The sequence below is a fragment of the Triplophysa rosa genome, linkage group LG25, assembly GCF_024868665.1.
Source record: "Triplophysa rosa linkage group LG25, Trosa_1v2, whole genome shotgun sequence".
Classification (NCBI taxonomy): Eukaryota; Metazoa; Chordata; class Actinopteri; order Cypriniformes; family Nemacheilidae; genus Triplophysa; species Triplophysa rosa.
In genome coordinates, this window is record NC_079914.1 from 12229323 (window position 1) to 12301411 (window position 72089).

The 72089-nt window shown below is 38.4% G+C and overlaps 1 protein-coding gene and 2 long non-coding RNA genes across 3 annotated transcripts in view; 2 read left to right on the forward strand and 1 right to left on the reverse strand.

The window, feature by feature from the left end:
- The first annotated feature begins 1885 nt into the window (after positions 1–1885).
- On the forward strand, positions 1886–7932 carry LOC130548297 (uncharacterized). Its single transcript, XR_008962007.1, has 3 exons — positions 1886–2218; positions 4764–4856; positions 7863–7932. It is a non-coding gene; the product is annotated as an uncharacterized LOC130548297 (long non-coding RNA).
- Positions 7933–24286: 16354 nt separating this feature from the next.
- LOC130548260 (uncharacterized) lies at positions 24287–25458 on the forward strand. Its single transcript, XR_008961998.1, has 3 exons — positions 24287–24744; positions 24862–24977; positions 25297–25458. It is a non-coding gene; the product is annotated as an uncharacterized LOC130548260 (long non-coding RNA).
- Positions 25459–52242: 26784 nt separating this feature from the next.
- The window catches only part of LOC130548350 (mucin-4-like), a 60639-nt gene continuing 40792 nt past the window's right edge, over positions 52243–72089 (reverse strand). The window contains exons 2-4 of the mRNA XM_057325057.1: positions 56044–56114; positions 55909–55964; positions 52243–55828 (exon numbers count right to left, since the gene is read on the reverse strand). Of these exons, the coding sequence (XP_057181040.1) occupies positions 52416–55828; positions 55909–55964; positions 56044–56063 (3489 nt within the window). The 5' untranslated portion in view covers positions 56064–56114 and the 3' untranslated portion in view covers positions 52243–52415. The remainder of the gene's footprint in view (positions 55829–55908; positions 55965–56043; positions 56115–72089) is intronic.

The window sequence follows — 72089 nt, forward strand, 5'->3', positions numbered from 1 at the left end:
ACAGTGTGTCAGCTTGATAAACTAGGGCTCCCCCCCTCCCCATGAATGGTACTAGTACTGTAACTCCAGGGCAATAACTAATATAGAAAACAATATATCTCATGTCTCTTCGTGGCTATTTATTTATTTAAAGATTATCTTTATATGAAACGTAAAGCCTTTTTTATGAATGACTTCAGAAGACGATTTGTCACCAAAAGCCTGAGGATAAGGCAGATGACGACTGCCAGAGCCTCCTGTTGTTTTGCATTGTAACACCATTTCCTGCTGAAAAGTGCTCGATCGCACTAATTTCAGCCCTTGGGAATTGTTTTACATGTGTGTGTGTGATTGAGTTTGATGGTTATGTGAGGGGATGAGAGATTCTTAAAGGACAGATCTGTATCGATCTCGTAGTGTACAGTTCATCGGCTGGAGAGGCGTCTGTGATTGAGGCCTCTTGAGAGAACATTTGCACTGTATTGCGTTCGATCTCATCCGGAGCGCGAGCTTGGTTTTTTGCTCTCTTTTTAATGGTAGTAAAATCAATTAAAAGCGTCAGTGAAGGCAACTTCCTGGATTAATTTACTTGAAAGAGAAAGGAATATAAACAGGATTGATTAAAAATACTCCACAAGATGATAACTTTAAGTTGTTCACAAAGATTCACTAGATGAATCACTGAAATATACAGTATATGGTACGAACATTTCACGTTGTTTCGCTATATTTTTGTGTTGAAAGTAATTATTTTACTTTATTTATTAATAAATAAATTAGCGCTGTCATAGTGATTAATCGCGATTAATCGATTCCAAAATAAATATTTGTCTATATATATAGTGTGTGTGGCATGTCTATATAATAAATATCATGTATGGCATGTATATATAAATGCACGCACATACATGTGTGTATATATAACAAATATTAACATAAATGTACAGTATATAAATGCATATTTAAATATAATTTACATTATGTATAATGTATAAAATATATAAATATTACTCATATTTCTTAAATATAAACACGTATGTTTGTGTATACATATTCATATACACACCACACACATATACAGTATATAAACGCAAACAGTTATTTGGAATCGATTAATCACAATTGAAAATCGATTTGACAGCACTTAAATAAATAAATGAGCAGAATTATTTTCTTTATTGTTCGTAAAACAAATCCGTAAATGTTTGCAATGCATTGATGTCAAGACGTTGCGATGATTACTCTCAATATTATTTGTGTTATTAATAATGTAAATTTTAGGGGTGTCAAGCGATTAATCGGATCCAGAATAAATAATGCATGTATTTGTATGTTTTTATGACTACAAAATTAACATGCACAGTACACAGACATACAGTATGGCATTTGACAACCTTATTCCCTATAACCTTAATTTCCGTACATTACATTACATCAATATCATACATGTATGTTTCAGGCCTGTGTTTGAAGCCATGCGATGTTCACCGCACAACCAGAGTAACCCAGACCGCTTATCGAATTAATGTTTGCACGAGCCATTCCTTAAAATGTAAGCACTAGCGCAATGATCTTCTCAAAATAAATAACACCTGACAGAGTAATTATTTAGCTGTCACATCTTTTCAAACGCCTCTCAAAAGAAGCTTTCGCTCGGCAATCTGTCTATTAAAAAGAGCGACAAAAGAAGAGCGCTGAGGCTGAATGCTAGTCGGCTAATGTCACCAGAGAGCGAGCTAAAGTCGAAGCATGCGCCCGTTAACAATGCTAACGTCAATTACTCAAAGGCACGAGATGAAAAGGAGAAGGGTACGGCTTAAATTCCTGATTGACTGCAGGAGGGACCAGACGCTAATGAAACGATCTTTCTTTCGCTAGCTCGCGCTGACAGGCGGAGAGACAGAAGTGAAAGGGAAGACACCAAATTACCAGGCGCCTTTATCTGCGCACTTCCAGGTTGGGTGTGATTGTACATTATGTGGGGTAATGATCATGACTGCAGGCGAGTATTTATATGCTAAAGCATCTGCTAGACTCGCGCTCTCTCTCTATCATCAGCTGAGAGACTTTGATCTGGCATCATCTTGGTGGAGAAGGTGATGAGAAAAACAATAGTTTTAAACGTCGAGAGATGGGCTGGAACGTTCCATAGGGATATAGGCAGACAGAGATGGAAAAACGGTTACCTCAGCAGACCTAAAAGGCTGTTTGGTTGGGTTGAAAAAGCGGTAATTATGAGGTAAAAGTTTTGTTTATTTGATTTTTTAAAGCTTATATTGTTTGTTATTATAAAAATGAGGTCAAGCTATTACAATTTAAAGTTGAAGTCTGTAACTTTTGCCACTTTGTATATCGCCACCCAACTTTAAAACATAAAATTGCAGGTTATTTTACAAAAATATATTTTTTTGTAGTCATTGTTTTTATTGCCACAAATACTTTTTGTAAATATTTTATACAGTATAGTTTAAGTTAAATGAGATCAAGCTATTTTTTACCATAAAATCATAATAGCTCAACTAAATCATTGACTACGTTTACATACCTCATAATGCGATAATAATAGGATTTTGGCAATATTGCGATTACACTTTACCTCATGTAAACGCAATCATTCGATCTAAATAATGCAATTAAGGTCATAATCGAAGTAACAAATGTGGTGTACGCCGGTTTTAATCGCAATAAGAAGGCATGTAAAGACCTTAATAGCATGTATGTAGTCTCGCGTAGCCAGACCTAAATTGGAGCTTATCGCCGCTTTCTTTGGAAAGACCCGCCCAAGAAGCCATATGACTGACAGGTAAAGCAACCAATCACGTTTCGTTTTGTGCCGCGTCATAGAGGCGTGGAAAGTCCCCGCAGTCACAGACCAATGTACATTCAACAATAACAGTAACAACAATGATTATAAGTTCATGCCATGAACTTCGCATACTTTTAAGAATTGAGCGTTTAGTCGATCGTGATGAATTCTTATAGCAACCGTTGTAAACACGACAGCTTATTTCTTAGATCAGAAGGCTTTGTTGTTTCCAGGCAAACAGTTAAAGAACGCGACACGCATGTCTCCCGGAAATCCTGTGAAATTCAACCAATCAGATGACGACTTCGGATGCGCTGAAGTGTTTCCAGAAAAGTGTGCCATGATCCGTTGGCTGAACGTCTGAGGCTGAGACTAGCATTTATGCTACTCTGATCAAGGTGCGCATGCACTTTTGTAACACACCTCAAGCGCAAATTCATGGTAAACATCACAGTATAAAGTTTTACAGTCAACACAACTCCCTGTCAGCGGTCTCTGCTCCTTATCTTCATACAGAAACAGCGTGAACGCGATGACAGCGTACTCAAACGCAGCGGAGACATTTTTATCATATTTCTGTATTTATCACGGTTCTGATAACTATGAAACGCTTCCGGAGGAAGGCGTTTATTATTTGACGCAATTCACGCGAATATGTTAAAACGATAGCCAGTAACACGTCTACTGTACCTGAGAGCATCATTTGTACTGTGTATTATAGCAAATAATCAGAATAATAAAAACTGCGTGTAAATGGGAGTGAAGAGGTTTGCTCAGTGGCGTTGCTAGGCCCTTTTTAGGGGAGCTAAAGCCCCCCTAAAGTTCTAGCTTAGCCCCCCTAAAATATTGTGAGTAATAATATAATCTGTACAAGAATTCGAGATCGCTTTATAGTCCCCTTTAAAACTGTTATTATGAAAACGGCGTTAGGCTGCGTTATTTAGCGCATTCTTCAGTTCACAGCAGCACATTGGAGTGAACGTCAAGCAGAGTAACGTTACAAAGTGTGTGCATTAACATGACATCTGCATTTTTGCCATTCTTTGTTATAAATCCGGCTTAATATGATGCAGGAGCGTACAACAAAAGTGTACCTAGAAGCTCTTTGTCGTTTTTCATACGCTTCAGTATTTGTATTATTAATTTAAAACTTATTGTGGATGTAATAGATGAACACGCAGTCATGCACAGGAGTGACGGCGCTCGTGCTAATCAGAGTGAATGGCAGGGAAACATATCAAGTTATTCCTATAAATAATGATTCAGCAGTTGATTGTGACATTAATTATATGGATTTGTGCCTGTTGTTGTCACTTTGAATTATAAATGTTGCAGATTGACCGATTAATGTGATATTCATTTGAATAACAATAACTTGTCTTTATGCTTTTCTGCATATTCTTTCTTAATTGTTTATTTTAGTAATGTATACAGTATGTGGTGCTTAGAGTGTGGATTTATATACAGTATATCCCCATTGGAGGCTGAGCCCCCCTAATATTGAAAACCTAGAATCGCCCCTGGGTTTGCTCATGTCATGTAAACACATTACTGCGATTAAGTCCTTACTCTGATTATTGGAAATAATCGCATTATTTTTGCACATGTAAACGTAGTCATTGTCAACATCAGGAATTATTATTATTACTACTACTAATAATAATAATCACCGTAATCATATAACTTTTATTATCTAAATAAAATAATAACTAAATTAAATATATTTATAAGAAAATTATCATTATTATATTATTAAAGCACTGTTTTTATGTACTTGCTTGAAAACTAAAAACTTGAATTGCAGCTTCAGCTATGCAAATGTTGCACTAACACGTTGGACGCTTTAATTGACTTTTTTATTTGCTTGTCAAACTCATTTTTTCTTAAATTGGCAGGTGTTGATTCTGAACCCTGCTTATCAAAATCTGAGTGACATTAAAAACATGAGTTTGGGCGGATATATTTATTCTCTTTTCAGTAAGCTTTCTGATCGATCTAAACTGATCCAAACCACGGCAAACCACACTGTAAACATCCCTGCAGCTCGAAATGGATCTCCACACGTAAACAGGTAAAATGCAAATAAAAGAGTATTAAATCTCAAACATAATAACAGTAATAGTAATAATTCCTTGTTTCTTTGTTTAAATGTCATGCAAAATGTCAGTTTTAATATCACAGGTGGCACCGCTTCTGTTAGCGCCCCGCCGTCGGACAATAATCTGTTTACTTGCGAATTCTTTGGGTGTGGACCAGACTAATTTAAAAACATTTGGCTTGTGTTTCAGGAGAGGCTGCTAAGTGAAATGTCAGACATAATTTGTCATATCTCATGGGAAATCATTCTGTTCACCTTCTAAACCAACTAACAAGGTTGAACGGATGGTAACATAAATATAAGAAAAAGACGTATCTGATACAGCTTGCCTGTGGAAGAGCGGAAAAAATTTAACGCGTGAATCTAGTCGCTTTCTGTACTGTTGCTGGCTTCGAAACAGATGGTTTTCTAATTCCTGTGTTATTTTTTATAGCAGATAGATGGCACCCTGAATTCTGTGGACTGTATCTCTCCCGTGACCCTTGCCCCCTCCCCTTCACCAGCCTTACGTCCGACCTGCCGGACAGGTGGCGATTCTCAGATATTGGGGTCAGCCAAGTGCGTCTTTGCTGTTTGCAGAAGATGAGCTACTCAGGAAAAATGTGCCACCTCAGGGACCAGAAACACCACAGTTGCAAGTTCCAGATTACAGTCTGTGTTCCTCGGCTTGGTTTGATGGCTTTGTATTTTTTCTGCTAAGCTCGTATTTATGTCTCGCGGTCGGCGGTGGGCGCGGATCAATTTTTAGATCACGGTGGCTGCTCGTCTAATTTAATTCTCACCTTCTGTCTACAGAGCTGCCTTTAAATTGAATTATTGTTCTTGCTAGTGTAGAAAAGCTGAGTGATTTTAATGAAATGTATTCATTTTAATTAATTTTATTTAACGTGACATGGTGAGATTTAAGGTCCTTTGTGTGATTTGTGGTATTTTGGTGTAGTTGTTTAGCATGTATATAGTGTTTCTATGGTATCCATGAGTGTCTAGGGGCCAGTCGGAAGGAAAAGTACAACAACCCCTAATGAGAATCAATGTGCCCTTCAGAGGGATTGTCAACCTGTGTGCTAATTAGAATGATGATGCATGCATTAAAAGACTTAATGCTACCCACACAACGCAACATTAAAATAAAGTTTCCATGGTTACAGCTTGCATCACTCTCAGTTTGACCTCCATACGGCTGATGGGGTGGTGTGATATGAGCCCGACCGAGACGGTTATGCTGGCGTCGGGCCAAGCACGCCGAACGGAGAGGATGACAGCTGTGTTGGATATGCTCTTTTTCAGATCTGAAGAACCCCAGTCTAGTGTTATTATCCGAACCCTAAACAGCTCAACATATGGGCCTGGCCTCCAAGAGAGCAAAGATTGCTAAAATCCGTTACATTGACATTTTTTCCTCTATGCAGTTGTGGTGGTCTGCATTCAAGTGCTCGTGTCGCTCAACTGGTTGAGTATTGCGATAGCGCAAAGATTGTGGGTTCGATTCTTTTTAGGGAACACATATGATGATAAAAAATGTTTAGCTTGAATGTACTGAAGTCATTTAATGCTTAAATGTAGCCCAACTGTAAATGTCAACGCAATGGGATATACAACCAAACGTTGTTAGGGTGACCGGCATATTAGCATGGAGCCTGTTTGCCATGTCGTCCATGCATTTTTATGAGGATTTGAGGCTTTAATATTGGGCCTGCACACCATCCTTGATTGATTCTGGCTCGTTGGCATTCACAGTTTTGCTGCGTGTAATCTCCCTTTAATGGACTTCTGGTGAGAACCATAATAAACCATTTAGTGGGATTACTGTACTTGAAGCCACTGGCTTTCTGACCCCACTGAGTGAGGTTTGCTCCCGATGGCTGTCATTAACTCCATTATTTAGGTTCTGAAAACCAAAGGACCTTAAAAGATGAAATAGTCAACAGTGATAATCACATTAATCTTTGTATATCATGTACTTCAGTGGAAAATGCTAATGGCAGTTCAATTGCTATGAGCACTTTAAATAGAACTTTAAGATTAGCTTTAGAACAGTGATATAGAGCTATGTGGGTTTTACATGGGAGTATATATATATTTAAATTTCATAATTGTGGTTGTATATTTTTAGCCTTTGTTTAAGTCTTAACCCTGTAGGAATTGAAATAGGTGTCATAAAAAATTGAAATAAAGTTGACATTTGATTATTAAAACTTTAGGGGTGATGCAATATACCGGAATAGGTAATGATATTAATAACCGTGATTATAGATATCATTTATAATTAATTCAGTATCAGTCTCTGGTTGACACTCCAACATAGTGGTTTTGCATTAGTTGAACATTTTATATACAGAGGTATACATTAGTGACGTATTTTTACTCTACTCGAGTGTTTTTACTTTGGAAATTTTTTACTTCACTACATTATAAAGCATATAGCCTATCATACGTTTTACTCAACTACGTTTCATTAACATTTTAAAAACGTTTTTTATAGGTTTTTTACCCTTAAAACCTAAGTCCATTAAAATCCAGTACTTTCTAGTACTAGACTCTAGCTTCCATTGTATTACTTAACATTTTTGAGTAAAATACTTGAGAATGAAATGTAGTGGAATAAAAAGTGCAATATAATGTATGCTTTATAATGTATTAAAGAAAAAAATTCCAAAGTAAATGCACTCTAATAAAGGACAGATGATTGAAAAATGTACTTGAGAGAAAAATACTAAGTACTGGCCATTTCTGCTGTCTTAAGAGCCACAATGGTAACAAACTTCACTTGTATCTTGAGTTGGCCAAAAAGATAAAAAAACACAAAATAAACAAAGTTTATTAGTAGATATCATGATACAGCAGCTTCATTATCATGAATTATTTGCCCACAACAATTGTCACATGGAAATACACATTTCTTGTCATATTGCGCTTGATTTAACTCTGCTTTGTTAATCCAGATTCATAATAATGACTTTTCTTGTCTTTTTGACACAGTGTTCCTTTTAAGATGACGTCATGAATCCCTCCACGTTTGAATCCCTCCAGTCACCTGGCTCCATTATGGTATGTAACGCCCTCTTTTCATGATCAATTCTAACACAAAATGTGTATTTTATTCAACCAAAAGTCTCTCAGATGTAGTCATGAAGAGTTCAGTTCCAAAATGAGATAACTCTGTTGTTTAAATGTTTCAAAAATCATGTTTTTTATTATGTTATCATGTTTTTAATGTGTTTTATTGTGTTAGTTAGCGGTGTTTGTTTTTGAGTTATTATGGCTTAAATAAAAAAAACTGCAGTTTGATTGATAGTCGGAATGCACAATAAAAAAACTAGATTTTTGAACAATTTTAAAAACGGAGTTATCTCATTTTGGAAACAAACTCTTCATGTGTTGCTAAGAGCATTTCAAAACTGTATGTCAAACTCACCCGCTTAACTTATTGGCGAGTCACGCATACGCTTATTCAAGAAAGTGACCTTGTTGGAATGCTCAGGGTTGGCCACCGCCATCACAGCCTGTATTCCTTTCATATAAAAACTAGGACGATAGCAAGGTCTGTAAACGAATGACTGTAACTCTAGTTTCTAACACTATCTGTCTTAATTATCCTATTACCCGCCTCCAATCTCACCTCTTCTTCTGCCCCGGCTGAGCCCCGAGTTAACAAGTATCATTCGGTTACCGAGAGCTGCCGCAGAGAAAACAGACCACACAGCCTTCATTTAAAACCTATCGACCATACTTTTTTTATACCAACACCGGCTTGTTCTTGGAAAGCCGGACACGGTCGTTTTTTGGAAAGGCCTGCGTCTGTTCCAACATTATGTTGGAAACCTGCGTAATGGAGATACGGTTATTCCCCCGGACGCAAATAAACCCGTCTCTGGATGTGTCATTGTGTTGCCGCAAGATAAACATGTCAAACTTTTACAGTCGCGGTGTGAGAAGTTCAGCAGTTCAAACTTGATCAAAAGGACAAACGTTTGACCGTTTGCTCCTCTCAAGGCTTTGGGATTTTAACAATCGTCGTTGTTATCACAGATTCGTTGCGTACAACGCGGCTTTTGTTGAAGCTAAATTGCACCGTTCAATAGACTGTGTCAAGCCCCTCATTTAGATTTGGCTTAGCCTCAACCAGAGACGGTTTGATACGACAGGAATGAGACTTGTTTAAGGGTTGAGAGCGTAATAAATAAAGGCTTAAAGCACGCCATCATGTTCGTGTTTGAAAGGCAAAGTGTTATTCAGGACGGAAACGTCAGGGTGAGAAGCCAAAACACGGAGTAAGCGCTTCGGGTCTAACACCGGTCTTTGTTAGCAGGTGACATCCAATTGCACCACAAAGGGAGTCTGACAATGGCAAGCCCCTTTTATGCTAATAAAACAGCTTCTTTTGTCAGGTTTTTTCTTTAGGAGGAGAAATGAAAAAATAAATAGCTTAATGGATTTTCAGGTATTCACTGATCTTACGTATTAGCGTTTGGTAGTCACCTTCATGTTATTTCACATTTAAAGAAATGGTTGACCCTAAATGAAAATTCTGTCATCTTTTGCTCACCCTCATGTCATTTCAAACCTGTTACGAAAAAGATATTTTAAAGAATGTTGTTAACTGAACAACGGCGGTTCCCATTGACTTGCATTGATTTTGTGTCCATAAAATAGAAGTCAATGGGTACCGCTGTTGTTCGGTCAACAATCTTCAAAATAACTTCTTTTGTGTAGAAGAAAGAAAGTCATACAGGTTTGAAATGACAAGAGGTGACACTATGCAGACCGATCGGCATATAGCATTACTGTCGAGACGCTCTCACGATACTTAGATGTCATGCGCATAGTGATGCATTTAAACACACCTCATGGCATCCTGTTGTTGTTTCTCTCACGCCGCTCTGTTGACTTATAAAACCTCATTTCATGATTTTTTTTCATGTCACCTACTGTTATGTAGGCTGTGTTGTTCAGTTGAAGCATCATGTTTGACCAGCACCGCAACATCGCACAATTCGATGAATCCATTTCCGGACAGTTGCCACTTGGCATTGTTTTATCATTACCCGGTCTTCCATACTATGAGCTCACATCCTGAACTAGACCAACAAACATGTCATCCAGCCGAGCAGGTGGACTGAAAACATGAAATTCACAGATTTAGGCACCTCTGTGTTCAGTGCACCTGAAATATCTCTGTTGGATGAGCTCTGCGTTTCGCACGCCGCAGAAATGATGGAAATGTTGCGATTTTCCCATGCGCGCCGTGGCAGGCTTTATAGATTAGAACAGGCGCGCGTCTTCCATCACACTTATGTACATGTGCGAATAATGAGAAGAGAGGTTTTATGATTAGCCCAGGAACTCGAGCGGGTACACTGTTGAATCCGACCTGTCAGACAGCTTAAGAATTCGAACACTGACAAAAGCTTCTAAGTGTCACCTGCTGTCGGTTAAGCTAATCCTCACACTCACAGCGAAGGGTGTTGACGAAAAAATTGGGAGTCTTTGGTTAAATTATACATGTTGAGAGCCTGGAGTGAATGACATCTAAATTAATGAGGTGAGGTGGAGACTGTCACGTGATGCTTCTATAATAACATGCACGGCTCCCATAGTATATGTACTGTATATAGTGTGTGACCCTTTAATCTAAAATTTGTAAACCCATCTTAAAGCTGCTCGTTTTTTTGTGTGTGTTTTACTACATAATATGTGACTTTGAAGACCATGTCAAAGATTAAAATAAGTATTTAGGAAGCCAACTTATTCTTTCTTTTTTTAATCATAGTGTCATTCATTTCAGTATTAGTCATGAAATGGAAAAAACAATACTGTTTCATTTATAGCAAGGTTTGCCAAACGGGGTTGTGAACCCCTGGTGGTTTGCGAGGGAATTGCACGGGGGTTCGTGAGTTGGTAGGCTACTGTATGTCTGTGTGTAGATACAAGTTGTTTCCATTTTTTTGAAAAATGTTAAATTACAAAGAAATGTTACAGGTTTGATAATAGCAATAGTATGTAAAATGCTACTAATAGAAACTTGAAAACAAATAAAAACGAAATGTTTTGAAGTTGGAAATGCGCTTAATTAAATTATTGAAATATTGACTTAAAGGGGTCGTTCATCCAAACCTGTATAAATTTCATTGTTCTGATGAACGCAAAGAAAGATATCTGGAAGAATGTTTGTAACCAAACAGTTCTGGGTCACTATTGACTACCATAGTACGGAACACAAACTCCTATGGTAGTCAATGGTGCCCCAGTACTGTTTGGTTTCCCACATTATTCAAAATGTCTTTTTTGTTTGTTAAAAATAGCTAAGAAATCTGTACAGATTTAGAATAACTTGAGGGTGAGTAAATGATTTACATTTTTGGGTGAACTATAACTTTAACTATAACTTTATATTCAAAGAATTAAATCCCGTTTAATACGTTTGATAAAAGAGAGATGCAACATGCGGAGGTGATTCGTATTTACATTTATGCATTTGGCAGACACTTTTATCCAGAGCGACTTACATTGCATCATACTATACATTTGTATCAGAGTACGTGCAATCCCTGGGATCGAACCCATGACCTTGGTGTTGCTAGCGCCGTGCTCTAGCCACTGAGCTACAGTGGTTTTTCCCAGAACTTTCAAATCGTAGGCCTAATGTAGAGCTAAGTAAGCTTAAACTTTGTATTATTCGGACAACGTTCTGAATTAGGGTCGGCAATCCCCGGGGTTTAAGTTGAAATAAATCTGGTTACGTTTTGACATTCATTAGGTTTAAGCATAGATACTAATTAGCGTAATCTTCTTAGCTAAAGGCTACCACACAAAGCTCTTTAAAACCCAATAACAATGCGATATTAAATTGCTCTCCCTGAACAGACCAGTCGAGGATTTACACGCAAAATGAAAGAAAAACGTCACAAATACTCACACAAAAATGTGAAAATCAGGCGCTGATGTTGTATTTACATTGGCGCTCTTAAGCGTGCAATACAGTGGCTTTTCTGTTTTGAAAATTTGGCTTTTCGCTTCTGTTAACAAGTGGATTGCTGCAACAGTTCCCTCGTGGTTTGTGTTATTGATTCTTCACAACAGCAAAATGCAAAACTAAGATGACAGCTTTGACACACTGGTGACTCTATATAGTTATTTACAGGACGTTTGCCTTGACACGATGGGGTGGCCGCTTGCGAGTCTACTGTTGCTTATTGATTTGAAATGTACAGCGTTTCAGATAGATTGCCAATACAACCAAACACTCAGCCGAGAAGAACCCGTCGAGAGCTGTTTAACATACAGCACACGATCGCACGTATAATTAACTCTTGGGTAAAAACGCCCTCAGGAGAGTCGCTGAAGAGTCTCTCATAGGGCTCGACTCAGCTCCGTGTGCGTGTGTGTGTGTGTGTGTGTGTGTGTGCGAATGTGTGTGTTGCCGTAAATGTGTGCAGACTTTACAGAATACCACGGTGTTGTAAGTGAATTAGCGTAAATGAATTAGCCAATTAAAAGCAATAACACGACCCAACAGGGAATTTCATCCGTTGTCCGCCAACAGCATCTGACAACCTTACGAAAATTAGCCGAGCGCATTTCTCCGGCAGTCAGTCAATAAAGATTGTAAAACCTGTTATAGGTTACCTGGTTTTGACTATATTAGCCACAATTACGTTAGCTGTATTTTAATTTCTTCGCCTAATTCGTTGTGTCAGGCGTGACGGCCGATAGTCACGCCTAATAGTTTAATTTAACCTTTACCTGTTTTTGCCTACATTAAAAATGTAGAGGGTTTAGGTGATGATTATGATGATGACTTCTTTCTTACAATAGTAAAGGAATTTATAGTGTTCAGATAAACTGTTCAGGGAAAGGGGAATTCTCCCCTTACCCCTTATTTACACCGCACGCATCTGCGGCACGTTACGGCTCCGGCGAAGTTTTTTTCCGTCCTCAATGCGGTGCCAATGTACACCAGGAGCGTCTCAAACACGAAGCGGTTGAATTCACAAGACCACCTGATTTGCCTGTCCGACATTGTTTTTCTTCATTTTTTGTGTTTTTTTCATGATTGTTTGGGGTTATATAATAAGAAAGTTGGCTAAATGGTTATTTTTGTCTGGTATATTGTTTTGTTCATTGCTATGAGTCATGCTTTGTTCCCTTATGAACATTAACCATGGTTTTAATACACTTAAAACAAAAAACATGATTATTATGTTAAACAATATTTTAACACAAAATAACCATGGTTTACGGGTCACAAGCATCAGAACAGTGGGGCGCGTTCCATACAGATCACAGATCAACCACAGTCCGCTGGCCCACAAGCTTTCAATGTAACAGTAAACAGGTTTTACTGCTATATTGCTTTGGTATTTGATGCGTGGAGATTTACATTCTCACCTACATGCCTCTGGAGAAGCACGTTTTTCTTTCAACTCAGTGGCAGTTATACCGCCACTCCTGTCTGAGGATACACGCTGTGATCAGGCTGCTCAGGCGCCGACAGACACGCATCTCTATCAGAATATTAGCAAAAAAGAGCGAAAATAACGCTCTCCATAAACCTAATCCAAACATTTTTGTACATTACATTAGGACCCAAGTCGTGACTGTATGGTCAACGTTGGGGTGGCAACTGAGGTGGCAAAGTTCATTTCAGGGTGGCAGCTGCCACCCGGTGCCACCCCTGTGGACACGCCACTGGTGTCATTTCTAAAAAGTTTCCTGAAATGGAACCTCTGACGTTCAAGTTCTCTGATGGGAAAACCTCGTCCTACTTCCACCCACTGTAATCCAGCTGATCTATAATTTTCCTCCGGTAAATCAATAGATGTTTAGATAACCAGTGGCAATGAGCTGACCAACGTTTTCTTTGTTTACCCTCCCGTGTTCATTATTAGCGGCTCATCAAATATTAAAGAGACCTGAAACGCTCCGTTCCCACAGAAATCACTTTAGTTTATGGTTCATGCTTATTCTGCGAGGAAATTAAAGGGGAGAATAATGTTTTTTTTAATATTATGCCCTCTTTGATAAATTGCCCCCTGAGAGCTTTTTTCTATTACTGCAATATAAAATTGGAAAAATTGATTGCGGGGTGATACAAGCATTCGCTTTCTCCATCTTTTTGTATATGAAGCCAAAACTTTATGGCTAACCGTTTTTGGAAAGTACGAAACACCATTTAAACTCTTCTAGTTTTGTCTGGTTTTGAAAGTACAATAATCAGTCAAACTTAAAGCTAGACTAACACAGAAGAGATGATAAAGTATAGCACATAATGTACCTTTGACTTTTTCTATATAAAGCACTCCAAAAAATGAAATTCTTACTTATTTGTAACTAGTAATTTTTAGTATTGGTATTTAGTATTAGTATTTCTTAGTCTTGTTTTGCAGTACAAATGTCAAAAAGTTCTAAAGTCAAGAAAAAGTGTAAAAATCAGGATACATTTCCATAAGAAGCAAATTGACCTAAATCAATATTGACTTTAGAGGAGTAAAAAATAAACGTTTGAAGTAGTATTTAGTAAGGAGGTCAAACTTAAGTCAAGTTTATCTTTCTTACACCACTGGCAAATATTTCTGCATGTTTTAATCATAAACTAACTTAGGCCTAATAAATTTATAATTTAATTCTTATTTTAATTTTACAAAAAGAATTTAACAAGAAATGTTTTCATTCAGAAAACTGCTTTAAATTGTAATTAAATAATATATTTTAATTAAAAATGTAGCGAAATAGTTTAATAATCATTTCTGTTTTTATCCAGAAAACAGGATTAAAACTGTATTTAATTTAATAAAAAATAAAAATAATTTAATTTAATTCGTCTTCTCAAGTATGTGTGTTAATTCAAGAAGTAATGCATTTATTTTGGCTGGTATGTTCCTATTAAAAACAGTAGGCCTAGGTAGGTGGTATTCTTTGTTTATTGTGTATATAGTTACGTTGTGTTTATATAGTTGTATAAACAATTTAAAGTGTGTTTTAAAGATCAATGGTTGCATTTCTTATCACACAGGTACAAGTTCAATAGCTGTTTCTGTGTCACCCCGTCTAATCTCTTCATCTCAACCCAACAGCTTTATCAGCTTGAATTGCTCGATACAGACGGAGAACGCATTTAAGGACTTTTCTCTCAAGCAGTGAGTTCGTGAAAGAAAGCGAGCTGTTTTCTTTTATACGCAATTACACCTTTTTTAAACTTCCAGGAACGACGTCGCTCAGTCGTACCCATTGGATGAGGCGAGTGGTGAGCATGTAATCTGTCTATTATACTCTTATGCCAGGCTTCTGTCTCTAACTCTCTCTGCATTGATTCAAGTTTGTTTGTTGGCTGTCAGGGCCCACGTTAGAAATCTATGATGCTTTGATAAATTAAACGCAACGCAACCTATATGCCTTTAGCTCTTGTAAACCTGACAATGCGAGAGATGAAGTAAGTCTACAAATGCCCTGCGGTCCGTTTATTTATAGTATATTGTTTTGATAAGAATGAAGGCTGTGTTTGAAACACATTCAGGAACGTTCGTATTGATCTTTACTCTCGGCGCTTGAGAAGTTTGAATATAAATTGCGTTTTTAATGGCTTGAGGTAGGCAAAATATAAAAGGGTCAAAAAAGTTGACTGACTTTCTCACGACCAGCATCTGTAGATCATCCAGTTCCTCAGATGAATAAACATCTCAATTGCACAAGCAGAGACAGAATACCTTGAAACACTTAAAAAAAAACCACGGTGAAGTAGAACGTCTTATTGAAGCAGCTCTTTTGTTTGCCAAATGTACAATGAACTGTCATCCGCTTTTAATGGCAGTCGATTCTGAAACTGTTTGTCTCTGTCATTTATTCAGTCCATCATATTAATGATACCACGAACACATGGAATTGCATTAAAAGACTTGACTGAAGTCTCAAATTAATGACCCTATTTATCTGCGTATTAAATGTCCTTGGTTTCAATGTGCTTGATTCATAAGTGTATGTTATTCAAAAGAAAACATGTCTGCTTTCATCAACGCACGGCAATGCTTTCCGCCTCTGAAACTTCTTTTTTCTGCTGATGTCACCAAGGCCGCACAGGCTGGAGAATGATTTTAGCTGTATAATATCTAAGGAAATAAATGTCATTTATGCATTTGGACTTACAGTACATCCAGGTTATACATTTGATCAGCATTACCTCGAAATATATCCCACGTCTGTATTTCAATGTATTGTATTTGCTTAATGGTTTGTTCAGAATTTCACACCCAAAATGAAAGATCTCTCATCGTTTATTCATCCTGATGTCATTTTAAACCCGTTTGACTTTTCTTCTGCAGAGCACAAAAGAAGATATTTTGAAGAACGTTGGTAACCATACAACACTGACCCCCCATTGACTTGTATGGACACTAAATCACTGAGACATTTCTCAAAATATCTTCCTTTTGTGTGCCACAGAAAAAACGAGTCATATACAGTTCTGAATGACATGAGCATGAATAAATGATGGGATTTTCATTTTTGCTTGAATTCTCCCTTTAAGGTTGCTGTTGAGTGAAATCTTACAGTTAGATGAATTGACAAAGTAAAAGTGCACACTAAAGTACAGATAGCCTTGCAATGGCACGTTCACTTTGAACGATCCTTGAGCCGGAAAAATGCGGCGCTCAATCTTTTCAGCCTCGCAATACGTTCGCCGCAGCCGGTAATGTAGACAGGCCTTTAGCCCCTAAGGTAATAAAAACCAATGAGATCTCCGAGGCACGCCAGGTCTCGAACTATAAACTCTCTTTTCTCAATGCCAGCCGCGCACCTACAGACGGAAGCGGTCCTGTTCAAGTCGTTTAAAAAACTACTTTTATTTCTTCCACCCTTGCAGCTTCGCGGCCGTTTGCCTCCACAGAGAATTTTTCACAGAGCGCGCAGCATCTCTTGTTTGTCTGCTCGAAGCCGCTTGCAGAAAAATCTGCATGACGGCTCCTTTTGCCAGAAACAGCTGTATGAAGGGCATCTTTAATGCAAGCTCGCAGCGATACAAATCCCTGTGAAATCCAACGCTTCCAGGTCATCACATTTTAGCCTGGTGTTTGGGCTGAGAGAGGTGCTTATTCGGCTGGCGCTGTGTCCATGGAATCGTCTTCTTTCTGATTTGTTTGTCTGAATGTAGGTAAAGCGAACCATCAGCAGCCTCAATTCATAGTTCAGCGTGTTTTGAGGTGACTTAAAGGGACAGTTCAGTCAAAAATGAAAATTCTCTCATCATTTTCTCACCCTCGAGTTGTTCCAAATCTGATGAACAAAGACAAAGATATTTGGAAGAATGCTTGTAACTAAACAGCTCTTGGCCACCATTGACTTCCATAGTGGGAAAAATGACAATGGTAGTCAAAAGTGCCCCAGAACTGTTTGTTTTCCTACATTCTTCAAAATATCTTTTTTGTGTTGAACAGAACAAAGAAATTTATAAAGCAATTTTTCCTACTATGGGAGTCAATGGTGGCCAATAACTGTTTGGTTACAAGCATTCTTCCAAATATCTTTCTCTGTGTTGATCAGAACAAAGACATTTATACAGATTTGGAACAAAACAGAATTTTCATTTTTGGGTGAACTGTCCCTTAAAGCAGTGGTTCTCAAACTTTTTCGTTGTAAGGCCCCCTTTATGTTAAGTGCATCGCTTTGCGGCCCCCCATATAAAGACGTATAATCTTAAACTTAGAATTTTTATTAAACCAAAAACATTCAGTTATACAATGCTGAAACCTCAATTCTTTTGGTTGGTGGTGTCATTTTTCTGATGTTTGATTGCATAAAATCTATGATAAATTTCTATATTTCATAAAATGCCACAAAATCTGTGGCCCCCTAGATCCATCTTGGGGGCCCCCAGGGGGCCACGGCCCCCAGTTTGAGAACCACTGCCTTAAAGTTACAAAGGCTTCTCTTTTATAGCGTTGGAGGTCTTAATAAAGTTCCTCTGAGATCTCTGACTTGCAAGCGCAGTCGTTGTCTTATCAGTTTGAGGCGTCGTTGATGTGCTATCCATCTTGTCCTTGATGTATCTTTTTTTGTTTGTTTTAATCTAAATGGTGACTTGAGTATAACAACCTTCGAGGTTGCACGGTTTGGTTGGGGGTTGTGGGGAGGATTGTTGCCCATCAAACTGATTCAAAGACATGGTATTGATCCCTTGGCCTTATATAACTAATTCCAGCCGAGCGTCACACCAACAAACGCTCTTTCAAACAGCTTGATTTATTATCAGCCACAATGACACAGAGGTGGAACCGTTCGAGATGCCCATCTGTCCATCACTTCATGCTGTAATGTGCTTCAGTATTAGCTGCGGCTAGCGTGCCATTACTACGCCTTTCACAGAGGATGTCACAGCACATCAAGAACTTCATTTCAGCTCGCGAGAGGCCAGTTTTGAATTTTTTCAATGTGCTTCGTGTGAGCTGACTATATTTGGAAAAGTTTTGACTGCTTTTGTTATAATATTCAAGTATTTGTTGAATATTGCAGAATCACGTTCAAGATCTGTATGGAAGAGTGGCTTGTTTTTTAAATAATTCAGTAATTAGTTAATGATTCATAGAACGGATGAACCACATGGTCTCTGCGTTTCCCAGTTTAGCAATCCCAGCATGCATCTCTCCAGCTGTGAACCTGGCAGGTGGTTTTCTCTTATCACGGTTCTCTTCCTCCACGTTAAACCGTCATCAAACATCACAGCCTCCCTCGCGCTGCGCCGGATGTTTATGGGAAGTGATTTTATTGCACAAATATAATCCAAACAAGTCTACAGCGTTTTAACAAGTCACCTGCCGTTTAAAACAAAGCTGTTCAGGACGGTTTTATAACCCCGTATAACATTTCATTGGGAAGAGCTGAATTAGCAATTAGTTCAAGAATCATGGTTCGTGTCGCTCGGTTTCGCTTACGATGCGTCCGTGTCATGATCATCTACTCCAAAGTTTACTTTGAAATCCCGCAGGTAGACAGAAGGTCACTCCATGCGGGCCCGAGCGCACTACCATGCAACCGCTTATTTATTAATTTTCCGCCGGCGATTGGTCACAAGATGCTTTTGAAAGCCAAACGGCGATGCCTGGAATAAGTATCGAGTGTTTGTGAAGGCGTTTGCACGCGGGTGTGTGTGATAGAGAATGTAACGTTTACCTCCAGAGACACAGCATTTATTATGCGCCGCTTGCATGCAGCCCTGACCTTTACCCACAATCCCGCAGTCTCCCATTGGCACCACGCAGTCATTAACAGGGTTTAACCTTTCGTAGGCATCAGGGAAGGGAGAGGAACGGCAAGAGTCCTGTTACATATTGGTTTTATAACACGGAGACGAACGTCTTACCACAAAACCCTGTATAGTTTAACCAGCACCTAAATCTGCTAAATGCAATTTCATACTACAGGGTTTCCCCAACACAAGAATTAGCGGGAAAGAACGATAAAGATAGGAACCAAAAGGATGCTGGGAAGGAGTTCACAGACGCTGATATATAGAGCGGTCGCCACCATCAGATACTGTGCGTCGCCTAAGAAATCAACATGTCGGGTGAGAGAGAGACAAAGAAAACGATTAGACTGGAGACGGTTTGGCCAATAAGATTACCAGCTGCCAATGGAGACCCAGCTGGAGCCGCTGGTCCTTCAGAAGGATCTAGTGAAGATCGACCCTCTGATCAGTTCCTTATGAGAATCCCTTTCTAGATCTTCAACAAACGTTCTCGTATGGAGATCTTTGGATAAGTAACGTATAAAGACCTTACATAATGAAGCGTTATGTTTTAAGATGGTATATCTTTAAGCTTTAAGATGGTATATTATGATATTAATAAGTAGGCCTCTACCAAACTGTGTTAACAACGACAACATTTATTTATATAGCACAAGAAACAACAGATGTTGACCAAAGTGCTTCACAGCGAATGAATGCATCTGTACTTAGCCAGCCAGTCCAAGACCCCCTGGTAACAAGTAGAGGGTTTGTAATGAAAGATAAAACTAGATTATTTTTCAATTTCATAATACTTAATGATTTGCTTTTTATCATGTTTAACGTGATTTAGGTGTGTTTATTACTAATGTGCAGTTGTAGTTGTTTTTTACTGTTAGCCTGAGGTCCAGATAACCGTAAAAGCAAAATAAATTTGATTGCGCTAAATAGATTAGCAAGACTGAATATCTGTTGGCTAATCTGCTCTCGCAGCGCAGAGTAAATAATGCAAAATCGTGTTATAGTAGCCTATTTGATTCGCCAAAAATCACGAGGAATACATGCAGGACAATAATTCATGTCATCTTATTGATCCACAGTGCAATGGAGTCGCTGTTGACAGTTTGGTTCGTCTAAAACAGTCAGTTGTATTCATTAGCAGTATGGGTTGCGAACAAAAAACATAGCTGGAGGCTACAGAACTGCTGCTATGCTAATTGGTGCTAAAAATGTTAATTTGTGTTTAAACTCACAAATAGCTCTCAGCGATGAATTCTGAGAATGAGTTGGGATACGAAGAAAAGATGAGTGAGAACGAGCAGTCACAGGAAGTAAATGGGTGGTGATTAGACTTTAATCAGAGAGATCTGATTGGTTGGGCTGGGTGATTGACAGCTCTACTTTATTTTAGGCTTAATTGCAGAATGACTTCTGATGGTGAGGGATAACATTGTTTCTCTTGGTATCCACCTCATTGGGAATGTGTGTTTAGTTAACATAAAATGAAAATGTTACTTTTACTTTTAAACAACTTTTCCAAAATATATTTAATTTACTTGTTAGACAGTACACATTCTTGGTAATGGTTTACATTTGCATTCATTCGTATAGCAGACGCTTTTATCCCGAATGACCTTTTGCTTACAAAGTAACTCGAAAAATAAGCTTAATTTAAAGCGAAAAGGTTATTTTCATTATTTTCACTTTACCTAATGAAGCTGGATTTATTTCGATTTTATAGTAGATTTTAATATATCTATGATAATGTTTAGATATTTGATCCAAATCCACATTGGAAAAAGTATTTACTTATTTTTTGTGTGTTAATTTGCTTATTTTTTGCACAGTTTTTTAGGGAAATTTACTTACATTTTTGTGGCAATTTTTTGTAAATCTTACTAGTTGTTGTTTTTTTTCAGTGCAGGAAGAATATTGATCAACACATTTAAGGACAGTTCACCCAAATATAAAAATCTATTACTCATTTCAAACCTGTATGACTTTATTTTTTCAGAAGATATTAAGAAGATATTTTGAAGAATGTTGGTAACCAAACAACATTGGACCCCATGGACTTCCATTGTATGAACACACAACCACTGACACATTTCTGAAAAGATATTCTTTTGTGTGAATTCATATACAGGTTTTGAATGACGTGAGGGTGAATAAATGATGACTGAATATTTATTTTTGGGTGAACTATCCCTAATAAATGATTGAATGATTGAAATTAGCCAACATTCATTAAGCATCTTGATGACAGAAAGTATTCATTTTTATTCCCTGTCTACAAGAAAATAAATCAGGCTTTCTTTAATTATTATATTCATTTATTTTTCCAGGGTTTGAGGAACTTCAAGAGGTTTGGAAAGCAATGCTTCTCCGTTCATCATTTGGAGTAGATCCCCGTGAGGAAACGCTGGAAATCTCTCAGGAACCTCTTTGCTGAAAATATCTCAGCAGACAACACGCACACACACACACACACACACACGCACACACACTCAAAGGCAGCACTTACTCTCAGTTTTCTACTGTTGGCTCTTGATAAGCAGCCCATCAGAGCTGTGCAGAATTTTACCAGTTTGAACTTCACAGCTTTACTCTTCCTCTGGGGGTATAAAATAAAGTCGAGGTTTTTTTAGACACCGAACATGCATGGGAAAAATGTACAATGTTGCCTGCCACACATGCAGACCCACATATATATATGCACACGCAAGAAGCAAAGGGAATTTTTTAACCAAAGATAAGGAAGAATGCGTCGGCAAGACTTGAAATTATAAAAACTTTGTCTGTTTTTTTATTTAATAGCTCGTAGTGTCCTGGGAAATCAGAATATATTGCCTTTCACGGCTGATTTTGTGCTGGAAATGGTTTTGGAAACACAACACTTTGAAGGCGTTGCACTGCGAACCGTTTTGTTATTAAACGGGGAGCGTTGGTGGCGGTTTGTGTGTTTTGTTGTAGGGTTGTGTGAACTGTTGTGTGTTGATCAAACCTGTGGTGGAGGAGTTTACGGTAAATGTGATTGCATTGAGAAGCCACTGTTGGAAACCAGGCCTTTCGGTTTGATAATATTACAGTTTTTTACCACTTTTTACAGTGATATTAAAAGCTATATTTTTGATATATGATTCATGGAAAATGAAAATATATACACTGGGTTCCAAATTATTATGCAAATGATATCTTTCTCTGGTTTTCCTAATTTGTCGATGCAAATGACAGTCAGTATTATTTTCAAGTAATCAACAGTTAGGGTACATTTGGAATTTTATTGAACAAACCTCCCACTGACAACAGTATTTATTTAAAAAATGAAAAACTCAAAATGCACTGTTCCAAATTATTATGCACAACAGAGTTTGAAAACATTTCATAGGTTGTAAAAAACTGAAAATGGTCATTTGTTGAATTTGCAGCATTAGGAGGTCATATTTACTGAAATCAAAAGCTATTTCAATCAAAAACAACCTAACAGGGCAAGTTACATGTTAACATAGGACCCCTTCTTTGATATCACCTTCACAATTCTTGCATCCATTGAACTTGTGAGTTTTTGGATAGTTTCTGATTGAATTTCTTTGCAGGATGTCAGAATAGCCTCCCAGAGCTGCTGTTTTGATGCTAACTGCCTCCCACCATCATAGATCTTTCGCTTGAGGATGCTCCAAAGGTTCTCAATAGGGTTGAGGTCAGGGGAGGATGGTGGCCACACCATGAGTTTCTCTTCTTTTATGCCCATAGCAGCCAATGACACAGAGGTATTCTTTGCAGCATGAGATGGTGCATTGTCATGCATGAAGATGATTTTGCTACGGAAGGCATGGTTCTTCTTTTTGTACCATGGAAGAAAGTGCTCAGTCAGAAACTCTACATACCTTGCAGAGTTCATTTTCACACCTTCAGGGACCCTAAAGGGGCCCACCAGCTGTCTCCCCATGATTCCAGCCCAAAACATGACTCCGCCACCTCCTTGCTGACGTCGCAGCGTTGTTGGGACATGGTGGCCATCCACCAACCATCCACTACTCCATCCATCTGGACCATCCAGGGTTGCACGGCACTCATCAGTAAACAAGACTGTTTGAAAATTAGTCTTCATGTATGTGTGGGCCCACTGCAACCGTTTCTGCTTGTGAGCATTGGTTAGGGGTGGCCGAATAGTAGGTTTATGCACAACTGCAAGCATCTGGAGGATCCTACACCTTGAGGTTTTCGGGACTCCTGAGGCACCAGCAGCTTCAAATACCTGTTTGCTGCTTTGCAATGGCATTTTTGCAGCTGCTCTCTTAATCCGATGAATTTGTCTGGAAGAAACCTTCCTCATTCTGCCTTTATCTGCACGAACCCTTCTGTGCTCTGAATCAGCCACAAATGTCTTCACAGTACGATGATCTCGCTTAAGTTTTCGTGAAATATCTAATGTTTTCATACCTTGTCCAAGACATTGCACTATTTGACGCTTTTCGGCAGCAGACAGATCCTTTTTCTTTCCCATATTGCTTGAAACCTGTGGCCTGCTTAATAATGTGGAACGTCCTTCTTAAGTAGTTTTCCTTTAATTGGGCTCACCTGGCAAACTACTTATCACAGGTGTCTGAGATTGATTTCAGTGATCCAAAGAGCACTGAGACACAATACCATCCATAAGTTTAATTGAACAATATAAAATTAAATGTTTACGACACTTAAATCCAATTTGCATAATAATTTGGAACGCAGTGTACAGTACATAAATATATAAAACTGTATGCAATATATACAAACTATGCTCAGGTTTGACAAAAAACTGTATCAAAGTACAAAAAGAGATTTCAATGAACGCAAGCATCTCAAATTCTTTAAAGGGGATGTGCACGTGTGTTTCATGCATTCTGACTTCTTTACAATGTTAAATGTGCTGGCTTCTCATGCTTGTCATGGTCTACAAAAAACGAGTTGGACGTGTGACGTAGTATTTCTGCGCTCGATACACTCCCCCAGCGTTCGTAAAGGTTTCTGAAAGTTTTTTTCGAACATGAAATTCCATTTCGTGACAACTTTTCTTAGTCCCTTATCGGACAGTTCTCCAGGAAATGCTCATAGAAAATATGAAATAATCATTTAATTTGTTTCTTTTCTCAGGTGAAAAGAGTTGAGACTTGAACACCCTCAACATCATGAAGGCGCAACCGTTGAGCAATTTAACCGTCTACAGGGATAACTTCACCACGTAGCATGTTTAATTCAGCGAGCGGTGTCCGGTTATCATCTCATACATTAATACATTTTTGCATTTTAATCTCATTTTACATTCCCAAAATAATCTAATTATGATAATGGTCATGCTAAACACATTGCATTGTGGAATATTGTTCTGACATAATGTACTCGCACACTGCACGTTCTGACAAATGTAGTAGGTCATTTCTTGCATGCCAAAGTACGCTAATATTGTGTAGTCATACACAGAGCACAGTGTGCACACTACGTGCTACATTCTTTAAAAACTAGAGGTTCAAGTACTGTATGTCATTGCAAACATGAGATGCTCGTATATTCCCACTCGCTCTTTTTCAAAGGGAGTTTTCACCTGACTTGGTTCCCAGCGGTATTGTCCTCCTCCGAGCAGCTGAGATCTCAAGGTCTTCTGTAGAGGTACCAGCGATCCTTAAACTCCACCGTATATATTTACCTCCGTGTTTTTAAGCTGTCTCTACCCCCCATGTGTGAAGATAATAATATTCTGCTCTATTTCTCATTGTCTCCGTGAAGCAAATTGCTTGTCGTCGCTTATCGAGGATAGGGAGGCGGAGAGGGAACACAAGAGTGTTAAATGATCATCATTCCTTGTGAAAGTTGGCCCATGTGTGCAACCAATACACACACTCGTGAGTAAGCAGTGACCTTTGACATTCGCTTGAGACTTGAAACATGTTTTGAGACGGCGTGTAGAATTTTATATTATTTTTTAATTTATACTTTGTTTCTTTCTTTCTTTTCTGTCTTTCTTTTTTCTTTATTTATTTATTTACTTACTTATTTTATTATTATTATTTGTTTTATTTTGGAGCACTATCCTTCGTAATTTCATTAAATTGTGCTGAAACTATCCGTTTTCATGTAATGTGCCTTATGAAGAGAATGTAAGAATGTAAACTTCTTTTTAGATGTCTGTTCTCTCTCGCTTTTTTGTTTCCTTCTCGGCAGCGTCTCAGGGACGGGCTCGTGTGTGTGTGTGGGGGGGTGTTCTCCTATAACTTTCCCTCAAGAACAGCGAGAAATTAATTGCTTCAGACTTAAACAAAAAAAAACAAAATCAACCAATTTCACGCGTATCGGAAGGCCCTTCAAGGTTTGTGCACCTCGTCTTATAAAAAATAATAAAAGACGACTGATTATAGAAGTCATGTTTTATAAACAACAAGCATGCCAATCACCAAAAAACAATTCTGTTTCGCCGTCACGAATGTTGCATTGTTTTGTCATCTGTTGTTTTTGTTTTTTATTGTTGTTGTTGTCTTCTAGAAGCTCTTACATTTTTCTAGCTCAGCGTGTTTTGTGAAAGATTTCAGTTCGTCACAAACTGATATCGATTCCCCTATCACGCGGTTTAGCCTGTTTCTTTATCTGCCTGACTAGGTCGAGTAATCGGGCGTCAACGTTGCGCAATAACTTCGATACAGATCCAAATACAGCTGACGTGCTTGTGACTTTTGTGGGAATGGCAGGCGATTACCGTGAACAGAAAGCGAGTGGATGTGCTACGCCGGTACAAACAGTTTAATTAAACCCAGTGTCAGGTCATTGATTTCTACATGTCAAAAGTCACGCAGATTATAAAAGATTTCAGGGAAGATTTTAACACCTGGGTGAAGTAGCTATTGCTATCATGCGTGCGTGATTTTATGCCTAGAGGACTCTGTTATTATAAATATGATAATAATAATCTATGGCAAAAAATAGAAATATGGAGATACATGGTTTCAGAACGACGGCTATACGTACTATACGTACAACTTACTATAGTATTTTTTTTCCATTGGAGTGGCATGCGAACGACATTGCATATAAAATGATTTTGTTTTATTTATTTATTTTATTTGTCAGTATTAAGAGTGGATACAAAGGAATCTCGACTTTTTTTAATGCTCCTTGCTTCTGTTGTCTCTTCACATGAACGATTCACCTGTCAGCGAGAGAATGAAGGAGATTTCTGCCAAATCATCCCGCAACCTTTTCGCTCCGGGGGTTTCACGGCGGTCAGACTCATCAAACGCGGCCAAGATGGAGCGTGCCGGTCGACCGAAGAGGAGCGCGGTCAGGGAACGTGTTAAAAAAGCACAATCACACTTTCACAAATGCACACGTTTAAAGTCAACATGAAGTCAAATTTGCATTCTTAATACATATTAATCTAAATGATTGCAGAACTATCTTCATAATCTTTGAAATTTAATCTTTGAGGTTTATTTGCAACTACCCAAGTACACCTGCAATTTATTGTTGCAAACAGAGATGGCGATATAGAGTCAAAAGTTAAAACCTAGAGAGCGCTATCTATTAGCATTTACATTCATGTCAATGTTTCGCATGCTACGTCACATTATAATAATGCAAGTAGTGTCATTTAATGTCGACTCGTAACTCCCTAGAGGAGATGTCCACAAACAAAAACTCGCACCACACCTTTTAGCAATAAATACACAGCAAGCTTGCGACGGAAAAGTGCTGTCGCTTGACTCCATTGATCCTCTCCCCCCCCCTGCGGTTATATCTCTTTCACCTTCTCTCTAAAGCGCTTGAGCATCAGACACTCTTGTCAGTCAGCAGGGAAGGCACCTCATCTAACCCCTGATACGCCCTCCCATGGGAGGGGGGCAGAGAGGGGGGACCCCAGGGTGCAGCCGGAGGTTCTGGAGGTTTATTTCTGCCTTCATAAATCCACTGACAACCTCGCTCTGACCTCTCAGTGTCTGTCGATACGGCATCTGTAAGGCAACATTTCTCACGGTACCTGCTCGACGTTAGAGGTTTGCATTTGTTATCTGACAACTCGTGCCTTAAAGGTTAGTTTTGTGCTCACCTCAAAGTTGCTTGAAAAAATGAAATGAAATCTCCTAAGAACTACAGCAGGGATGGCAGAAAAAGGTATTGGGCTAGGTCTCAGGATACCTGTCAAGAATGAGGTCATGTTTTACCACACTATAAGGAAGAAAAAAGGAAGAAAAATACATTAGGATTTGTTTAAAGAAAATGCTGGAAGTTTTAAACATTTTCTTGAATTTCTTAAATCAGGTTTCTTAAATTTTCTTATTTCTTGAATCAGATTTTTTTTGCGTTGAAGCATTATTGGCAAAGGAAGCACATCTACCCTCGCAATTCTCAGTTACAAGTAGAAAAATGTGCACATTTTAAAAATGTTATGCATTTATAAATCAATGTAATATTTGTGAATGCAGATTAAATTAAAGGGGTCATATGGCGCGAACACGTGTTTTTCTGTGTCTTTGGTGTGTTATAAGTTGCCCATGCATGTAGACACGTAAAATTGCAAAAATGTAAGTGTCGGAACAAAAGATGCATAATATCTAAAAGCGAATGCTCAGCTAGACCTGCCTGAAACGCCTCGTGTAACCACACCCCCACAAATCTACGTCAGTTCATGGTATGAGTTGATTAAGACCGCCCAAATGTATGCGTAAGTCAGTACGGTCAGTACAATTGCTTTGGAACCCGATGTTCCAAATATGGTGAGAGGCGTTACATTTCCGTGACACGCTTGCAGTATTCGACCAATCACTATGCACTGGTTAACTGGCCAATCATAGCACACCTCGCTTTTCAGAGCGATGAGCTTTGTAAAAAATCTGTGCGTTTCAGAGAGGCGGGGCAAAGAGGAGATACAAACATGCACGGTATGTGGAAAATACAGCGTTTTTAACCTTAAATCCTGTATACACATTGCATTACATCTAAAACAAACCATAATATTCATTTTAGCCGTGTCATATGACCCCTTTAAAGAAAACCATTGTATTACAGCAAGAGTTAAACAATACAAAAACACTATTAAAGATTTATAATCTAATAAGAGACACCTCCAAAAGTAGGAGAAATTGCAGAAAAACTTAAATAAAAAGGGTATTGTGTAAAAAATATTTGAAGAGATTCCAAAATGAGATAACTCAGTTTTAAAAAAATCTTATTTTAAATATAATAATAATACATTTTTTATTATGTTATCATGTTTTTTATTGTGTTAGTTGGCTGTATTTTTTTAGTTATTTTGGATTAAATCAAAACAAATCAACTGCAATTTGATTGATATTAATTGGAATGCACAATAAAAAACATGATTTTAGATTTTTTTTAAAACGAAGTTATCTCATTTTGGAACCAAACCTTTCATTTGTACATTCACAAAAAAAATGTAAATATAAAAAAAATTGTGTTTTGTAATTCTAATTGATTTTGTGTTAATGAACAAGTAAAAAGACACAGCCCTGGTTTCACAGACAAGGCTTTAGACTAGTCCCAGACTACAATTCATTTTGAGCTATCTTAACTGAAAACAACTTGCCCGGACATATTTTAAAATATATCAGTGCCATTGTTTTGTCTCAAGATGCACATCAGTAATGGTTTCTTATAAGGCATTTTAATAAAAGCGACTTAAATAGCCTAAATTAACTAAGGCGTAGTCCTGGCTTAGGCTAAGCCTTGTCCATGAAACCGGGTCACAAACAGTTAAGTTAAGGATAACCCAAAAGAAAAAAAAATAGAACCCTGCCCAAACTCGATCGAAAATTTTATGGATTTAATGGTAATTGTATTGGTTTTAATGGAAACTAAAATGGTGTCAACTGGTATGTGATTGACTCTATTGGTGGGGTGTTATCTGGCAAATCAATCCTATTAATGCCCAAAACACACTACAAAAATGAATTTTGTAATAATTTTAATGGACAAAGCCAAAGGTTCATGGTGGTATTTTATTAGAAACCATTATCATTTCTGTGGTGGTTTTTATTGGGTTTCTAGTTGTTTTAAGCAGGGAATGCTCTTAAAATATATTTTATAAATAATTTTTGCTGAAATGTGACCTGCATGTGTTTCCTAGAGATCCTGCAAATAAATAAGCGAAAGAAAAAGGCAAAGTGACACCGCCCGCTGATGGCCGGTTCTTGTAGCTCCATGAAAACAGCCCATAGTCACAGTTGTGTTTCCTTCGGCGTTGAGTTTCTAGGGAGGGATTTTCATTTCCGACTTGATGAATGATGATTGCAGGTAAAAGATCCAGTCGGTGTGCGGCTAGTGCACTTGTCTAAGAGGTTGTTTTGTCAAAACCCCGTATAGTGGAAAATAAAAAGGTGCAAAGTTTGTTTTGGTGAGCTTAATAGAGCCACCTGCTTTTCCTGGTGTGAGAAAAAAAGTCTGTAAATATCACCGCTCAGAGTACACAAACACATTCACAAAGTTTATCCATTTAAATGACCAGGGAAGATACGAGTGCATCGCATGAGACATGAATACCACATCATAGGAAGGCAAGGGTCTTTGTTGAGGGAGTGTGTTTGCACTTCAGTTGCATAATATGAAAAAGGTAAAAGGAAGAAAGGAATAGTAGTTATTAAAAGAAAAGACAATTTAGAGAAAAGACTTAGGGTCAAGAGCCTCTGCCTTGCGCCGTCATTGGACAGGTTTTTAATTAAGAAGCCATGTCTTTGTTGCCGAGTAACTCGGCACAGTATCAAGAGGATAATTAGCTCGTGTTTTGATTGTTTAAGCGTAAGTGATTTTAATTGATGAACATTAGTTTGTTTATTTCGGTAACAAGGTTTTGCTGCCTCATTGGCAACGTGCGTGTGTTGCAAGTTCCCACACGCTCACAGAGACACACAAAAGTGAAAACACAGAATAATGTAATTGTAGTATGTTTTTGTAGTTTATGTATATGTAGTATTTATCTATGTTATGTTGATAACACTTTACAACAGTGCTGTTTGTTAACAGTAGTAAATGCATTAGCTAACGTTAGCTAACAATGAACAATTTAGTTTTTCAGCATTTATTAATCTTTGTTAATGTTCGTTCATGTCAATACAGTTATTCATGTTAGTTCATGGTACATTAACTTAACAGGCACAACGTTTGATTTTAAAAGTGTTTTAGTAAACGCTGAAATGAACATAAGATAAGATTACTAAATGCTTTAGAAGTATTGTTCATTGTTAGTTCATGTAAGCTATGCATTAACTAATTGTTAATTAACAACTAAATAATTTTTACAAATAGCACCTTATTATAAAGTGTTACCATTTTGTTATATTTTTTGACAGGTTTAAAATATCTTCTATTTTCTTTTTTGGGTGAACTATCCCTTTCAGGTTATTTTGTTCACGCACGCACACGTCCAGTTGGTCATGTTGGCAGGGATGACATCTTCAGGTTCACTCCCAACGGGAATCCCGTGACATGCAACCTCTCAAAACGTCTGCCTGGATCTATCAAATACACCAACAACTTTTCATCCATCTCAGTTTGCATTTTTTCTTTTATTCATTCCATTGCCCCTTTTTCAATCCCCTTGATGTTTCAGGTTGGCAGCGTCCTCTGGACTGGATCCATGCGTTGCTGCTCACTGCTTTTCTCCCATTGGCTCATCTGTGTTGAAAAGATCCAGATTGAAAGAGCCAAAGGATGCAGCTAAGAACCCTGACGGTTCTACAGGTGGTCCCTGATCAGTTTGAGAGGCGCTGTAGTCGTCTTATGCTCATTAGAGCCCCCTGACAGTTTGGAGAGAGAAATCTGGAGGGGAAAAACAAGAATAGGAGAGGAGGAACTTGCAGGAAGATCAGCTTGGAGATGAGACATGGAGCAAAAGATAAAACGGAGAAGAACCGCCTTTATCTGTTCATTCTTCTGCCCTGCGAGAGCCCTCCTGCCATTGTTACCTTGTTGTATGACACGGCTGAGGTTTCTCATTATATCATACGGTTATATTTTACCACAGTGTCACAGAGACCAAAATATCACATTTTCAGAAGGAGCCTTCAGGAGAAACATCAGAAAAACGGAATAATTGAAAGCTATTTGGTCTCAGTTTAATCTCTTTTCTCTCATCTGAGATGTGACGCAACTAATGCAGATGCGTCTAGTACATCTTGGTTTATTGGTATTGGTTGTAATTTGGTTAATGTTGATGGTACAATTTAGTTTGCACGCATTTTGTAATCATGACTTGTGTAATTACGACTTCCAAATGTAAGAAGTTCCCAGGAGGACATAGAGGTAATAAATAGATGCAGCATTTTCATCTAAATCACGTTCACGATACATGACGTTAATGCTGCTAATTTTATATTCATCGTAAAAACCCTGCGATGTATTTTAAACCAACTTCTAAGAAATAAAATGCAATCCTTAACTTTTGCCTCTCTATCACCATCTCTGTTTGTATCATATATTGCAGGTTACTTTAGATACTTTACGTGTGTTACAGTCAAATGACGTCAAACGGACATTTTCCGGAAATCATACCCGATCTAAAATGATGAATTATTTTAGTAATGTACGCGTAATGTTCGTTCTGAACACCAACTGATTTGTGTTTATTTTTAACCAAAAGTTCTGGATTTAAAAATCAGCGAGAAAAAGAAAATGACGGAGGAAAACTTCTTCAGGGAGAAGTTCTGAAGTCGTTCCAGTTAACCATCAAAGAAACTCATCTTTCGTTCTTTTTTCCAAATCTTTGATATTCAGATGGTGGTGCTGTGAGAAATGCATCTTTATATTTGTTTGGAACTTATAGAGCGAGTGAGCGCGCTGGAAATGTCAACGGTGTAAATACCAGCATTTGTTCTTCTTCTCTCGATCAATAGAGAATATCATTATATTCCCTGCAAGGCTCAGGCGTGCAAAGTTTCCTGAACTTTGCTTTGATAGCTCTTACTCTTCTCACATTCTCGATCTCAAATGTGTGGGTGTGTTCTGATTGTGGCCTCATCTCTTCTGTAAAGGCGACAGAAGAGACTAGATGAGACAAAGAGAGAACAATGAGCTAAGAAGCTTTGAGGTTAAAGCAACAACGAGCAACTTTTTGACCTTAAAATAATGTCTCTAAAATTATTTTAGTGGTAGGTCAACTTTTAAATGGACGAATTTTACTGCCGTTGCTACCTAAGCAGCCTCCTATCGGCTGAAATTGCACTTGTAACTTTGATGTTCGGGCCGGTACAAGCCCCGCCTATCCCCTGCTTTACGGCATATGTCACGTTTTACTATGCCGTAAACAGCTAACAGTACGAACCAAAACATCACCATGGCAGAGCCAGCCAAAAAACCAAAGAGGGTTTTGTCGGAGGAAGCAAAGAAAAGAAAGCGAGAGAGTGATCGGACACGAGGCCGGTCACGAATCAATATCGGACGGGCTTACACTCGGTGGCGCGAGCAGCAAGAGGCAACGGGTTGCAAAACGGATGGAGACCTAGCGGTCCGGCTCCTGGATTTATAAGTGTTATTTGTACATTTTTTGTTACTGTCCTGTACTTTTGAACGTATTTGTTATTAGTCTGTGTCATTGGCACACCACCGGTTCACACTTCATAAGCGTAAGGTAGCTGAGAGATAATGTGTCGATAGCTAGCATGTTTTCGTGTCTCGTCATGAATGTGTGTAGTGCTTGTAAATAAAGACTAAACATCCAAACTAAACATGTTGTGGTAAAAAGTAGCAGATTCTTTAGTTCAGACCAGTAAACCGCGTAAATGTTGAACAGTTCAGTTGTTGAGTAGGCTAATGTTGTCGTTTTATATATATATATATATATATATATATATATATACATGCTATGCGCTGTTTTCATAGCGTATCTGGGTCCGCCGGGTCCATCGGTTTAGTAAACAAACTCACGTGTATTGAGCTGCCAGCGGGAAATCTTTGCGACAGTTTTTATGACACTGCATACAGACAATTCCGCTTATCAACCACGTGGGGCAACAGTGAGCAGAAGTTGCTCGTTGTCGCTTTAAGTGAGACAAGATCAAGAAAAGAGCATATGAGATGAGAAGAGAAAGAGGGCAATATAGAAGTGATAAGACCTAACTATCCTGGAGAAGAGATTCAAATGGAATGAGATGAAAGAAAAAGAGATAAGAAAAAAGAACCCCTTCCTATAAGATGAGAAAGAGAGAGCGAGCGAGAAATAAAACAGAAGAGATGCAAAATGAAAGAGAAAGAAAAGAGAGCAGTAGAGAAGCGAGTAGAGAGTTGAGACCAAACATAGTGTCCCTATCCTGATAGTGGTCTTATCCGTTTAAAACAGTGTACGGTGAGGAGTTGTTTTCATGAGACGAGAAGAGCACAGCTGTGAGTTGATTCTCCCTCTTAGAAGAGCGATGGAGAGAGAGAGAAATAGAAATGGACAGACAGTAAGTCATTCAGTCAACGGAGGCGGTAACAGAGATTTATTACTGTAACAATGATGCTCCTGAAGGAGCCGTGAGAGTCAGAACAATAAGAAACAGAAGAGCGTGTCCTAGAATCCTTTCTGCTCAAAACTGTAGCATCATTGCATCCCCTTTCTTTTCTCCCTCCTGCATCCTCCATAAAACACACCATCCGTCATTACACGAGCCCTCGTGGTTAGAAAAACTGATTGTAAAGCCACAAAGAGTGAAATAGTGGTAAGGGTGTGGTGATACATGTCTGTGTTAACCTGGAGGCTTCATCCTTTTGTAGAGATGTCAACAGCACCACCTACTGGAGAGTTTTGGTTTTTGTTGTGGCACTTTTGAAGCCTGTTTTATTAGCATGTGTTTTTCTCTCTTTTCATGGATGTTTGTAGAAGCCTGCATGCAATTTGCGCGTTTCCTTTAAAGCCCGCTTACGCAATCCCTTTTATCTCCAAAAAAGAAAAATATTTATCCCCTGAACAACGACGGCGGTTTAAAAACAACGATTGGTTTAAATTTCACAGTTCACAGCCGAGTCCAAGCTTCCGTTTAATTAAACATCCACGCGACGATCGGCGCGTTTGAATCTGCAAAATCCTCCGGGTTGACCCGCAGTCGTGGAGTTTTTGCCCGCTGTGAGGGAGAGAGATAATTGGCTGGCTGTTCGTTTGCTAATTGTGTTTTTCTCGTAATTGTCCTTTTTCATCATTAATTCGGGCCGCTCTGGATGCGGTAATGAGCGGCGAGGCGTCGCGTGAAGGGGCCGTGGGTGGCGGAGGACACGGGAAATGAATTTTAACGGATATGAAAGCACTTTCGCGAGGCGCGCGTGTGGGTTGTGCTTTGGCTCAGACTGGAATTATCTCTGATTTTCAGCTACAGTTGTGATGTGGGTCAGACACGCACCTTTTGCTGCCAGAAATCTGTTTTTTATTGAAGAACATTTCTCATGAAAAGTCATATTTGACACAGATGAGGCTATTGTTGACAGAGATCGAGAGAATAAAACTATAAATTGTATAAATGTGCCTACAGAGCACTGTTGTATGGGAGGAACTGAATGAGATGGAATAAGAGATGAAGATGTTTGAATTCATATTGAGATCGCAAGCTTTAGCAATATTGAGCGTATTTCATTACAAGCTTTGCTGAAATTCTGAATAATACACATTACTAGAGCATTTTGTTTCTCGGGAAAACACAAAGATCAAATGAATGGAAACAATGAGGGAAACAAACAATATCTAGAGCTAAAGGTATAGTTCATGCAAAAATACTAATTATGTCATCATTTATTCGCCTTCATGTGGTTCAAAACCTGTATATGTTTCTTTCTTCTCCAGAACACAAAAGAAGATATTTTGAGAAATGTCTCTGTGGTTTTGTGTCCATTCAATGGAGGTCAGTGTTGCTTGGTAATCAACATTCTTCAAAATATCTATTCTTCAAAAAAATGACATGAGGGTGAGAAAATTATGAAAAATGTTCATTTCTTGGTGAAATATCCCTTACTGACCATTCGCTGTTAAATTCTTTGATGGTTTTTATCACACTCAATGTACAACAGCCATGCATGAATAGTTTTTATTTAACAGTTATCAAATTATTGTATTCTTTCCCTAAACGCATGAAAACCTTTTTTCATCTCGATATTTGCGGAGGATCCATTGCAAATTGCGCGGCTTGTGTGTAACATTTAAATGCCAAGTGTTCGGTCTTATTTTAAAGGGGTCATATCTTTTATTATTATTATTATCTTAGGTCTATTTGATGTTAGTCAAGCATTGAAAGTGTCGTTACTAACCCTCTGAAATACAATATTGTGCTTTTGCAACTTTGGACTTGCTGTCAGGTCTAAGCAGTTATGTGAATGGATTCAGCTTCCGTAGTCAAAACTTCTACAACTTTGAAACAAGACATTTGCGCCCCTTTATATAAGTGGTCTTTTTTGACAGTACATTTTCAAAGCACGTCTGGATCTTACATTTCAAAAGATGTACTGTACGAAAACACGCTTTCTCATTTTCGACCTTTTACGTTTTCTGGAAGGAGATGGAAACAGAAGCTGACACCAGCAGATGTTTAACGCTACAGCACCAGGTCACATGACATCCACAATGACTTACAGACAAACAGAGCGCCGTGTGCCTGCACATCTAAACAACGACATTTAACAGAGAAACGCACACCCACGCTAATTAATTTCTCAGTGAATATGTTTGTTTGAAAACACAATTAGCGAAAACCACACAATCATAAATAACACGAGTCTGCGCGATCATTGTTTACTTTTCAGTCATTCGCACCGAATCTGGCTGAAGGGTCAGTGTGTTTTCACAGTAATTAATATCCTCGCCTGTACGATCCAGCTGTAGCCGGTGGGAGGGGTGGGGGGGCGCCTCAGCGCTGTGCACCTCTCCTCTCCGCGCGGCATCTGTGGCTCTTGACAGCCAGCATCAGTTCATTTTTGGGCAGAAAATGGCAGTAATTAAAAAGCCATTCCGACTCCCTAACGGCTTCTGTCTCTTACCAACTTTTGCCTTCGAGTAAGACAAGCTGGATGCTTACTTAGAAAACAGAAGATGATAATCATGTGGTGATGGCTGAAGCTCAGTTTGATTTCCTAGAAACACAGAGACGTTGAAGAAGATCTTAAAGGGACAGTACGCACAAAAAAATGAAAATTCGTTCACCATTTACTCACCCTCATGTTATTCCATACCTGTACGACGTTCTTTCTTCTGCAGGCCACAAATGAAAATATTTTGAAGAATGTTGCTAACCGAACATCCTTGGCCCCCATTGACTTTCATTATATGACGGCCGAGACATTTCTCAAAATATCTGCTTTTGTGCTCCACCAAAGAAAGAGCCATAAACAGGTTTTGAACCACATGAGGGTGACGTTTCATTTAACAGTTTCTCACCATTTCCAGAGCATATCAATTCTGCCCCATTTCTATCAGACGTGTTGCTTCATAGGTGAGATTTCTATTCCGCTGCCGTGTAGAATAAAGCGTCCTTTTTGAGAGAAATCGAAACATTGTAGTTTTTACAGTCAAGTGTTGTGAGAGGAACAGAACAGTTATAAAAGATGAGCAGCTGAATTCAATGACGCGTGGATTGAAAGCGTCAGATCTTTGCAGTGATGTGTGAACATTTGATTCATGAATCTGGGGCTCTTTGTAGTTTCAGAAGAGCGTTATTGAAAAGTGGAGAATTTTGGTGATGGTGATGAATGCAGATGGGTTTAAACTTGACATTGCTTAACGGAAATGTGTGAAGTTTTGGGGATTTTAAAATACTTGTTTTTGGTTAATGTACTGTTTAGAGAAAATGTACATACAGCGTTCTGCTTTTAACATAACTTTGAGTCTGTTTTTTCAAGTTATTTATTTTGCTTGTATCTGCTTCTATTAAATTTGAATCATAATGCAGAAAACAATCAGCCTAACAAAATGAAAACTGCAAAATGTATTTATGTACTGTCCTGTATCATTAATCTTGAGAACTAGTTTACAAACATATTAAGCCACATGTATTTAATTTCAAGCCGTTTTTAAGAGGAAAAACATTTTGACTTCATGTTAACTGAGCAAAGTTAAGGCCAAACTAACATCTGTGTTGAATTTACTGGCAATTGCATCACAACCTCAACTTCCTCCAACACATGTATTTGGGTGTGGGTCGTCCTCTCTGGAGACCTTTGTCATATCTGCTCCAGAAAGCAAGCTCATTTAAATTCGAAGGGTGGGGCCTGATAAACCATTGGCTACACATGTTCAGATAATCCAACAAACACCAAATTCACAACCCACATATCGGAAGACAGCAGACACATTCAGCCCACAGCCCTACAGCCACGAACGCTGTCAAACTCGTGAGAACTTTCACAAACTTTGCAAAACTTGCTTTCAGTGGACATCAGCCAAACACAAGGTGGTCTTCCACAAGACAACTTGTGTCTGGTAAGTTTCTGCTGTGTCATTTACAATATGCAATTGGCTGAAAACTGTTTTTTTTCTGGCGTCGGACCCTACAGTGACTTTGTGAGGACACACTGCCTTTTCACTAAGGCAGGACGCGTTAGATTCGGGTGCGAGGCGACATGTGCAATGTAACTAATAGCCGGTCTCATTCTGTCATCGGTGACGCGTTCGATTTGACAAATAAGACTCATCATAGGCTGCTAGTCCTTGGTGTCATTTTTAGAGTTCCCTGAGAAAAGTTTGAAATAAATTCACAGCGCTTTAATTAGCGGAGTAGCGCATGTACTGTCTTGTGTCTCATATGACCTTTTAGAAGGACGTTGACCAAATTCTGTAACAAAAGTTGGTGAGACGCCTACATACTGCACAGAAAGTGTCTAGAAAAGCAATGTTGCTTTACTTCCGCTGGTAGAGCATTGCTTTAGCGAATGTGAAAGAATGTACAGCTTGAACGCACAAAGTCGCTTTGAATAAATGCGTCCGCAAAATGCATAAATATAATTGTTATTAGCTATTGTATAGTTTGTATCCTACACTGGAAAAAAAATCCGTAAAAATTTTCTGTCAGCTGGAGCGACAGAAATATATTGTAAAATAAAAAAATTCCTGTAAAATTACAGCATATAATAGTAATTGTTTTCCCGGTTTTTCTGGAAAATTAGCAGTCTTTTTTCTGTGATTTTATTGTTAAAAAACAGACATTTTCTGGCAGCTGGGGCTTAATTTAAAAAAAGAGAATATCAGAAAAATTCTTTAAAATTACTCAAGATGGCTTAGCTTCTTCTTAGTTTAATGTGTTCTTGACTGATAAGTCCGTGTTGTCTTCTGTGTTTCATCTACCAATTCATTTTCTAAAAATTGGGGGTGTGCTTGCTGTGACAGCCCATCAGAAGTGACGGCCAACCAGAAGCCAGCTCTCCTATGGAGGTTGTCTGCTTCAGCCAATAGGTCCGCAGGCTGATATCTGTCAGCACTTTCTGATCACAACTAACTTAAGTCTTAATCAAATTCATGCAAGTCACTTTTCAATAAGAAAAGCACTGTTTGTCTAATCTTCTTTTCTTGTCTCAGGCAGTTTGGACAACAAACTTACTTCAGTCATGATGGATGCGACACAAACTCTTTCACACAACGCAACTTCCCACAGTCTTGATGTAGAAAACGCTACAAGGCCTCCAGTATGGATATCACCTAATGACACCTGTAAGTGTGCATTCTCTTGCGTCTGAATAACCGCATATGTTTCTTTGTAGTCTGCGTTTCCCTTTTTGTGATTCCGGGCCGGTAATGTTTTCTTGCCCTTTGATTTAGCGCCGCTGAAAAGTGCACGGATCGTGTACGTACACGAGGGCCTTTCGTAAGATCCAACCTTGAGCGAGCAGAATGGCACGTTCAGAGAAAGCCTTCTCGAATCAAGGTGAACAATAGTCAAAACGAAGGTAGACTATGACAAAAAACGCAGGTTTAAAAGAGAGAATAAATTCTGTCACAGAATTTTAGGGCTGTCACAATATCAGATTTTCATTGTACGGTTATCGTGGCCAAGTATAGCGAGAACGATATCATCATCGTGATATCTAGGGTTTTTAACCAATAAAAACTAGATATAATAGTTCATCTTTAATTTATTTATTTGTGTAGTATATGTGTAGTATTAACATGATATTGATAATCGTGGTTTTTAACTTCCGGCACTACTATAGGTTCATATATAAGATATACTGTTTTAGGTCATATATAATGTTTATCCGGTTTCTTTCGTGACTGTACATCTATAAAAGCCACGACTGACAGCATGAGACATTGTCGAAGGAGAACGCATTGATTCAGCACCTGTCAACTCGCTATTCATGCAAACAACGTACATTGAGCACAGCGACTCTTTAGAGAAAGTCTGAGCTTTGCCGTGACTGGCAGGAAAGTGGAGTGGCTGTATATTTTGCTGTTGTCTGAAAGATCCCGGAGCAATAAAAGCCCTTTCTTCCAGTGACGGTCCTCACTTTAGCCATTATGGAGTGTCTCTCTGTAAACAAATTGCACACCACTTCAGCACACAGACTACCGATGAGAGAGCAATGTTTTGAAAGCTTTATATTATTGGCTTGCCATACCTACAACAACTTACAGAAAGAGAGAATGAGGGAGAATACGTATTACCTAATTAAAGGACAATGGCGTCATATATTAAAGTGTTCTTTGGACTGCTGGCCTCGTTGTGCCCTCCAAAACTAAATTGTTCAATCGGATGTTCTCCAGAAGTCACAATTAACTCTTTAGAAATGCATTTCATCTTCAAGTAATGTTTAAAGCATCTGTTGAGATTTATGGTTAATTGTGCACTTCTGTATATTTTGGTTGCCCTTTAGATCTTGAGAGCGTTCCAGTTTTCCCTTCCCGCCCGATTGCAGGTAAACCAATTATGTGTTTGAAGTCACCTGATCGAGGAGACCCTATAGAGGAGAGCTCTTAACTCACATGCGGAGTGGACAGGGAATTGTGGGATAGATGTCAAATGGGCTCATCCTGGTTTCCATGGTTGCCGTCTCCAGGGTCTCCAATGTGAATGTGGTATTTTTCTGTGGTTGTGGTTTCAACTTACGAGACGAGGGATCTAGTCAAACACATCCGAACCGGCTCACGCCAGCAAATATTGTGTTCATTCTACACATACCGTAATATCGTAAACTATTAAGCACCCATTGAAATTTTTCGTTTAGAGTCTTGATGGTTACAAACGGTTTCTCTTCCTCCCTACATATTTATTTTCAATGTGATTCATTAAGAAACACAAAATAAAGCAAATTAAAGACTGACAGAATGATTTATTTCTCAAATGCATTTCAGCAAATATCACGATAATGTGAATATCGCACCGTTACCATGGTAACCGTGGTGCGAACACCTAATACCGTGATCGCTCTAGTCAACATATTCCAAAAGCCAACCTTTAGCTGGTTTGATCTAGCAGGGATATCTAGCAAAAACGGTAGATTCTCAAATTTTCTACTAAATTAGCACGGAACGGCAAAATATGCAAAAGCACAGAGGGAATATAAACTCTCCACCTTTAAATAGAAACTTGAAATATACAAGAAGGCGACAGTTGAACACGGCAGAAGGATTCACACGTTTGTTGAAAGCGAACCAAAGGCATTAGACGTGAGCATTCACTTTATCGCATGAAAGGAATGAAATGGGAAAGAATCAGATGTGGTTGTGAGTTTTAGCACCTGCACCTTTGCATTGCTCACACTCACACGCGTTACTGTGTGAAAGAGAGAGAGCAGGATATGTACATATTTTGTATATATATAGTTGTACGGGCCGAAAATAATTGTCTGGCGGACGGGTTGTGCAGTGCGATTGCGAATGACAGCCACAGCATTTCAACATGAGTGTTCATGCGTGTGCACACCTACACGGGAAAAATAATAGCATAAAAGCTTGAAAATGACCTAACGTGTATATTGTTCAGAAACGGTTTGGTGTGTGCGTTTTGTATTCCTCAGGAGCCACTGGAAACAAGTAACATGCTACAAGAGTCCATTGTTAGAATAGAGAAGGTACAATGTGTGTGTGTGATACACGTACACACACACACACACACACACTGTGGCTTCAGATTAAGAGGGAGTGTCGCTTTATCATGGACGCTCAGAAAGTCACTGACGCTGAGCTGTATGTCTTCCGAAATGTGTCTGACAATCGCTAAACACACGTAAAAGCTGTTTGCATGACTCTTGTTTACCTACGAACGTCTTCAGGTCACATCTCATTATAAAATCACATGCAAAAAAATCTAATATTGGTAAGAGTTTACAATACGTTTGTATTTGCTAACATTAGTTTTACAGCATTTATTCATTTTTATTCAGTAAATGCAAATAAGTGCATTTACAAATTATACAACTTTTGTTTACCAAATCTTACCAAATGCTGAAATTAACGTGAACTAAGATGAATAAATGCTGTGAAAGTATTGTTCAGTGTTAGTTCATATTAACAAATTTAGTTAAGCAATGTTAACAAACGCAAATTTGTAAGATATCTTTTTCTCATTGTATTATTATTTTAGCACAGATGCCACATGTATTATGGATATATCTGTTTGTCCAATTTTTCAGAATCTAAAGTCCATTACACCTGTGCTTAATATAATAGGTGTGCAAATAAGCCTGTACCCAGAATTCCACAGTACTGTTGTACTCCCCCATCACTGATAAAGTTGACACAGGAGTCAAAGGAATAGTGGCATGTTTCCGATGCAGTCTGGGATGTAAGCAGACAGGAGTGTTGGGAGTAATTATTGGCTTGACTGCGCAGTGCATCTTTAAGCATGAGGGTACAGTAAGATCGGCGCTGTAAAAATTCCCAAGATCAGTTTTAAAGAAATAAAGAGAAATAATACATGGTTCTTTTACTCACTAGATTTTAGAAATGACATCATAATTACACATTTATTTATTTATTTTAATGATTATAATCATCACAATATTAACAATAATAATATTTATAATAATAAATATATATATATATATATATAAATTATACCATTAATAATACTTATAATACTATTACTACTAATACTAATAATAATAATAATTATTATTATTATAGTTTTTGTTGTTGTTTGTTTATTTATTTATTTTAATGATGATATAATCATAATATTAACATATATAAAATATTAATAATAACAACAATACAATTAAAAATAGTAGCCTTATTTTTCTTATTCTTATTAGTAGTAGTAGTAGTAGTATCTACTTGCTAATAGCATTGAAGTTCACATTAGAATACATCTTTGAGATTTCTTGGTGTGTAAAGTAAAATTGAAAGTTGCTGTCTTTAATGGTTTATAAATGGTTTATTTTATAGTACATTATAAGATGACCTCTCACCTGGAGAGACTAAAAATCCCACAAAAGAAATTCTTCATTGAATATGAATAGGAAAAAGAAATTGTCTCATTATCTAAAAATGGAAGGTTGCAATTACAGCATTGTTCCGCCCACCACTGCATTAACATCTAATGAAAATCATGTTTTCTCACAAGCACACAGGAATTAAGATGTTCTTCACCTTTAGCTTCCAATTTATTTCTAGAGTAACTTTTTCTTCCTGAACTGTGTATCTTAATTGGTCTGTTTCAAACTAGGGAAGAAAAGAATATTGAATTGATCATGACTTCATGGTTAATATGAGAATGACGGGTGGACGCAGGTTGTAGTTGTGCTGTGCTATTTCGACTCTTTTCTTTAGTCAAAATCCTAATTATTCATGATAAAAACGTCACAGGGGCAAAGTCAAATCATAGCAAAACATACGAATGAGATCGTAAGAGGAAAAAACGAATGAGCCACCTTGTAAAAGAGGTATGAACATATGAAAGATCCCGCTTATTACATACTGTACGTTTGATTGAAAGTCGTGCTGGGTGACTCGAAAAAGGGGGAAATTCTTGACCATGAACAGGAATGAATAGATTACAGTTCGTGACAATGTCACGAATTCCCGTGAGAATATTCAGAGACACCTTAAATCATTCATACTTCAGGTTGATTTTCTCGAAAACTGTTAACGGTGTATTTCTGTAGCTCTATAAAAACACGCTTTCAACACTTTCTAAGGAACATTATCCATTCTTCCCATTCTTTCAAAAATAATTTTCTTCTTCCCCAGAGTGGATGTGCGGAGGCCGTTTTTATACGAGCGTCCTTATCAGTGCCCAAGATTTCTATTTTTCCAGAAAAGTAGTTTTTGCAGGAAAGTAATTTCATCTCCCCCTCCGCTGAAATGCACATGGCTGATCTCAGGAGATCACCAACACGCCGCTGGTACCAACCAACACAGAGAGATGAGTTCCCGATAATGTTTTTTTTTAAAGGTAGTTTAGTTTGATTGGCATAAAAGTAAATAAATCTCAATTTTGATCAATTTTACGACTACGGGAAATCAATGGCTCCATTGTGGCGCTACTGTACCTTTAAGACTTCTAAACGCTCTAGTTTATAGATATCTTTAAGACCAACCCATTTCCTCTAAAAGCCAAACACTTTAGTTTCCTTTGATCTCATGGGGTCCTCAAAACTGTAAAATATGAGTCAGGTGTTCGTTTCTACTTGACATACTTTTCCGTTTTTTCTGACTGGAAAACTTCTCACAATATCTCAGATATGCAAACCTACCTGAAACCCTTTCTGCTCTCTACCTTGTATTTTTCTTTATCACGCCACTGACGCGACAAATGTGACGAAGACAAATTGAATGATGAATCAAAGCATATCGTACCGCGCGCGCGTCAAGCCACGCGCTTGATCGGACCCTTTGATCACCAGCGAGAGCGCGTGTGTGTAACAGAAAGTGGAAATGGCGAGTGCATCCTGTCAGGGCAGGTGTCTGGAAAAAAGTGGCACATCCTGGTTTGCGTGTGCGCGCATGTCGAGACATCTCGCAGTTTTCTTATCTGCTTGGGAGGTTTTGACAGTCTGAACAGACTGAGACAGTCCATGACGATTTATCATCATCAGGCCTTTGATTCTGCGTTTTTTTCACTTCTAATCATTAGATGTCTTATAAAGCCTATACAAAAGGGAATACATTTATATGCCTTATTTTATTATGTATTAAATTATTGATCAGTTGAGCATTATGTAATGTTTCTTAATCATAAATTTGCATTTAAGGTAGACAGTCATGTTTAATTATTTATGGTGGTCACTTTTGAATAAGAAGGTCACTTTGAAGCATTTAAGGAAGTCATATCGAATAACTTAATGAAGTCACCATAGAATCACGTACTGCACAGTGTTTACTTAGAATCATTTAAGGTAGTCACTTTGAATCTAATAAAGTGGTTACATTGAATCACTTAAGGTAGTCACTTTGAATCATTTAAGATGGTAACTTTGATGGATGGAAGGGGGTCATTTTGAATCATTTAAGGTAGTCACATTAAATCATTTTGGGGTGGTTTCCCGGACAGGGATTAGTTTAAACTAGGACTAGGCCTTGGTTAAATTAGGATATTTAAGTAGATTTTAAAAACATACTTTACAAAAAAACATTACTGGTGAGCATCTTGAGACAAAACAATCACATTTATATATTTCAAGATTTGTCAGTGCAAGTTGTTTTCGATTAGACACCTCTAACATTTAAGTTAGTCTTGGGCTAGGCTTAAGCCCTGTCCGGGAAACCGCCCCTTAAAATGGTGGCTTTGAGTCATAGAAGGGGGTCATTTTAGTTGTTTAGGGTGGTCACTTTGAATCAGAAGGGGGTCTTTTTAATCATTTAAATAAGGTAATCACATTAAATCACTTAAGTTGGTCACTTTGAGTCATAGAAGGTGATCATTTTAAATTATTTAAGGTTGTCACTTTGAATCAAATTAGATGGTCGTTTATAATTATTTAATTTCTGTCACTTAAATTCGTGTCACTTAAATTCGGTCCCTATGGGCCCGTTTGGGGTCACTTTTACATTGGTGCTACTCCAGTTTATAATTTGAGGTCGCTTTGAGGTGTAAAAGCAGGCACGCCACCCCTTTCCTGTCAGATTTTCTCATTTCCGAATGAACCCATTGTGTCTTATTATTAATTGAACTGCTTCAGAAATAATCGTCCCAAATCGGGTCCCGTGTTCGTCCCCGTGACCCTCTGTCTACGTCCGGCCCTTTCTTTTCCCTCTCGCTTTCTTCCAGATCATACCAGAGTTAATGAGAACAAGGAGAACATCTGTCAGATGTGCGAGCTCCGTGCCCCAGAAGTAGCGCCCGTGTTTGTGTATATGTGAGTGTGTTTTGCCTGTAAAAGCTCTGTGTCCCACTAAGACTCGTAGTGCCACTGTATCGGGCCTTCGGAGAGCCAATGAGATGCCTCGACACGCCACTGTGACAGCTGGGAAATGATGGTTCAGATAAATAAATAAAATGCAAGAAGAAAGAGAATGTTCTATCTAAATCAGGCCATGCCTTGTATGATAAGCTTGTATTCTTTTTAAGAAGCGCACTGTTCTCGTCTTCAGACACAAGACACGTTTGTTACCCAAGTCTTCTGTTTGCAGTTTCTGGCTCAGATCTGCTTCGTCTTGATTCATCTGAAGTCATAAGGAAGTCACTTTTTTCAGACGTTATTAGCTGCATTGAGCCCCGAGGAATCATGGGATACGACACATTCACTTAGATGAACTCAGAATAGAAGATGAAACCTCTCAGTGCTGGAGTCGGCTGATCGTGAGCTCATTACGCTGAAACTTTCACCAGCTCGCTTTAATTGTCGTTTCCCATTTAAACATGTTGAAACACAGTGCTGATAGCTGTTAGCGATGGTGCGCTATAGCAGTTGTTAAATGAACTCTTGCAGTGATAACACGTTGTGTTCACTCATTTGAGATTAATTTTAAATGTCAATTCAACTTAATCAAAAAACCTTTAACAATGAGGTTACGTTAAATTGTTATCAGTTTAAACAGCAAACATGACTTCTGTGAGAAATGTCCCACGAATCCAATGAAAGGCGGTGATTTGGTATGTTGACCAATGGTCTCAAAAACTAAAAATCTGTATTTTTTACCTTGATTTTAATCAAATATTATTGTTATAAAACATAAGAATATAAAACGTATAAACGTTAAATAATTATTTACAGAAATAATAATAATAAAAATATTTAAAATTATAAAAACAATTATTTAAAATATATAAAAAGTAAACTTGAACTTAACATTTCAAAATATTTAATAAATGTTTTCTCATAATTTCACATCTTTATTTTAATTTTTCGAGTGTATTTTTTAAGTTTTAAATCTTAGTTTAGCTAGCATATCCTGTCTGAACACTCCTTGAATATTTTTAAACAAAAGAAAAATGTTAACCAGCCACCTAGCAACCACCCAGATAACCTTAGCAACCTCACAGCAATGCTTTGGCAACACCTTAATATCGTATCATTGAGTTTTGCACAGGAAAGCGCGCTTTAAAAACATAAAAATCCAGCTGAGGGTGAATGAGTAAAAGATATTAACTGATATTTACTCAAATTGACCTTTTTGTCACAATCATATTTGATTTAGAACAGCCATGTCTGTTTATCCTTACAATCCACGACAGACCTGGATCTCGGCCGTGATGTGCTGATGCCAGAACTGTGTTCAATAATGTCCTAGTAAACATCTTAGCTCTGTTGATCAAAACCAAGCACTGCAGGTTGTCTGATAAGATTCACTGATTCGCAATCTACCAGTCATTTCCTACATAGCTCATCTGTTGAGTCATATCGACTGTGCTGACGGAGAAATGTTACATTGTAATATTTGATGTTTTTTTGACATCAGCTGACGGAGGAATCTCAAGGAGTCAATGTGGAACATGTCATTCTGAGGACATTATCTTCTGTGCCGCGTCGCGGTTTACAGCTCGGTTAAGTAAACTGTTGTGTTCTGGTGATGTCATGGGTGCAAAGGGACTTTTTAAGTGAGTTTTTTTAACAGGATGTTAAAATCTCAGGAGTGAAGGTGTGTCCTCTTTTAGCTTAGGCCATATTTCTGTATGACACATACAGTGCTTGGAATAAATAGATATTTTTTTAAAACAAAACGCTATGTTTGGAAAAATAAATATTTTACTGCTTACTATGTAGCGTATTTAATGTATGCTGTCTACTTTTTTTATAATATGAGAAACAGAATGTATTATACAGTACAACATCATGTCAACACAATCACACGGCAATTCGCAACTATTTTACGAGGTGGCTAATTCGTATGAATTTGAACGATTTCATTCAAACGTTTTAGTCAATTTGCTTTCGCCCAAGTGATGTTGGGTTTAAAGGAGGGGCTTCAGTATGGCGTTTTTCCAACACAATCTCACGTCAAAAATGTAACTATTTTACGACGTGGCTGATTTTGGCTAACTCGTGTGAATTCGTACGATCTCATTCGTACATTTTTGTACGATTTGCTGTTGCGCCAGTGATGTTAGTCAGCGGTGGGGCTACAATATTGCTTTTTTAATTGTCTGTTTTTGTACAATTCACAACGTGCGAATTCATACGAATAAGCCACCACGTAAAATAATTAAAGTCCCTGTAGATGAGGCTGACCATTTCAAACACACGTACTGTTGCGACGTGACATGTTACATGTTAAATTGAATGTGTGATGATAAAAAATCTTATTTTGCATTTTATGTACAGTTTGGTATAAAAATGCGTCAACATTTGCTGTTAACATTGAAGCATTGAGGGAAGTAGTCACAATTTGCACTGGCTTATACTGCATATTTGGTCAAGTTGGTTAGCTGGTTATCTGAAGAAAACGTTAAATGGAGATTTCAGTTGCAAAACAAAATTTCCCCATGTTTTACCCACCCTCAAGGCGTCCTGACTGAATATGACTTTCTTCTTGAAGAATAATGCAGTCAGAGTTATAATACAATGTATCACTTTTCTTCCAAGTGGTAGAATGGGAGCCAATTTTTTGAAGCTCCAAAAAGTGAATCCATCGATCAAAGAACTGCTCGACACGGCTCAGTGGTCTTAACACAGGCCTTCTGAAGCGAATCGATGCGTTTGTTCAAGAGAAATATCCATTTTGAGAGCGCTATTAACGTTAATGTCTAACTTGCGTTATCCCTCGGCTGCACGTGAACCTGAGGCTTGATTTTCCGACAAATGACGCAGGCGTGTCGTAAGTTCCAGTGATGAACGCAGCATTTTTCGTCATGTTCCAATAGGATACCGTCTCCTCTGTGCGAGAGCTTTCGTCAGCATCATATATCAGAAAAAAGCCTCTGGTTCATGCGCAGCCGAGGGATAACGGAAGTTAGACATTATCTTTAACAGCGCTGGATATTTCTCTTAATTAAACACATCGATTCGCTTCAGAAGACCTTTGTTAAGACCACAGAGCCGTGTCGAGCAGTTCTTTGATCGATGGATGCACTTTTTGGAGCTTCAAAAAATTGCCCCCCATTCACTCCCATTCTACCACTTGGAAGAAAAATGATACGTGGTATTATAACTCCGACTGCATTACTCTTCAAGAAGAAAGTCTTATTCAGTCAGGATGCCTTGAGGGTGAGTTTTGCCTCTGAAAGATCCCTTTAAATTTGCATTTTGTTTCTGTAGAAATTGAAGCAGTATGCTAACATATCTCATGTCTGTGCATTCTGGCACAAAACTGATTTCCTTTTTGCAGGTTTCTGAACTATTGCTAAATTAAGACTCCGCACAAAAAAAGCACTGTTCATTGTTCATGAATGTGATTTCAATCTGTAATTTTTCAAACATCTCGATACTTCGCACATCTAAGTCAGCGCATCTTTACTTTTTATCTCATTTATCTCTTTGCTGAAGAACCTGTTCAAAGAGTAACATGTTTAAAAATAAAACCATTTCTTTCCCAGCGCCCGGGCAATTACCAGACGTGATTCCCACTCAATTTTCAGACTTTCTTTGAGAAACCTGTGGCGCGGCCACACATTTGAACTGAACCTGCTAAAGAAATATCGCACCTACTCTCCACACTTGTAAGAGCTGCACTAACAGCTTCTAAGCCCATGCTGTATTCGCTTGATAAACCAGGCACAGTAACAGTTACTTGGCAACAAGGATGTATAGATAGATGGTGGATGTTATTTCAGAAATGAAGTAGTTAAGTTTAGTTGGTGTATTTAAAATAGCCTAGGACAGATTGTAGATTGTAATTTACTCACTGTTTCAGTAACATTTCAACTTTAGGCTTTTGTGTTTCATTGTTTAAAGCATGTGATGATAAAAAGTTTCCTACTGTGCTATCAAACAATCTGACATCACTGTGTTGCTTGTTTAAAGCTACAATTCACCGCCAAAGTAACTTATATTCACGTTAACTGTGCGCATCTGACAGATGCTTTTAGATTTACAGTACAGTGGTTTGAAGATGTACATTTGAAAGCCATGTGCGTTCTCTGGGAATCGAACCCGTGACCTTGACGTTGTTAGCATCATGCTCTTCCAGTCAAGCTCTGACAGAAACGTCCAGCCGCCGCCTCGCCGTATATTTTCCGAGCGAGTGGCTCGACGTATGTTTGCTTAGCTGTCTCTTCATGTGCGCCGGCGTGGAAAAAAGCCTTTCATTCCTCCGAGGAAAATATTAACGGCTCTTTTAGCTTTTTTCCCCAACCAATCATCTTGTCATTTTGATTTATCTGAAGTGTATATCTCTCCGCGTGCGTCTGAGAGCGAGAAACTATTAGGTGAGATTTTTATGAGCAGAACAGAGGGGTACAAACTACTTCCAGGGTGATGAACTTATGGCTCGATCTCGCGGCTCGATTTCATTTCTCGCTCTCGTCGTCTTGCGAGACAGAGGGAGTAAGTCCGCGTTAATATGCTTTAAATTATAGCAGTGACTTCGGTAAGGACCTCACAATTACCACACGCGGGTTCATTTAGCATCCACGTTTGATTGAAAATGCACGCAGGCTCTCGCTGTACCCAAGTTCACTTTCATTCACTAATAAAAGCAATTTAAACTATATTATCACAAACTATTTCTCACTTAGTTACAAAATAAACAAAATGCACCTTTATGGTTTTGTTTCTACAATGGAAGTTGATAAGCAGAAGTTATTCCACCTGATGGTTGAAATACACAGTTTTGAGACTGACATTATACTGTACATGTTTGAAGTTGTATATGTGTAAAGTTATATAAAGTAGGTTATTTTTCAAAGAATGCAACAAGTTGAATATTTACGATCAGAAATCCTGATGTGTGGGGGAAACCCCGAGGACAAACGCACAAGAACTCTGTTGATTGTCACTTGGAACAAGACAATATCCTATTAGAAAGCCAGCTGACAGAAGTATAACAACCGTAGTTGTCACTTCAACAACCCTTTTCTTTATTCTGTCAATTTTCTGTCAAAAGCATTACAAACACTATCATCGCAATTACGAATAATTTCAATAAAAACCAGGCTATGTGCAAGTGACGGTAGTGGTTGGAGTCCGAGTGTGCGGATGCTTTAAGGTGGAACAGAAAAAAATAGGTCCAGTGGAGCTAGTCCAGCCAGTAGACTCTTTCGGGTGATAATGTCAGCAGCTACTGTATTTTTTTACAAAACTGTATTAATATTCTTTTTTTAATTACTGTGAAGACATAAATACGACAATATTTGAGTTGCAATAAAAATATATCTAGTGCTGTGCCACCTTAAATGCTTTAGACGACGCTGCTTGAGCAATTTCTCAAGGATGAATTTTTTTTTTTTAAATGACAAAAGGTTATATGTACACATTTGTTTATGAACACATATATAATAAAGAAAGCTTACAGTGAAATAATAAATAGCTTATTCTGAAATCTCAAGAGAATTTGTGAGATTTCCTGCGTTCACAGTCAGGACTCTGTTTGAAAATCTGTTGGTGTGTGGTGTGCTTTCTTTGTCACATCACGGCGCACCACACATTAGAGCAAAATGATTAAATCTAGGATTTTTTCTCCTCATGTTTGTGGTCTCTCACCGTTTAAAACTCTTATAAGATTTTAAAAAATCTTTTGGTGTGGCCCCAGCATCAGTCTTTTGTTGGGCGCCTCAAACCATGGTGTTGTTCGCCCAACATAAACAGTTTACGGAGCACTGAATTATGACATTTTTACCACCAAAGTTTGGTCGGTTTAGATTAACAAATCCAAAGAAACATTTTCCACAGACAACATTGCCAGGCAGTCGCCACACTGAACCTTATTTTGCCAATGATTTGGTATTACAACAACTTGGTACTATTGTGGCCGCATCTGTGCCAGTTTGCCACTGCTTAGTTAACCTTTAGCTAAATATTTTGCATTCAGCTTCGAACCATGCTATTGGCACCAAAGTGCCTGAAGCCAATTTGGAATGGCGTCTAGGAAGAAAGGAACAACTTTGAATGCAAATGTGTAGAGAAATGGCATAGGCCAAATGGTCGGAATCATTAAAAGAAGAGCCATAAACTCTCTTTTAGTCTTTGAGCCATGCGGCTGGTCACGAGGCCCGGAACTTTCCAGCTGGACTGCATTCTGAAACCTTTTGAACAATTCCATCTCTACACGCGCATACGGATATTGGTCCAGCACAGAGCTCGCAAGTATCCGATTCTATATATAGAATAGCTGCGTTTAAGTTTGTACGTCTTTGTTAAAGATGATTTTTATTGGTGTTCAGAAATAGCTGCCATGCTCTCTTCTCAGTCTTTCTCCGCGCTCCCTAGCGCGTTTGTGTTTCATGTATTGTTTCTGTGATCGTCATTATTTTACCATGTAGAGTATAGTTTAATAAACAACCATATACATTCACCTGTGAGGGGTTTTCTGTGTTCAGCTCATATACTTGGTCATTTAAACTGTGTTTGATTTACGCTGCCTTCGCTCTAAATCCTGTTTGGTAAAGTCACGTTACTTATGGCCATGAGATAAAGTATATAATATCATTGATGCAGTCGCTGGACGAATGCATACAAGTATTGTTATGCTTTATATTACTAATCAGAGACTGTAAAATATGTGTATTTAATATCGATTATTATACGCATTTTCTTTTGAGCTAAACTAATTCCTTAACTGAAATTGATGTTTTAAATAACTCATTTCATGAATGTGATCTTGATAGATCTGGTGGAGAACCATATTTGGTGAGCTTAGCTCATTATTTTAACATGCAGCAAAAACCGCTACAAATGCTACCAATAAAAACAATGAGCACAGTAAGGAGGCAAGAGTCACATAAAGGGAACGTCTTTAAATGAAACCCCACAAGAAAAAAAGCTTTGTTGCAAAAATATTTATTTTAAAAACACATTTAGATCTTTTGAAAACATGTTACATTTGTTGCAATGTCCTTTAGCCCTTGACAGTAATATCATCCAGATGAGCTGTAGATTTTTTTGACTGAAGCATCCTGGCCATAGTTACCAGAAAACATCTGGAAAGCATAATTAGCCACTGAAGCGGTGCTCTCTTGGTTATGTGACTGGGACCCATATTCACTGAGAGTCTGAGCAGTTTGTGGCAGAGATGAACCAGAGAACATTTCCCTTGAAGACAGTTGGGCACTCAAGCCTGAAGAGGGAGGCAAACTGGAATCTGCAGCATGGTGTGAAGAGAAGCGTTCAGACATTTGGCCATTGATTGTTGAGCCAGAGGGAGCTTGAAAAGATGAAGATAGCCTTGACGGTCTCTGGACCCCACCTAAAGGACTCTGGCTTCTCCGAACAGCAGACATCGGACCACTCTGGGCAACAGGTGCAACATTCTGGCTCAAGGCAGGCAGAGATGAAGAGAACCCACTAGGCATCTGCGCACTTGAGGTGCTCTGGGATGAAGCTGTATCAGAAGTCTGGACTGGTAGAGACTGGTAGTTGCCCTGTGACAAAGCTGCACCTGAGGACTGAATGCCTTGGGTCCAACTAGAGGCTGATGGTTCCAGTCTTTGTGGCCTCTGGGACACAGAGTACACCCTTTGAGATGCTGGGCTATACTGGCCGGCAACACTCTGTGTTGAGGACAAGGACGCGCTTGAATATTGGGAAGGAGACCCAGAGACAAACGGACTCATGCTACCTTGAGGCATGGACGATGAGCCACTTCCTTGTAAGGTGAGAGAAGATCCTGACTGACTTCCACCTAGGAAAGTAGTAAGCCCTCTACGTGAACTCTTAGTAGCAGACTGGGTGGCAAAACCTTGTGATGCCAGGGGAGTGTTTAGGTATTTGGAGGGGGATGCAGGGGCATATTGACCCAAAGATCCTTGAGACTGGGGTAATGAGTCACTGTTAAAGCCACTTGCTGCTTGTAAAAGTTGTGGTGAAGTTACCTTTTGAGGCTGAGAGCCAAACTGTGAGGTTGCTGACAGTTGACCATACAAACCCGGATCACTTGTGGACTGACTGTATGCTTTGCGTGAGGAACTAAACTTGGAAAATGTAGGTGAACTGGGAGCAGGCTGACTAAATGTACCCTGAGCAGATCCACTGAAACTACTACTCATTCCCTGTGAGGCCAAACCTTGTGATGCCAGGGGAGCATTTACGTATTTGGAGGGGAATGCAGGGGCGTATTGACCCAAAGATCCTTGAGGCTGGGGTAACGAGCCACTGTTAAAGCCACTTGCTGCTTGTAAAAGTTGTGAAGTTACCTTTTGAGGCCGAGAGCCAAACTGTGAGGTTGCTGACAGTTGACCATACAAACCCGGATCACTTGTGGACTGACTGTATACTTGGCGTGAGGAACTAAACTTGGAAAATGTAGGTGAACTGGGAGCAGGCAGACTAAATGTACCCTGAGCAGATCCACTGGAACTGCCACTCACTCCCTGTGAGGCCAATTGACTAAAGGCTCCTAAAGGAGCACCAGAACTGCCCTGAGAGCTTGTTACACTGGCTGATGGTCTGGAAACAGTTTGGGGTGAGGTGGGTTTATGGGCTTCAAATGAATTTTTACTAGAGCTGGATTGAGACTGGGGGAAAGAGCCACTGTAAGAGCTACTTCCTTCCTGGGAAGGCACAAACTGACTAGAAACTCCTGATTGAGGCCAAGAGCCAATCTGTGAGGTGGATGGAACTTGACTATGCATACCTGGCTCACTTGTGGACTGACTGTATACTTGGCGTGAGGAACTAAATTTGGAAAATGTAGGTGAACTTGGGGCATACTGGCTAGATGTACCCAGAGACTGCATGGAGCCACTGAAACTGCTACTCATTCCCTGTGAGGCCGATTGACTAGAGGCACCAAAAGGAGCACCAGTACTGCCACGTGAGCTTGCTACACTTGTTAATGGTCTAGAAACAGTTTGGGTCGAGGTTGGTTTAAGAGCGCCAGATGAATATTTACTTGGGCTAGATTGAGGCTGGGAAAGTGCACCACTGTAAGAGCTGCTGCCTCCCTGGGAAGACATAAACTGACAGGATTCTCCTGCTTCACTGCCAACCTGTGCCACCGGCCAACGGAAATGCTGATTGCTTCCAGATTGGATAGAAACACTTTGGGGTGATGAAGCTGCAACATTTAGATACTTGGAGGGAGATGAAGGGGCATACACAGCAGAGGTGCCTTGAGGCTTGGGAGAAGAGAGGTCACTAGAGCTGCTTCCTGTCTGCACTGGGACATAATGACTAGAACTTGCTAGTGTCATAACAGACCCGCTTGGAGCACTGAACATATACAGGCCTTGATCACTTGTGGACTGGCTAGAAACCCCCAGAGACAAGGAACCAAGCTTGCTAGGTGTCAGGGAACCAGGTGAATACTGGCTAGATATGTTTTGAGATGGGGAGCCAATAGAACCGCTGCTCACTTCCTGTGTGGTTACAATTACTGGCCCAGAGCTTATCACTTGTTCTGTTATAGGGCTGCCCTGTGAAGTAAAAGTGGAGCCTTGAGTCTCAATAGATGGACTAGAAGACAAGCTTTCTGAAGAGTACACATGTACAGCAGCTCCTGACGACTGAAGGGGAAAGCTGTTCTCAGAGCCTGAAGCATTGATTCTGAGGGATCCCTTGTCACCAGCAGGCTGATAAGAGATCACGGAGGGTGAGGACACATGCTCTGTAGAGGCTCCAGGGGCATACTGACTAGAAGAGCTTTGAGATTGTAGCAACATGTCACCATTAGAGCTAGAGGCAGAACCCAAAACTCCCAATAAAGGGCCAGAACTCTCCAGAGTGCTAGACATGTGAAGGCTGGTGGAATCAGTTTGATCAGTGGTGGCCTGGCTGGAAACCATTAGGGGATAAGAACTGAGCTTGACATGAGACTCTGGGGTATGCTGACTAGGGACACCTGGAGATGATGGAAGACCACTGGTAATGCCTTCACGCTGGAGAGAACCAATTTGGCTGAAACCACCTGCCGACTGTAGACCAGAACCACCATGAGATGAGGAAGGATACTGGTTTTGCAAACTCGGTCCACTGGCTAACTGGCTTGCAATATTCTGAACACTTGAACTGGAGGAAACCTGGGGTTGAAGAGATGTCAAACTGCTTGTCTGGTGTTCATCTTGGGGCACGGCCAAAGCTGAAGAAACTGAGCCAGTTTGGGTACGAGATGTCTCTTGGCTGCTGGAAAAACCACCCTTGACATACTGGCGTAGAGTAGAAAACCTGGACCTGCTCATCTGGCTTCTATCAGTGATCAAACTAGAGCCCACTTCATCAACAGAAAATCTCCTAGTCACTGGAGATTCCGACTGAGATGACTGGACTGAACGGGGTGCAAAAGCACTGTCTGTATCCTGACCCCACTGGAGATGGGTTTTTGAGTAAACCCCACCTAGAAAAATAAAACAACAACGTTTTACAAAAACAGAATTACTACAACTACGTGCCCAAATTAGATGTAGAATATAGTACCTGGAAACCCAAAAGCACATCTCCAAAATATTAGGAGAACAGCTAGTAAAGGCAGCCTAAAAGTGAAACAAAGCCTTCTTATGATTATTCATTAAAAAAAAGCAGAACCATTTAAAAACATAATTGAAAACACACCTTTTCAGCCCTTGATCCATGACAGGAAAACTGCGTGTGATGTTGCCAAACAATCTTTTTGGCCAGCTTTCCTTTCACACACCCAGAAAAACACAAAACCAAGTATACATGTTAGCTAAAGTAGATGTCTTTTATAGGCTGCCAGGAGTTCAGTCAGCTCATGTGATTAACTGAATGACTAATTACCTCTAACATAGTTCACCTGTGAAACAAAAAGGATAGCTGAACGTGAAAGAAGGCAGTGTGCACGAATAAGCACATTCCTCATTCTAAATGGTTAGTTGTCATTTATTTGAAGTTTACTTACTGTTTATCAAGGAAAAAAGTGTTAATGTTCAAAAAGAAAGACAAGGTGTACTTTTATTTTTTTTCATCCATTTTCAAAACTCCACAAGGTACATACAAAATGTATACAGAATGTACCTGTTAAAAAACTTCAAATAAAATCAAACTATTAAAATCACATAGTACATTAAAATCATGATAAAATAAATGATTCACACACACACACAGTCGCTCTGAGTCACACTTTTATAGTCATTAAAATTCATACGGTGCTCTTCATGGGTGATTGTTTACTTTCATTACTCTGGACGGCAATAACAGGCGGTTTTCAACCCGGGGTGCCAGAGATCTGGGCTTACATCACTGACTTTCCATGATGCATTGCAGTTAACTTAAAGGGGTACTTCACCCAAAAATGAAAATTCTGTCATCATTTACTCACCTTCAGATTGTTCCAAACCTGTATACATTTCTTTGTTCTGCTGAACACACAGAAAGATATCTGGAAGATTGGCAAATCTCACCCCCCATTGACTCCCATAGTATTTATATTCCCTATGGCAGTAAATGGTGGGTGAGATCTGACATTCAAAAATTTCTTCCAGTGTGTTCAGCAAAACAAAGAGATTTATACAGGTTTGGAGCAATGTAAGGGTGAGTAAATGATAACAGAATTTTCATTTTTGGGTGAAGTATCCCTTTAAGTCAGCGATCTTAGTCTTAAAGCATCTCTCATTGGTCTCTTTGTATTAAAACAATTAAAAACCTCGTACTTTCTGCTGACCTTGAACCGTTTGCAATTACATATTTGGTTTTAGGAAACTTAACCGCGACTGTAAATTCTTTGTTTACCATGATATAATGACTTAAATACTGTAATTTGTTGTAACTATCCTTGGAAATAGCAACAAGGGAATTCATTTCTTCCTAATACAAATAATTGGCTTGTACATAAAAGCATAAGAGACCTCCAAAAAAGTCCATAAAGTGCATTAGACAACAAACAAAAATATTGGCCTCCCCCTGCGGGTTTAGACCCAAATGGGTCAGCAGCCCTCTCTCGTGATATTTTTAACAAACATGCCACTTTCACGACTGCTCAACGCACGGCCGCTGTCATCCTCATTTCTTACATCTATCAATTCCTACTTCACTTTATGAATAAGAAATATGTTTTTCTCATCTTTCCATTTCAACTCTTATGTAAGAAATGGAATAACCAGAAATGGAAAGACGCCGGGCTTAAAAATCATTCCACGGTAACTGCAAAATTCATCAATAATACAACAAAGCCGTTAAAATCGTATGCGACCGATTTCAGCGAGGAAAGTACGAATTCTGTAAATGTTGGGTCATTTTAAATTGATGCGCCATTAAAACCAAGCCGGCGGAAAACAAAACCTACAGTAGCATCAGCGGCATAAAACACAAGTTTAGAGTGAGGTCATGTGCTCGAGCTCCAAGCTTGTGGAGTTTTCCAAAAAGAGCCTGTACAGTATAGTTTTCTTTAATAGGAAGATATTGTTGGAAATCTGGAGTGCTTGCTTGTGTTTAGCTTGTGAATAAGATGTTTAAAAGTCATGAGTTGTGTATTAATCTTTGCATTCAAAGTGAGTGATCAACCATCGCAAGATCAATTGTGAGAGATATTTCAAAACAGGAGAGTTTTCCTCACACTGCTAAAATAAAATAAAATGTAATTAAATTTAATAAAATAAAATAAAGTGTAAGAAAATAAAATATAATTGTCTTACCTCATTGGCAGATATTTTTGCTGGTTTTAAGCATAAAATCGCATCATTTTAATAATTTGAATTTGAATCATTTTTATTCAATCTTTAATTTATCTCCTCAAGAATATATATCTTGACTTTTTTTTGAGATTTGTACTGGAAAACAAGAAAAAATACTTTGTTTTTTGCTGTGAACCACCATCCCACCCAGCAGCCTCCGCAATCAGAAAACCGTCCGTCCAAACAGCCGCCTCTCGCTTCCATTAATTTTGCAGAATTTATCCATCAGAGAGTCTTCATCAGGACCCATGCGAGCTGTCTATCAGCATGCCTGTCTTTAAGAGACAAGGTCTGTTCGGGCCTGACATACAAAAGCCGTTATTTTGACAAATTGCCCACAGATTAGGGGCGTTTTTAAGAGCCGGGCCCCTCGAGGAACCCCGGGAGTGAATCTGGACCGGGTGTTTGTTTGTCTTATTGTTTACTTGTGCTGAATATGAGGCAGGTGGGTAGGGTTACAGTGATGGAGCGACTGACAGTCTGAAGGGTCTCTACTCTGTAGGGGAAGTGCGCGGATCAATCGGGGGGCTATTTGTCACTCTGCATCAAAGAGAGGTTTTGAAAACAACGTTTAAGTCGACAATCAAAGAAGAAACGTTTGTTGTGCGAATCTCGTTGCTTTGATTTGAATTCATTGTGGATATGAGGTTTTTATTGTGTGTTTGTTTGAAGCATGTGTGCACTGGTAATATATAAGCTAGCGGGGAAAGTCTTATTGTAAAACATTTATCTTGTGGCAAAAATATATCAAATACATGGATTTTCATGTAATTTTACTTTACAAAACATGTTACTTAATGTTTTTTCTGGAGCCCCAGCTGCCAACATTTTTTCGTTTTTTTTATTGTATTTTTTAAGCGAAGGAAATGCTCGCTGTGAATTGAAAGTGAATCGTTTTGAGTGAAAAGTTTACTAAAAATTATAAAACATATTTAATATTATATACGATAAAGGCTACATAAATAAAATTATTAAAACAATATTTTTTTTAATGTTTTTTGTGTTTATTTCTGTTTTTCAGTCAGCAACCTCACAGACACCATGGAGGACCACATGGCTGGTAAGAACAAGAATCATTTTATAAATTCCTACTGTATGCAGAGATAATATAACCTAGCCGACAGAGCACAGCTGAGTGTTAACTAATTTACAGAACGGTAAACAGCAAAGGAAGAGAAGCGATCTGCCGGGTTTGTCATGCATCGAGTGTGTGTGTATCAAACAGATGGACGTGTGTAAATGAGGCAGTGACTGATGTAATGTTGAGCCGCTGACGAGAGATTTAATGAGGCTTGGAATTGTGGGTAGTGGCGTGTGGGGGGAGATGCTAAATAGAACCGAAATGAAAAAAAAGGAATCAAGTGATGAAACATGAAGATGGAGAGAGGAATATAAAAAACAAACGGTCCCAAAAGCTAGCCTGCTGCCTACGTAGGCATCAGCCATCCAAAGCTGTCATCACACAAACAAGTGTTTGCCAAAAGAAGGTACAGTCTTAAAAATAAAGGTGGTAAAAAGGTTTTGTAGCGATAGAAGAACTATTTTTGGTTTCCCTAAAAAGTCAATGTCAAAATAACCATTTCTTTCCCATGTGTTTTAAGAACGTTTTGCTAACATTTTAATAATGTTATAAAAACGTTATTTCTAAATATTTTCGACATTCCACTAACCATGTATAAATAACATTTTAATACCTATTTTTATACTGTTTTTAGAGTGTATAGCAATAACATAAAGTACATTGTTGATAAAACGCTCTTTTAACGTTACTGCAAGAACACTATTTGAGAACTTTGAGAGAACTTTTTGGGAATGTTATCTAAAGTTTTGAGAACGTTCTTTGTTAGCTGTGTTCTTTGTATAGTCGAACCGTAAAAAAAAGTTCCGTGAATGTTTAAGGTTCTTTATGCCTGACAAAAAAACTTTAAGGATCCTTCATTTTCTTAAAAGGCAGCACTTTTTTCAAATATCCTCCGTGTCGCAAGCACACCCATAATGTGTTAAAACGCTGCCTGCTTAGGGAGCTCACTGGTTTTTGGAAGGGAGCCACAGACACCTCTCGCTCAGTTCTCTCTCCTTTAGTTCCAGCTGCTTCGTTACCATGATTTCCTCGCCGAGGCTCTCTTTCTTCTTCTCGCTCTATGTTATTGACTCTTGCTCTTTAATGGCTTGGAGTGGGCAGTGCATTTTAAGCTCTGATTAATGATGCTGTAATGATAGGCTAACACCTAGATGTAGAAGGTAATGAAGCATTGAGGAGCTGTACAAACACACTCACACACACACACTCCGAGATCATGTCACACATAATGACACAACACAGCTGAGGTCTTTCAGGTTGTTCTACAATCATTCGGGAGACTAATTGAGTTCTCACTTGTGTTTCAGTTAAGTACTTTGTTTCTAATGAAATTCGAATAAAAGTTGGCACAAGTGAGGTGATGATGTTGACATAGTAAAGGAATCAAGTCAACTTAATGTGAATGACATCATTCGGATAACTGAGAAATTAAAGGGATAGTTCGCCCAAAAACGATAATTCATCCATCATTTATTCACCCACAAATCATGTCAAACGTGTATGACTTTCTTTCTTCTGTTTTGAAGAATGTTAGTAACCCAACAACATTGGCTCCCATTGGCTTCCATTGTATGGAGACATTTCTCAATATATCTTCTTTTAAAAAGGGCATGGGAGTAAATAAATGATGACAAAATTTTCGTTTTTGGATGAACTGTCCCTTAAAATAAAAGATCTCAAACCATGACGCTTCGAGTCTTAATTTTCTCTCTATTTAATCTCAATAATACAAAATTTGACCTTAAAATCTGTCTTCTCCTTCATTAAAAAAAGAAAGTAACAGATTTGAAATGACAAGAGTAAATGATAATTACGAGGGGATTTAACTCTTTAAAAGAGAAAGCCCGCAATGAACGAGAATGTTTCTATTTAAACCCAAGTGAAAACATCTGCTCTCCACTCCACGCAACTTCTTCATCACTTATCACCTAAATTATCCTCTTCACGGTCCTTCCTCGCCAACATGTGCTCTGTCACTAAAAATACAGCGCCGGGATCGTTTTCAAGTACAGCGTGATTTCACACTTCCAGTAGAAAAGCGAGACGCTTCTGGAGCCAGTAAAAAATCAATCAGTGTCGATTCAACGAAATTACATATCTGAATGTTGTTGGCTTATGTTTCAGATGTGGCTCAAGCCATCTTTGAATCAGTGGAGGCTGCTCTGTTGGGTAAGACCGCAATCATGTCTAACATACAGTAGTTCTGATACAACTATAAACGTGATATATTTAGTCACATCATTTACACGTAAGATCACATTTATCAAAGAACAAAGTTTTTGAATGGATGCGTTTGATATTTACTTCGTTCAAGTGGGCATCACTGTTACAATTTGGTATATTTAGGGTTAGTGACTTGAACAAATCCCTAACACTAAATATTAAACACATTGATACAAAGTGTCTTTTTCAAGTGAGATCAAGAAACAAGCAAATAAAAAAACGTCTAAACTTGCTTTGAATGCATCAATTGAATCAATTTATAGAGACTAGATTATTATTAAGATTGGGGAGCACTTTTGATTTGGACCTGTAACCCCCTAGCAACCACCCGGGACACCCTAGCAACATCTTAGCAACCTCATAGCAACTGCCACCTTTTTCCACAGGCACACATTATTTCCCCAAGTGTGCTATTTATAATTCATGCCGAACGTTAATTTGATGACTGTCCCTAAATTAGTAATAAGTAATATTATCTCATTTGATTGTGGCTGTTCCTTTAACTAGGAGTCTCGGTTGTAGCGGTCGTCGTGGTGATTTTGCTGTTGATGATAGTGGTTCTCCGGTACATGGCCCATCAGAAAGGCACCTACTACACCCATGAAGAGGCCTTAACATTTGAAAGTGACCCGGATGTGCAGATAGTCCAGGATATCCAAGACATCCAGGAGGATTCGGAAGAAGATTAATGTCTGAAGAACTTATACAGTTTTCCAGCTACGACTTCAGTTTAGATTTAGAAAAAAAAACTAGACCTGAAACTTAGGGTTAAAAATATTAATACAATTAATATATATATTTTTATCTAAAAATAGTTATAAAAAATATATTAAAATATTTGACAGTTTTATATGCAAATAATATATTAGTTAAAAAAATGAAAGTGTTTTATAGCATTTAAAAAATCTATAAAGAATAAATTTAATTTTATTCATTCGAGTTTATTGGATAGAATAAAGTGGTCTTTCAATAATGGGAGGGGTGTGGCCTAAAAATAAAAAAGCTTGGTGACATCAGAAAAGAATAGTGTCAGAGGTGGAGCAAGTTGTGGCATTTTGATGATTACAATGACAAATATATTTGTAACATCTTTTAGTTTACTATATTTACCAACCTCCGTTTGTCCTTTCCCCATATTTTCTGTCATCGAAGGAAAAAGTGGAAGTGAACAGAATCTGTGTGCGTCAAGTTATCAAAGACGTTCATATCAGTGTTTTACAGTGAATTTGCTGTTGAAAACGTTGTGTTTTACAGAGGAATCATAGTATCTTCTTTCAGCACGTCTGTCGGGACATTTCTTGTGTGAAGTGCATCATTGTGAGAGACAGAAGGATCTGTCGTGCCTCCTCTTGCTTTTCCCTCTCATATAACATCCACATCTCCAGATGTCCTTTTCTTTCTGACAGCTTCATCCTCAGCCATTCCAAAAAAGAAAACAGATTTCCATGTAGAGTGCTCTCGAGTATTACATTTTTTACTTCACTATGTGCCTTACAGAATACTCGTGTACTAACAAAGATGAATGTGAGTTATTTTGGGGTGTCTATTTCAAGGAGCCATTTTGTTGTTTTTGTATTTTGTCAATTCTTCTGAATTTCCAATGTGTATTTATCAAATGTGCAAATGCAACAATGTATATAAGATAGGTTTTTGTGTAAGTTTTAAAAAGCAATCTGATGTACTTTTGCTGTAAATATAAAGAAGGAAAAGTGAATGATAAAATAAACATTTCCCTGCACTTTCCACAGACGTAAATGGATATTAATATCTATAGATGAGTAGATACCGATGCGAAGGTTAATTAATGTATTTGTGACCGTTTCGCTATCCCGAGAAGCTTAATTATTACTTCTCTTAGTAATTATTTAAATCCTCAACAGATCGCGTTGCAGAAACGTAATATTATATGGAACAACCGTCGTGTTTGACTTGAGCCAAGAATAGGAGCCATGTCACTGCAGTTCAGGTCAACAGGGTACATGGTTATCATTACGAATATTTATAAGCGAACACTACGTACATAACATAACCATAACAAAAATTTATTTTAAATATAATTATATGTATTATATTTCATTATGTATATGTGAAACTGTAAGTCTATAGATTATGAATGCGGGAGCATTTCAAGTAAATTGTGAATTGCTTAAAAATCCCCATCTTTACTACACGGCTTTTGATACCCACTGATATTTATATCTAACTCCTGCAGAACCCTTTTAAATTCCCCTTCAAGTCGGTATTCCCACATCACATATTTAAATAATCTGAAATGTGTTTGCTGACCAGAATGTCATGTGGACACAGTATTATCACAAAACTCTAAAAATACACAGAGGAGAACGCTACGCATAGCGTCTTCTGGATAACGTAAACATCGCGCTTTCGGCGACATTCCACGTACGGAACAAGAGAAACAAACTGCCACTGTTGTTGTAGACGTTCAAAAATAGCCACGAGAAGCCAGAGCCTTCAAATTAAAACCCACATCCACAGATCAGCACAAACGCACCAAGACTTTCTTTATCCAAAGCAATTTGTGGAAACTGGTACATCTTGGTACTACGGAAGCCAGTGACCTGATTAGGGCTGGATGAAAACACTTTCTAATTAGTGGTGAACGGCGTCGCCCCCTTCGAGAGTTGAGCTGAAATAAAGTGTCAACAACAGCAGGAAACTTTCAAAGAAAGCTCCGATATAGCATACGCGCTAGGGGAATTAGCCCGTACCCGAGCTCGCGACTGTATGCGGCCATGCAAAATACAATTTAGAAGCGAGACGCTCAAACAAAAAAGTGGATTCTAAAAGTGTTTCTAAGCTATTTACTCCGCCGTATTTGAGCTCTCTGGCTTTCCGAACACCGGCGAACCTAACATATGGAAATCATGCGTAATCATGGCAATTCCTGTCAGATCTACTGAATGCGATTTGAAATGTCTCAAACGTAATAGCCTAGCTAACGACATGCGAAAATGACCTTACCCGAGGTGTAAGCGACTCATTTGTTTGTTGTATTAAATAGTTTAATATGATTGAGAATCAAGCGATTACCTGAAGTGAGCTTTCAGAGAACACTGTCCGCTTTCGCTTTGTGTAAAAATGACACAATGGAACAGATTTGATTCATCTCAGCTTGGCCGTGAATCATCTTCAAATGCATCAATTCGCATTGATTCCTCGTCTCCGAGGAAACCATTAGGGGGAATAAAAGAGACAGCTATGACAGAACGGGTATCAGGCCTGTTTAGAGAGGTCAACCTTCGTCTGAGGTTCTGAAACAAAGACATCCTCTGTCAGACATCACTGTAATATTGCAAGACAATTAATGATTCGTGTCAATAGCTGAATTGCTAAGTTGCTAAGAAAAAAGGAGTTTCTTCTGTTGGAAAGAAACCAGGTACGTCTATAAGATGTCTGCTAAAGATCTTGAAAACATCTGCTGTTTAAGAACATCGGATGAACGTCTTAGAAAAGGCTGTTTTACATGCATTGTTAATCATACACATCTTACAGACGTCTTCTAGATGTCTATATGACATCTGACAGGAAACGACTCAAAGACGTAGTGCAGACGAGTAAACAATAAAAACACATCTTACAGATGTAATTGCAGACGTCAAACAGACGTCTCCCAGATGTATGTGTGCTATGAGGGAAACAGGTAAACGGGTATTTATAAAGAATCATCAATCTGGAGCAACATTAAGGTAAGTAAATGACAGACTTTTTTACTTTTGGGTGAATTGCTCCTGTAAGAACCTATGTTGACCTTTATGCTCAATTGTGATGTAAAACACAGTTAAATTGCTTTAAACAGGTCATTGTTGTGTATCGTTTGTTTACACGCCAAGCCTTGTGTCACTCGACTAAAATGTAACACAAATTAGTTTTTAATTTTCATTTTACGGAGGGAAGATGTTGTTTATTCATCAGAACATCTGGATGTATGAGCTGTTGATAAGGCTAAATGTGTTTAGCCTTAAATAATGTCTTAATGTGATTTTGCAAAGCAGCTTAGCGTGGATTTGAGTCCTATATTTTCATGAAGCCAAACTTGAGGGTGTGTGTGTGTTAACATGTCCGGAGGACAGTTCTGAGTGGCATGAATTTAATCCAATTTCTCCATCTCCAGCACTGCGGAACCAGAGATAATTCACCCCAAAACCATCTCTGCCCGCGTCGCCATGGGTGCAGAGTTGACGCCATCCGGAAATTAGCGCAGGTTTGGGTGTGAGCAAATATTGGTTTATCTCATCATTTTTCATTATCCGAATGGCGACGGTATTCCCACACCTCTGGGAATCTATTGTCTCCAATTGCGCTCTGGAGCTGAGCGAGCCACATTTCCAAAATGCCCCAAATAGGATCGGCAGAATTAGTGATAAAGCTTTGGCACAGCCTTCAGTTGAAAGTTCAAGCTGTTAGATGCTTTGTGAAAGCAGATGATGCTGTTTCCATTTTATTCAAGCGTCTTTAAGTGTTGTGTAAGCCCTTTCTTAATAGCTGAAATAAGAAATTATATTTTGAAAGGAAATTAATCATTTTCTTAGCTACCGGTGTTATTGTCATGACAATTATGCGTCCCCGAATGCACATTACCAGAATGCAAACACATCTCACTTTTCATTTAATGTGAAAAGAAATGCCACTCTTTGTTGTACTGCACTTAATCGTTTATTTAATGAAGAAATTCTTTGCATTACAGTACAAAATTACTGTACAATACTGAAAATAACTATTTAGACTGAAGCAAAACACATAAAAAAAAGCTCAAAGGTAACAGTAATGAGAATATGGGAGGGAAATATCACGGTCAGTCACGGGGGCACATAAAATAAGCGTTATGATTGGTCAGATCGCCTGTCAATCAAACTTCTTGCGAAGGGTCAACTGTTTATATTTTTTACTATTTTTTATTTGTTTATTTACAGGGTTTTCTTGAGATTAACCCAGCATTTTTTTTAAATACCACTCTGACATACAGCCCATCATTTCCATGATGACTCTTTGACGGCTGATCAAAGGACACGTTTTTTTTTCCCGGGTGCACAGAGAGCAATTTGAGTTGATATAACTTTGATTAAAACGCAGTTAAAATAAACTGCGTTTGCAGATCAAAGCGCAGTACACATTAGATCGACTTAAATTACCGGGGCATAATGTACCGCTCGACACAAATGTCTTCAAACAGCTGACATCCTCCGAGGAGGTTTTCTTCATAAAACCAGAATCTTTCAAACTTGATACGCAAGTAGAAAAAGAGAGTTATAAGCTGTTTTTCATATTCCTGGTAGAGTTAGTGGGCTCACGGTTACATCAGCAGCAGGAACAATAAAGCAAACATCATCTGTCATACAGTAAATTCTTGATTTCACCGATCCACTGATCTGCAGGAGAACCTCTAAGATATTGTGGTATAATCTGCTTTAAATGAACCACCCCTGAAATACACGAACCCTGATTGGTTGTTTTGTATGACCTTAAAGGGTAGTTCGCCCAAAAATGAAAATTCTGTCATGAATTACTCAACTACAAGTTGTTCAAACCTGTATACATTTCTTTATACAAAAAGATATTTAGAAAAATGTTAGCAACTGAGATTTCTGGGGCACCTTTGACTACCATACTAGAGAAAAAATGGCAGTCAAAGGTGACCCAGAACAGTAAGTTTTTTCTAAATTCTTCGAAATATCTTCTTTTGTGTTCAACAGAACAATAACATATACAATGTTTTTTTTCTACTATGGTAGTCAATGGTGCCCCAGAAATCTCAGTTGCTAACATTCTTCCAAATATCTTTCCTTTGTGTTCAACCAAACAAAGAACAACTTGAGGATGAGTCATTCAGGACAGTATTTTGATTTTGGGTGAATCCCTTTAACTACAAATAGCAAGGTTAAACAACTATTAAACATACATTCTTTTTGCAATTCTGCACCAGTCACCTTTAAGGTAATACAGAGCATGTTTTGGGAGAACTGTGGCCAGTTTTGCACTATGCAGTAGTACGTCCATCGAGGGCAAAATTCAGAGAAAGACATTATTTCCCTCATGCAGTCCCTGTGTCAAAGAAATGATTTGCCTTCGATGCTCCGGGATTTTCAAAATGTCATTTGAAATGGCACAAGGTGGTCTGTAGTTTGTACGAACGGCAGAAAAGATTTCTTTTTCTCCCCTGGCCTTTTAGTACAGTGCGAAAACCTTCATAACGCAAAAATCAACTATGCTATTAGGGCAAGCATCCCTCCAGGGTTTCGAAGTTTTTCACTATTGCTTAAAGTACTTTGCTGTCTCTCGCTCGAATCAAAGATTAGCTTTTCTTTTTTGAAAGTTTGAAATCATAGTTATTGAAAAGATAGGTCACAGCAAAAAAAATCTGAATGCGTTTGATTGAGTGTGTGTGTCTGTGTAATGACGATGGCTCTGAGCTGCTTTTTCTGCAAAAGGTCAAGAAACAAACGTCATGAATGCTTTTGCAGCTCTGGTCTACATCAGACTACTTTAAAAGTCACCACTTCAGCTTGCATTGATAAAATTAGGATTTTTTATGCTGCCATTGGAATACAATTTTTATAGCAAATTTGGGCTTATTTTTCTTTTCTTTTTATTATTATTATTAATTAAATACTCTATATTATATAAATATTTACTTTATTTAAATAAGTAGTAACCTCATCTACCAGCAGGAATCTCCCGGAAATTCAAATTAAATCAACAAGTTGGGAAGTTTGTCCAAAGGTATCCTTACAAATTTGATCAAACTATGTAATTAATAATAAAAATAAGAATGTGATCCGATGTGATCTTTGACTGATGTTGAAACTAGGGCCGTCACGATATCACTTTTCACTACATGGTTATCGTGACCAAAATAATTTACATTTTTTGATAAATAATGCTTTCAATCAAAATCATCCTATATTTAGTTTATTTTGTGTTTTCTCTTTTTTTGTCAATGAATCGCACTCAAAATATAATTATAGGGAGGCAGAGAGAGAGTAGCTATTGTGACTCTTAAAGGCAAGTCTTTAATCTTGTGCCGAATTATTTACCATATTATCATATTAGTATTAACACAAAATCGATAATCATGATATCACGGTTATTGTCCACACCGGTATATTGTGAAACCCCTAACAGTGATCTAATTGAGATACAATCACCCTATAGATCCCCAGACCGTTTTATATCTACTCTAAAGTCATTAGCGGTCAGCATTTGTAATACCATGCCTGGTCCGAGCCCCGAGAAAGTGCACTGTCAAGAAAAATAAGATTAAAGGCGAGGCAGCTTTATATCTCAGCGAGACGTCTCTGGAATTCCACACACACATCTCCAAAACACACCCTTGAGACCCTGCCCATTATCTGTCCGGTGTGTAAAATGTTCCTCGGAGCGATCAATAAAAATCCAAAGAATTGATAACCTTATAAAGTCTGTAATTACTTTCCTTCCTCACCAACGAGCAATAAAGTTTTTATTATGGATCTCTTCGCTCACTACGCGAGTCTTCGACAGTGAGGGATGCTGGAAATTAAAACTCACGGGCGGCGATTGTTTTGCTGAGTGAGGAAACATAGATGCAGTGCGGTTCAGCTAATGGACAAGGGCAACTTTTCGCTATCGGACAGCAGCGACTGTGAGCAAGCGTAAAGGTGAGCGCATGAGGAATGGTGTCAACATAGATGTCTGGCAAAATTGCTTACGACTGAGGAACTTGAAATCAGGGACGATATGACCCATGAGAGAAAAGTGCAAGAAATATATATATATATATATATATATATATATATATTAAACTTTATCCTGTATAAATATCAGGATAAAGTTGAACTTTAGATTTTGTTCCTTGATAGCACACATCTGGGAGACGTCTATTTGATGTCTGCATTTACATCTGCAAGATGTAAATGTCATAAAGACGTCTAGAAGATGTCTGTAAGATGTTTATGATTTTGAATGTAGGTAAAACCACCTTTTCGAAGACGTTTATCAGATGTTTTTACACCGCAGATGTTTCGAGAGGCGAGTTGCATTAACTTAGCCGCTAAGTTAAGACTGCGTCTTAACCACTAGTCTCACTGACTAGCAATTAGTTAGGACCAGTGTTGGGTGTAACTAGTTACTAAGTAATTAGTTACTGTAATTTAATTGCTTTCCCCTTGAAAAAGTAAAGTAAGGGATTACTCTTATTTTTTCTGTAATTTAATTAGTTCTGATGTAATTAAACTAAATATAATATATGTGTAATATGTGTACATCAAAATTCAAAGTCTAACTAAAATCCATACTTTAATGTATAATTCTCACATTTGTAATTAATAATAATACTTTATGTAGTTTTATATTATTTATTTGAATGAATGAAAAGAGCCGTTTCATGTCTATCCTTGTATCACTTAACTCATCAAGGTTGATGTAGGATATAGAAAGTAATTAGTAATAAGTCATTAAATACTTTTTGAAGAGAGTAACTTGTACAGTAATCTAATGTGTAATTAGTAACTAGTAATTAATTACTTTTTCAGAGTAACCTACCCAACACTGGTTAGGACTAATCAGTCTTACTTTTCACATTACAATTAGACCAATCTACCTTTTTACGTAACTGACTTAAAGCAGTTATGACCAGTCTTGAAGAAGAAATTAGATGACTAACTTCTAAGACTAGTCTAAACAGTTTATGCAACCGGATCTCCAGATCTTTAGCAGACGTCTTACAGACGTACCTGTGCTGTCTGGGTTATAATGGCAACTTCGCTTTATTTTTCATTTACAGCATTGTGGTAGTGACACAAATGTTGTTTTTTAACAGGAGTTTCTTGTAAGTAACGTTGGGAAAATACCCAAAGTTGATTCTTAAATAAAGCATCACTGATGTGTCTCCTGAGCTATGAAAGAGAAACCTCTCGATCAAACATTGCATGGGTCATAAAGGAATTTCCTTAATACTCTATTCTGAAACCTAACCGGTAAATTCACTCTCATTCACAAAGGGCCAAAATGCATTCAGTCCCTGCAAATACGTCTGAATTCGTTCCACTCGCAAGTGAGCAATATACGACCTAAACGAGAAGCAGCGGACTTCATTTTGAGCCTGCTTGCAGTGAGCGCATGCCTTCCTGATAGAGCAAATCCATTTCGGTTCCATTGAAAATATCAAAAGAATAGATATGTGTTCATTTCATACTCCACTCCAGAGCTCAAAGTAATCTGGGCTTAGTGAGTCTGTCTCATGAGAAAGAAGAGAGGGGGGAACGGATATAGAAACTGTTCAAACAAAGTGAAGTGGATGAGACATTAAATTAGAAATGTTCTGTTCGGCGGCCTTCCGGATCCTCGCGGAAGTGTTTTACATAATTGTAAAACAAAAGGGGAAAGACTGGCATGGCTTTAGCTGCCCGTTTACCCCTGAATCCGGCGTGGCTCCGGTAATCAAGACGTCCTCCAGAAAGAGCCGCCGTGACATTGTGCCGCCACGACGACGCTGAAGGAAAGAAGGTTGAGCGGCCGCCACACTTGAAAAGCCATTCTGCCTTTGATATGTGGTAGCTCTGGGTGCGAGGTTGTGTCGGATAAGCACTTCCCTTTCGCAAATTGCACAACAGAGAGCGCTTGTTCAGTGGAGCGTAGCCGGCGTGGCAGTAGGTTATAAACTTTAATATTTGTGGTGGTCGCTCAAAGAGAAAAACACACTAGGAGATGGATGCCAGACGCTACACAAACTCTCAGCATGTCTCTTCTGAATGTCACAGAGGTCGAGTGTGTGTTTGTGCGGAGAAAACAAGGGAGAGTTTTAGTTCCTGTATGAGCAATTGTTATTAAGTCCAAATGCATCCTTTCAGTTTTATAGTGTATTATATTAACGGCGGCTGTCTGAGGCTTGACAGAAAATTTTGACCTTTTAAGGAAGCGCATGCTTTAAAAGGCCTTTTAAGCTATTCCCCACCAGTGTTTTTTTTGTGTGTGTGTTACATAGATGTTTTAGTCAAGAACCATGAAATTAAAAGTTCTTTGTGTTTAAGAATAAAAAATACACATCCGAATAGTTTGTATTGTAAAGTTCATAATAAACCATCAGCTTGTTTTTAAACCTTTTTTTAGTGTGTTTAGTGACTTATTCCAGTAGGATTCATTGGCCTTAAATTGGTTCATATCCACTATAAAAAACAAACAATTGTAATTATTTAAACTGAATATAGTTATATTTAAGAAAAAGAAAAAAAAACTGTGTCGAAATGTTATTGTAGAATGCACATTTTTTTCTGTGGTAGTTTTAGCTAATATGATTGGATGAACAACAGGTGAACTCCAACAGCTATTGGCTGAGAAAATGAAGCCCCGCCCACTGGCATGCGCAAGCGTGAATACCGATCGGGATTACGGCTGTAGAGACGCTACTTTAGGTAGAGTGACTTTAAAGAGTACATAACATGAGATCATGAAAATGACATTTCATGCAGTGTGTAATGTTGGCGTGTTTGAAAGTTGTAAATCCGAAGGTGAATGAATAACAAAGTTATTGGCTTGGAAAGAGGGAGTCGACTCTGAATCACGCAAACGAGTCGTCCCTAGTCCGATTCGTGAACCGCCGCGGATTTACGTCACTACATATAGTCCCGCCTACGTTTTGCTAGGACTGCTCGCGAAAACTTCACTCTTCT